The following is a 72089-nucleotide window of genomic DNA, read 5'->3' on the forward strand; positions in this document are numbered from 1 at the left end:
CCAACATAGAGGTATGGTACTGATGATCAAGGTTTAATTATGTGGAAGAAGATAACATGGAAAATTTCAGAACAGAAACAAGGGATATTTTTATCTGGACAGGATAGGTTAAATAGTGGGTGACATACATCTCACTTGGGGACACTGTGACTAAATCATGACCACTATTCTAATATAAACACTGAACACTTTGTTGATATTTCAGCCACCTGAAATTATAACTCAGTAGGGTTAACACCAAATTGTTTTAATTAAGCGTCTACCAGCTCAACTTGTGCTCAAAATAGAAATTTGGTTTGGTACAATAAAGTTGTTTTTCTTTCATACCTAGTGTATAGGACAATATTTGTACAACTAAGTGTGCTTATAAATGCCTAATTTATAGGCATAAAAAAAGTTACTGGAGGACACATAATTCTTTGTACTCCCCTATCACATCAGCGTACTATTGATCAATTATTGACAATATTGACTGATCTTGACAGTACTCAGTCTTCTGTCTTTATTAATCCACACATTTAGCAATTATTTACTGAGTGTCTACTATGTGCCTAGGATCGAGTTAGGTATTGATACACCAGATAAGCAAGGTCCCTGTTCTCATGGAATTTCCATTCTAAAGGGAAAAAAATAGACAATAATTCCAAAGTATTTTTAAAAAATTAGATAATTAAACATTATAACTACTCTAAGGAGATGAAACAAAGTGATGTCTTAGAGAAAAAGTACTTGGACAGAGAGAAGGCTTCTTTAGACAGGGTTGTGTCAACAAAAACCTCTCTGAGGACAGGATATTTAAGACCTGAAGAATGAAGGAGTCATCTAGGTGCAGCTATCACAGATCTCTACAGATCTAAAATATTCTGAAGCTCAATAAGATACAGAAGAAGGCTGAAAATGAATCCAAGGAAACCAGTAAAATTATCCAAGAGCTGAAACATGACATAGTCATTTTAAGAAAGAACCAAACTGAACTTTTAGAAATGAAAAATTTTACTACAGGAATTTTATAATGCAATTAGAAGCATTAACAAGAGAATAGACAAAGCTGAGGAAAGAATCTCATACCTCAAAGATCACTACTTGCAATCAACACAGGCAGAAAAAAAAAAGCAAAAGAATTTTAAAGAATGTACAAAACCTCTGGAAACTATAGGATTATGTAAAGAGACTAAACCTATGACTCATTCGCATTCCTGAAAGAGCTGGAGAGAGAGTAAGCAACTTAGAAAACATATTTGAGGATATTGTCCATGAAAATTTTCTCAACCTAGCTAGGGAAGTCAACACGAAATTCAGGAAATTCTGAGAACCCCTGTGAGATACGATATAAGATCACCATCCCTAAGACACATAGTAATCAGATTCTCCAAGGTCAATGTGTTAAAAAAAATATTAAAGGCAGCTGGAGAGAAGGACAGGTCACTGTAAAGGGAACCCCATCAGGCTAACAGTGGACCTTTCACCAGAATCCTTACAAGCCAGAAGAGATTGGGGGCCTATATTCAGCATCCTTAAAGAAAAGAAATTTCAACCAAGAATTTTGTACTCACAAACAAAGCTTCATGAACACAGGAGAAATAAAATCCTTTTCAGACAAGAAAATGCTAAGGAAATTTGTTAGGACCATACCTGCCTTACAAGAGGTCCTTGAGGTAGTGCTAAACATGGAAAGACAAGACCAATATCTGCCACCTCAAAAAGACACTTAAGCACTTAGCCCAGTGAAACTATAAAGTAACCACACAATCAAGTCGACATAACAACCAGCTAACAATATGATAACAGTATCAAATCCTCAGATATCAATATTGACCTTGAATATAAATGGGCTAAATGACCCACTTAAAAGGCACAAAGTAGCAAATTGGATAAAAAAGCTAGATCTAACTGCATGCTGTCTTCAACAGACCTATCTCATGTGAAATGACACCCATAGACCCAAAGTAAAGAGATAGAGAAAGATTTATCATGAAAATGGAAAACAAAAATGAGCAGTGGCTATTATTATTATTTCAGACAAAACAGATTTTAAACCAACAATGATCAAAAAAAGCAAATAAGAGCATTACATAATGATAAGGGTTCAATTCAACCAGAAGACTTAACTATCCTAAATACATAGGCACCCAACATTGGAGTATACAAATACATAAAACAAGTTCTTAGAGACCTATGAAGGGACTTAGATAGCCACACAATAATAGTGGGAGACTTCAAGACCCACTAACAATATTAGACAAATTATCAAGGCAGAAAACTAACAAAGATATTCAGGACATAAGCTTGACTTTTGACCAAATGGACCTAACAGACATCTACAGAACACTCCACCCAACAACAGAATATATATTCTTCTCATCTGCATATGGCATATACCCTAAGATTAACCACATACTTGGCCATAAAGCAATTCTCAACAAATTAAAAAAAAAAAATCATACCAACCACACTCTCAGACCACATTACAATAAAAATAGAAATGAGTACCAAGAAGATCTCTTAAAACCATACAATTATCTGGAAATTAAACAAGCTACTCCTGAATCACATTGGAGTAAAGAATACATTTAAGTCAGAAATCGAGAAATTCTTTGAAACTAATGAAAACAAAAATACAACATACTAGACTCTCTAGGACACAGTTAAAGTAGTGTTAAGAAAGTTTATAGTGCTAAAGACCTACATGAAGAAGTTAGAAAGATCTCAAATTAACAAGCTAACATCACATCTAGAAGAACTAGAAAAACAAGAGCAAACCAAGAGCTAGCAGAACAAAATAACCAAAATCCGAGCTGAAGTGAATGAAATTGAGGCATAAAAATCCATACGAAAGATTAGCAAAACTAATTATAGGTTCTTCAAAAGAATAAACAATGATTGCTAGCTAGATTACTAAAAGAAAAAGTGAGAAGATCTAAATAAACACAATCAGAAATAACAAAGCATTACCACCTACCCCACAGAAATGTTAAAATACCCCAGAGTCTATTATGAATACCTCTATACATACAAACTAGAAAACCAAGAAGAAATGGATAAATTCCTGGAAAAAATACAACCTCCCATATTGAACCAGGAAGAAACTGAAATCCTGAATAGACCAATAAAGAGTTCCAAAATTGAATCAGTACTAATAAAAATCTTTCTAACCATAAGAAGCCCTGGACCAGATGGATTCACAGCTGAATTCTACCAGAGGTACAAAGAAGAGCTGGTTCCAATCCTACTAAAATTATTCCAAAAAATTGAGGAGGAGGGACTCCTCCTAAGTCATTCTATGAGGCCAGAATCTTTCTGATACCAAAACCTGGCAGAGACACAAGAAAAAAGAAAACTTCAGGCCAATATTCCTGATGAACTTAGACTCCAAAATCCTCAGCAAAATACTAGTAAACCAAAACCAGCAGCACAACAAAAAGCCCATCTACCACTATGATGTGGTTTGGCTGTGTCCACACCCAAATCTCATCTTGAATTGTAGCTCCAATAATTCCCAAGTGTTGTGGGAGGGACCCTGTGGGGGAATAATTGAATCATGGGTGGCGGAGGCAGGGGTTCTTTCCTGTGCTGTTCTCAGGATAGTGAATGAGTCTCATGACATCTGATGGTTTTTATAAAGGGAAGTTCTCCTGCACATACTCTCTCTTGCCTGCTACCATGTAAGATGTGACTGCTCCTCATTCTCCTGCTGCCATGTAAGACATGACTTTGCTCCTGATTTGCCTTCCACCATGATTGTGAGGCCTCCCAAGCCATGTGGAACTGTAAGTCAATTATTAATTATTTACAAAATTTCCTTTATCAATTACCCAGTCTCAGGTATGTCTTTATTAGCAGGGTGAGAACAGACTAACCCAGTAAATTGATACTGGTAGAATAGTGTGCTGCTGCAAAGATATCCAAAAATGTGGAAGTGACTTTGAGGGTAACAGGCAGAGACTGGAACAGTTTAGAGGGCTCAGAGGAAGATAGGAAAATGTGGGACAGTTTGGAACTTCCTAGAGACTTGGAAGGCTCAGAAGACAGGAAGATGTGGGAAAGTTTAGAACTTCCTAGAGACTTGTTGAATGGCTTTGACCAAAATGCCGACAGTGATATAGACAATAAAGTCCAGGCTGATGTGTTCTCAGATGGAGATGAGGAATGTATTGGAACAAAGGTGACTCTTGCTGTGATTTGGCAAAGACACTGGTGGTGTTTTCCCATGCACTAGAGATACGTGGAAATTTGAACTTGACAGAGATGATTTGGGGTATCTGGTGGAAGAAATTTCTAAGCAGCAAAGCATTCAAGAGGAAGCACAGCATGAAAGTTTGGAAAATTTGAAGGCTGATGATGCAATAGAAAAGAAAAACCCATTTTCTGGGAAGGAATTCAAGCCAGCTGCAGACATTTGCATAAGTAACGACGAGTCCAACGTTAATCACCACCACAGTGGGAAAAATGTCTCCAGGGCATGTCAGAGGCCTTCATGGCAACCCCTCCCATCACAGGACCTGAAGCCTAAGAGGAAAAAATGGTTTCCTAGGCCAGGTCTAGGGCCCCTGCTGTGTGCAGCCTAGAGACTTGGTGCCCTATATCACAGCTGCTCCAGCCATGGCTAAAAGGGGTCAAGGTACAACTCAGGTCGTGGTTTCAGAGGGTGCAAGACCCAAGCCTTGGCAGCTTCCATGTAATGTTGAGCCTGCAGGTACACAGAAGTCAAGAACTGAGGTGTGAGAACCTCTGCCTAGATTTCAAAGATGTATGGAAACACTTGTATGTCCAGGCAGATGTTTGCTGCAGGGGCAGGGCACTTATAGAGAACCTCTGCTAGGGCAGTACAGAAGGGAAATGTGGGGTTTGAGCCCCCAAACAGAGTGCCCACTGGGACACTGCCTAGTGGAGCTGTGAGAAGAGGGCCACCATCCTCCAGAACCCAGAATGGTAGGTCCACCTACAGCTTGCACTGTGCACCTAGAAAAGTCACAGACACTCAACATCAGCACATGACAGCAGCCAGGAGTGGGGCTGTACCTTGCAAAGCCACAGGGGCAAAGCTGCCCAAGACCATGAGAACCCACCTCTTGCATCACTGTGACCTAGATGTGAGACATGGAGTCAAAGGAGATCATTTTGGAGCTTTAAGATTTGACTGCCTCACTGGATTTCACACTTGCATGGGGCCTGTAGCCCTTTGTTTTGACCAATATCTCTCATTTGGAACAGCTGTATTTACCCAGTGCCTGAACCCCCATTGTAACTAGGAAGTAACCAACTTGCTTTTGATTTTACAGGCTCATAGGCAGAAGGGACTTGCTTTGTCTCAGATGAGGCTTTGGGTTGTGGAATTTTAAGTTAATGCTGAAATTAGTTAAGACTTTAAGGGACTGTTGGGAGGCATGATTGGTTTTGAAATGTGATGACATGATAGTTGGGAGGGGCCAGGGTGGAATGATATGGTTTGGCTGTGTCCCCACCCAAATCTTATCTTGAATTGTAGCTCCCAAAATCCCCAAGTGTCATGGGAGGGACCTGGTGGGAGGTAATAGAATCATGGGGGCAGGTCTTTCCCATGCTGTTCTTGTGATAGTGAATAAGTCTCACAAGATCTGATGGTTTTATAAAGGAGAGTTCCCCTACACATGCTTTCTTGCCTACCATCATGTAAGACGTGACTTTTTTTCTCTTTGCCTTCTGCCATGATTGTGTCCCCCCCAGCCATGGGGACTATGAGGCTATTAAACCTCTTTCCTTTATAAATTACCCAGTCTCAAGTATATCTTTATTAGCAACTTGAGAACAGACTAATACACACTATCAAGTAGGCTTTATTCCTGGGATGCAAGTTTGGTTCAACATATGAAAATCAAAAAATGTGATTCATCACGTAAACAGAACTAAAAACAAAAACCACATGAGCATCTCAATAGATGCAGAAAAGGCTTTTGACAAGATTCAACATCCCTTTCACCCCTTTGTGTTAAAAATCCTCAACGAACTAGACATCAAAGGAACACACCTCAAAATAACAACAGCCAATAATGGCAACCACGGCAACATCATACTGAATGGGCAAATCTGGAAACATTCCTCTTGAGAACTGGAACAAGACAAAGATGTCTACTCTCACCACTAATATTCAACATAGTACTGTAATTTCTAGCCAGAGCAATCAGGGCAGAGAAACAAATAAAAGGCATCCAAATAGAAAGAGAAGAAGTTAAAGTACCTCTTAGCAGACAATACGATTCTATACTTAGAAAACCCCACAGTCTCTGCCCAAAGGCTTGTAGAACTGATAAACAACTTCAGCAAAGTTTCAAAATCAAATGCACACAAATCAGCAGCATTTCTGTACATCAATAATGTCCAAGCTGAGAGCCAAATCAGGAATGCAATCCTATTCACAATAGCCCCCCAAAAGAATAAAATACCTACAACTATAGCTAACCAGCATGATGAAAGAGCTCTACCAGAAGAATTACAAAACATTGCTGAAATAAATCAGAGATGACACAAACAAATGGAAAAACATTCCATGCTCATGGATAGGAAGAATAAATATTGTTAGAATAGCCATACTGCCCAAAGCAATTCACAAATTTGATGCTATTCCTGTCAAACTACCAATGTAATTTTCTCATAGAATTTATACAAAATTATTCTAAAATTCATATATGAAACTAAAAAGAGCCCAAACAGCCAAAGCAATCCTAAGCAAAAGGAACAAACCTGAAGGCATCACATTACCTGACTTCAAAGTATACTTCAATGCTGCAGTAACCAAAAAAATACGACATTGGTACAAAAACAGACACATAGACCAATGTAATAGGTCAGATAACCCAGAAGTAAAGCCACACACCTACAATCATCTGATGTTTGGCAATGTTGACAAAAACAAGCAATGGGGAAAGGACTCCCTATTAAGTAAATGATGCTGGGATAGCTGGCTAGCCATCCACAGAAGATTGAAACTAGACCTCTTTGTTCCATCATATACAAAAATCTAGTTAAAATGGGTTAAAGACTTAAATATAAGACCTAGAATTATAAAAACCATTGAAAAAAACCTAGGAAATACCATTCTGGACACAGACCTTGGCAAAGATTTCATGATGAAATCTCCAACATCAACTGCAACAAAAACAAAAATAGACAAGAGGGACCTAATTAAACTAAAGAGCTTCTGCACAGAAAATAAACTAACACAGTAAACATAAAACCTACAAAATGGGAGAAAATAATTGCAAACTATGCATCTGATAAACGTCTAATATCCAAAATCTATAAGGAGCTTAAGCAAATCAGCAAGCAATAAACAAGGAACCCCATTAAAAATAGGCAAAGGACACAAACAGATTTTTCTCAAAAGAAGACATACACACGGTCAACAAGCTATGAAAAATATTCAACATCATTAATCATTAGAGACATACAAATGAAAACTGCAATGAGATACCATCTCCCACCAGTCAGAATGGCTATTACTGAAAAGGCAAAAAATAACAGATGTTGGCAAGACTGTGGAGAAAAAGGAATGCTTATTTACTTCTGGTAATGTAAATGAGTTCAGCCACTGTGGAAAGCAGTTTAGAGATATATCAAAGAACTTTAAACAGAACTGCATTTGACCTTGCAATCCCATTACTTGGTGTATACTGAAAGGAATATAAATTTTCCACCAAAAAGACACATGCACCCATATATTTATCACAGCATTATTTACAATAGGGAAGACATAGTATCAACCTAGATGTCCATCAATGGTGGACTGGATCAAGAAAATCTGGTATATATACACCATGGAATGCTATATAGTCATAAAAGAGAACAAAATCATATCCTTTGGAGTAACATGGATGTAGCTGGAGGCCATAGTACTACCTGAATTAACATAGGAACAGAAAACCAAATACCACATAAGTGGGGGCTAAATATTGAGTATATGTGGACACAAAGAACGGAACAATAGCCACTGGGGCCTACTTGAGGAAAGAGGATGGGAGAAAGGTGAGAGCTGAAAAACTTCCTCTCAGGTACTATACTTACTACCTGAGTGACTAAATCGTTTGTACAAAAAACCCAGTGACACGCAATTTACTCATGCAACAAAGCTGAATGTGTACCCTCTGAACCTAAAGTAACAGCTGAAATAAAAAGAAAAAGAAAACATTCTGAGATAATGACTACATATCAAACTTGGACTCACTTTTATACAAGTTTGTACTCACTTGGGCTCACTTTTATACAAGCCAACAGTGAACAAGGCAAAAGAAGACAAGCCCCTATTGCTATAATCAATACTACTGGGCAATTTATTGAAAAATATTTGGTATTGATTAGAACAAATAATTTGGTGAGTGGATTGTTTGAGGTTTTTTTCCAATTTTTTTTTAACAAGTTGTGATGATTTTTGTGAAAACACAAGTCAATCATTACTTCACTAAGTTACTTCTACTCAGCTATCTATTTTTAAATGTTACTTTGGATAAAATCAGGCTTAGTCTGTAGATCAACTGGCTTATATGGATCTTTCCAGTGGGTTTGGCTTGATAATATATAAAGTTGTCTATTAACTTATACTATTTTCAGGTCAAAAAATAAATTCTGAGTTGCCTATAAGAGAATGGAAATTGGCACAGGTTAGCTTTGAAGACAAAAAGAAGAATCTTCTAGAGCTCTTGACTGGTAACAATCAGCTTATTAACCTAAACCTTTTCCTAATATTCCTCTTAAGAGTGTGATTTCACCCTAGAGAAGGATGTTATATTTATATTGGACGTGAGAGAAAATTCTTATATAAATTCTTGGCTGAACTAGGTCCATAGAAAAGAAAAAACATCTCAGGTATAAAAATAAAGTGTGGTGGTAGAAGTACACTCTGTACCGTAATAGCTATTTCACACTTTCAGAAAGTTGATTCCAGCATGGTTTCTAATTACAAGAGAGAGACATAAGCTAATTAGTTATTGAGTCTCTATGTTCTTCTTTAAGGAAAGCCATCGATCTTTACCCTCAGAAATTTATTTTTACACAGTCACATGTGCAAACTAGCAGGTGACAGACTACCTGTGTGGGGTGCTCTTTTCAGCTGTGGTCTTTGAAATGAAAATAATCCTACTTTTACTTACAGGGAGTTTTCAGTTTTCCAAATAGTTTAGAATATAGAAGGACTCACCAAGTGAACCATATTTAATTACCCATAGCTGATTACCTATGTAGCCCTTAACGGAAACTAATATTAAGGCTTCAAAGCCACATGGGATGTCTTTTAACTGTGCCTCTTTAAATCTTGGTAACAAGAGTCCTGTGGCTTGAATTATGTGTATTATTACCTTCAAAATGCTGATACAATAAAAAACCAGATAAGAAGGTTTAAGAAGAAATATATTGGCCACAATAAGCTTGATAGGAGATTATATGTGCTTCAAAATTGAAGGTGCTTTAGTTTGAGTACAACAAATTTGGGACCTTGTGTGCTTCTAGTCCAAGAGTGTGTTCATTATGTTAAAAACAAGATAGATTAATATTTATACATTCTACAATTTGCAATTAAATAAAATGAAATTTTTTACACAGAATATTTTAATGCATATAGGTTTTTAATCCTTTATTTCATTACATTACTAGAATTTCTGACTGATAAAACGTATAGTAAGTGTTCATTGGGGCATCTGTGGAAGTAGAGTTATATTTGGGATCTGACTAATATACCTAATGACCAAGGCTGGATTGTACATGAGTCCAATTCCTTACCCTGGTTTTTTATATATATATATATATATATATATATATAAAATTGTCTTTTTCCACTCATACTACTGATGGACACATAGGTTGTTTCCATATCTTGGCTATTGTGAATAATGCTGCAATGAATATAGGAGTTCAGATACCTTTTCAGCATATTGCTTTAAGTTCCTCTGGATATATACCTAGTACTGAAATTATTGGGTCATGTGGTAGTTCTATATTTAGTTATTTGAGGAAGTTGCTAATCAAAGGGTACAAAGCTTCAGATAAACAAGAAGACTAGATTTTAAGATTTAATGCATACCAGAGTTACTATAATCAACAATAAGGTATTATATACTTCAAAATAACTAAGAGGGCAAATTTCAAATGGCTCACCACAAAAAATAAGTAAGCCAGATAATAGATATGGCTAATAATCTTGATTTAATTACATGACATTGTACACATATTTCAAAATATCACATTGAACTCTTTAAATGTATACAAAAATGAATAAAATAAATAAAACGTCAAATCATGTCATCTCTTCACTCAGATTCCTCATATATCTCCCTATTTTATTAAAGTAAAATTCAAAAATCCCTATGGTTGCTTACAATATTCCTCAATACTTTCCAGACCTCATTTCCCAGTACTCTTTCCCTTCACTCTAGTCCAGCCACAATGGCCTCTTGTGTTCCTCTAACACCCTACATACCTCTGTCTGGAAGGCTCAGCCCAAGCAAAACCTTTCCCAGAAGGCTAACTCTGTCACTCCTTCCAGTCACTGTTTGAATGTCACTTTCTACTTGAAGCCTCCCACAATGCTATATTCAATACTGCAACCTGCCTCCAGATCTTCATACTGGTGTCCTAATCCTCCTTATGCTATTCTGTTTTTCCATAGTACATACTTTATTTTGCTATACTTACTGTATGTTGTTTGTCACATCCCCCTGGAACTTAAACTCCAGAGTACAAGAATCTTGACTGTAAGCACATAGAACAATGCCTGATGCTGGCTGGGCATGGTGGCTTACGCCTGTAATCCCAGCACTTTGGGAGGCTGAGGCGGGCGGATCACCTGTGGTCGGGAGTTCAAGACCAGCCTGACCAACATGAAGAAACCCCATCTCTACTAAAAATACAAAATTAGCTGGGTGTGGTGGTGGGTGCCTGTAATCCCAGCTACTTGGGAGGCTGAGGCAGGAGAATCACTTGAACCCAGGAGGCAGAGGTTGCGGTGAGCCTAGATCGTACCATTGCACTCCAGTCTGGGCAACAAGAGCGAAACTCCATCTCAAAAACAACAAAAAATAAAAATAAAAATAAGAAATAAAAAAAAATTCCTGACACAATGTAGGCATCCTCCAAATACCAGTTGAAAAGATTTTCTTATTACTTGGCTCAGTCCCAGCTTGATGAGGGTCTGACCCCATTCCTGGCTGGAGTCTGAGTCTCTTCTTGAACTGCAGCTGGGGTGACTGAAGCCTTGAACACTTCCATTTGAAGTTACGATGGACTTCTCCAAATTGAGCACAATCTGTTCAGAGTTCCTGGGAGCTGTCAAAATACATACAAATAACACTCAAAATTTGGAAACACAGGCAAATCTCAGCACCACTAACCATGATCAGTTTAGCAGCCTGTAATTTGAGCATGGCTTTATTATCTTAAAGTCTAGACCAAGATATCTCACATTTCTGTTTGAGGTCAATGAGAGATGACGGTCACATATGCAGAATGCTTCTATTTGTATGCATGAGATTATGTACAGTTTTTTTTTAAGCTAGTATATACTACTCCAACAAGTCTTTTCCTTTATTCTTGGAATTCAATGTGGAACTGAGATAAGTCTCTGTTCCAAACTCTTCTCTCTCCCATGAGCAGATTAATCCACATTTATAATATGTGAGCCCCTAAATTCCAGGACCTTATATCCTCTGTGATCTCAAACCTTAGCTTTTTCAGTATTTCTCTACCAGAATGCCAAGTCATATTGGTTCTGCCATTCCATAACTATAATGCTCAGAAATATTTTCAGCTTGTAATTTCCAATTACTAAAGAAGATCCTTCTGTTTATTTCCAGATTTGAGAAGAATCCTTCTCCACGGGCTTCACAGCTTGCTGTTCTACTCTTGCTTCCTTCTAAGTCCATTTCCTAAGGGACCATGAGAAAATTGCGATGTCAGGATGCTCACTTAGACTCTGCTTTCCTCAGCTGTGAAATTCACTTGGCTGCCAGCGATGCTTCCAATTTTGATAATAGCATAAACATGCCTAGATGAAGTTCCTTTCCACCTACATCAGGATGTGACCCTCAGTTCTCTGTCCTGGTCCTCTCAAATGTTTCCTGATCTTTTCATCTGGGCTTTGTAAGCTTCAAACCACTCAAGTCAGAGTAGGGAAAGCCCCATTTTCTGAATTTGTAAGTCTCCTGCCTCTCTGCTTGCAGTTTCCCAGTTTCTGTATTGACTTCAACAATAATTTTTTTATTGATTGTGTTTTTCCCTCAATTCCCAGAGTTCTCCTTTCAAAATCCAAACAACAACTCTTTGTTCACATGTAAGTAATCAGGCTCAGTAGTCAAGAAAGCTTACAGAGTTTCCTCTGGCTCTATTTAACTGTTTTGTTGTTGTTGTTGTTGTTTCAGCATCAAGAAATTCCAAACATTGGTTGCCTTAAAGTCCATTTTGGACTATGAGCTGTAACAAATAAATTAACAATAAATAAGTGAGGAAAATCCCCTTTATAACAAAAGCTCCCTGTGACTGACATTCTGGATTTCCAAATTTGGCTTCTCATAATAAATGCTGAAAAACATGCCTGCCCCACACCCCTGGCTAAAGGTCAGCAAAACAGAAAAGATAATCCAACATAGTAAAGACCATGCCAGTCAGGAAGTCCAAATATATGCACAATAGAACTTTGCTCATTTTGATGTGAGACCTTTCTGGCCTTTCAATATTTTAACTTGCCATCCTTCCCAAGACTGGATTCTTTCTCACTGCATGTGGGATGTTACCCAGCAGATATACAGGTGCTCCTTCAGAGTCTGTTCTAGCTCAGAAAATGGATTCCCATCCCTGCCAACTTGAGTGTTTTTTTCAGCGCAAGAGCCATGTTCCCTGCATGTAGAACATTAAATATGAAACGTATACCTGTTCCTGTAGTGTGAAGTTCCCAAGAGGGTCTGCTTCTCAAATTCTAGTCCTCAGTGCCTGTCTTCACCATACTCTACAAATTATGGCAGACATTAGAGTCCCTGACTCTCCTATTAACAAACTCTTCTACAAATAATTCCCATGGGGACTGTGCAGAGGGCACACAGGCACAATGACCCTGTGCATTGCCACTCGTGTCTTTGACCCAAACACCAATGGGCTTAGCAAGCTTAATTGGACTATGAGTGGACCACAAGAATTTCTTGACCCATCAAGTTTAAAGCCTAGAGGAGAAATAGGCCAAGTAATCACTTCAACCCTCTCTCCCTAGATCTCATGGGCAGAGCTAGCCTTCTGGATCCAATTATTCTGAAAATGAGAGAGATATACCAGTGTAGAGCCAAAATTATTATAAATGAATCAAATTAGGCAGTTATTTGGAGCCTCACCCATGAAAGAATAAAGCTAGATTTCAGATCTAGAGTAAAATAACTATAAACATCTTCAATAACGCAGACTGTCATCCCCAAACATGTTTTTACTCCACTCCTCAAGTGGAGTTTATGTTAATTATGCAATAAATATGCATACTTCTGCAAATTGAGGGTTGAAATGGATTTGAGACCTTACCAAATAAAACAGGTCAAATAAAAACATTCTGTATACTACATAAAATATAAAATGTGCAATAATATGGGAAACACAATTAAAAAATTAAATTTTCACTTTTGTGAAAGTTGGTATCTAACTAACATTCAGCCCAACTGAACCCTGTTTTTCTTTGGAATTCCACGTTGCTTCAATTAGCAGAAAACCCAGCTAACGGTTGCTTACAGATAAATAATTTTATTGGTCTCACACAACAAAAAGTGCAAGAGCAGGAGGCCCAGCATTGCACAGCTCTTTTAGAATGTTCTGTTGTCACATGCTCATTCTTCTTTTTGCATAGCCGTCATCATCAGTACCTGGCTTTCACCCATGGGTGACAGAAGGCTAATGTATTCCTTGGCATAATGTCTATGTTCCAGGGGGATGGGGGAGACAGGTAAAGATCTGTGGGTAGAGAAGAACGCCAACAGGGTCTGTTCCTTTTTAAAAATTTAACCTAAGCACCACCCAGCAGCCTCTGCTTCCATCTCCCTGGTCAGAACTGGGTCAACTAACTGCTCTGGACTGGAGGAAAATGAGGAGTTAACTGTGTTTAGCTTTCTTGTCATTAGCAGAGGAAGGCATGAAGTAAAGGGTTTATGAATAGCTTTAGCCAAACTGCAAACTCCAATCAACCACTTAGAGTTCAGATATTCACTGACGAAGCACAAGTATCTCTCTCTGTCTCACACACACACGCACAGACACAAACACACAGCTTTTCTATTTGCAACGATCATCAGAATTCAGTGACCAAGATTTACTAGTCGAGTATAAAAAGTCAGTTACTACTGGCTGATAAATGATAAATATAAAGTGAGTCTATGAGAAACAGGCAACATGACAGAGGCAGAAAATTCCAATTACCTCTCATACAAGAAATGAAAACTTTGAAATAATGTACTTGCATCCCTTGCATCTAGAGGCTGACTGTGTCTAATATCTCTGATGCCTGTGGTATGGAAAAGAAAATTCCCAAACTGTGGGGTTCAATGGTGCCTGTAATCTTCCAAAAAGTCAACTTGGGAACCACTATAGGGTTGCCACCTGTTGATTTTGCCAAGATAGGACATACTACCTACTATCACCATAATCACATAAAGGAAAGGCCAATTCGACTGACACTGTGTTGTTCTTATTTTTTCCTTATTTCTCACAGTACTGGAAAGAAATGTGTAAATGACTGGCCTAGGATCTAATTGCTTTAAGTTTCTCTTCCACATTCTGCCTTCTTTCTTATATATACCAAACTGGTGCCCACTAGTTTTTTGAAGGTCAGAGGTTTCACTACATTATAGGCTGTTTTAAAAGACAAGCATTCCAAGGGTTTCAAGAAAGAAAAATAATATTTTAAGGCACTTTATGTCATAGAGATTTTATTTTTTATTATTAGACAGGGTCTTCCTTTGTCAACCAGGCTGAAGTGCAATGGTGCGATCATAGCTCACAGCAGCCTCATACTCCTGGGCTCAAGCGATCCTCCTGCCCCAGTCTCCCAAGTACCTGAAACTACAGATATGGGCCACCACCCTCTGCTTTTTTTTTTTTTTTTTTTTTTTTTTTTTTAGTTTTTGTAGGTATGGGGTTTCATTGTGTTGCATAGGCCGGTTTCAAACTCCTGGCCTCATTCAATCCTCCTGTCTTAGCCTCCCAAAGTGCTGAGATTACAAGTGTGAGCCACTGAGCCCAGCCTCAAAGAGATTTTTAAACTTTTGGCCTCACTGTCAGTTCTACCTCTGATCCATCATCAGCCATCTATCTAAAAAGTAGAGGGATGACTAAGCCACAGTCCCCATAGTGTTGGTCTGGAAATAGATACTACATTATTCAAATCAGTACTGCTGTAGGGCAATGTCTCCTCAAAATTGTTCTGCGGTATTTGATGGATCCATTGAGGTTCCTGAAAGATTTCTGTGCCAAATAGAGTAAAGTTAACATTTCATAGCAGGTCTGCCCCTCTGGTACCTCCACCTTCAACCACATCAGGACAGCTTTGTCTCTTTTATCAGTTAATATTCCTCATAAGATTTTGTTTGTAAAGATGGTTTTACCGTTGTAAAATAACAACAATAATAATTCTGAAAACCAATCATATAAAGTTCCATATGGTTTTACCGTTGTAAAATAACAACAATAATAATTCTGAAAACCAATCATATAAAGTTCCTCAATCACTCACTATTTTCTCCTGATATGAATTGAATACAACTCTGTGTATCATTTTACGCTTAAATGAAATTTTGTTTTATATTTTGGATTCAGAGGGCTCATGTGCAAGGTTGTTACATGGATATATTTAATGATGCTGAGGTTTGGGGTATGGATGGTCCTGTCACTGAGGTGTTGAGCATAGTACCCTATAGGTAGTTTTTCAGCCCATGCCCCCCTCTTCCCTCCCCCAACTAGAGTGGTCCCCAGTGTCTATTGTTTGCATCTTTATGTCTATGTGCATTCAATGTTTAGCTCCCACTTATGAGTAAGAACAAATTTATGGCTAAGTCCCCAAAAGCAATTACAACAAAAACAAAAATTGACAAGCGGTACCTAATTAAATTAAAAAGCTTCTGCAAAGCAAAAGAAATTCAACAGGGTAAACAGATAACTAAGAGTGGGGGAAAAATTCGCAAACTATGCATCTGACACAGGTCTAACATCCAGAATCTACGAGGAACTTAAACAAATCAACAAGCAAAAAACAAATAATCCAAAAAAAAATGGACAAAGGACATGAACAGACACTTCTCAAAAGAAGATGTACAAATGGACAACAAACATGAAAAATTGTTCAACGTCACTAATCACCATAGAAATGCACATTAGAACCACGATTAGACAACATCTCACACTAGTCAGAATGACTATTATTAAAAAGGCAGACGCTGATGAGGCTGTGGAGAAAAGACAATGCTTACACACCGTTGGTGAGAATGCAAATCAGTTTAGCCACTGTGGAAAGCAATTTGGAGATTTCTCAGAGAATTTAGAACAGAGCTGCCATTTGACCCAGCAATCCTATTACTGAGTATATACCCAAGTGAAAATAAATAATTCAACCAAAAAGACACATGCACTCATATGTTCATTGCAGCACTATTCACAATAGCAAATACATGAAATCAAACTAAGCATTCATTAATGGTGGACTGGATAAAGAAAACGTGATACATACATGCCATAGAATACTATGCAGCCTTAAAAAAAGAAGAAAATTATGTCCTTTGCAGCAATGTGGATGCAGCTAGAGGCCATTATCCTAAGCATATTAATGCAAGAGCAGAAAATTAAATGAATTTTTAAACATAGAATTGTAAAGCCACATTTTGAAAATTTCACAAATTAAAAACAAATTTTTTACAATAAAAATGGGTTGAGAGTATTTGTCATATAAATGTAGAAATTTCTATTAAAGACAAAAAACACTCAGAATTTGTTTTCTCACAAGAAAATATTTTATATCTTAAAGCAAGGAAAAATTAAGGTTCTATACATAGAAGAAATAAGTTCTATTGCTCAATAGCACAGTAGGGCAATTATAGTTAACAACAATGTATTTTACAATTCAAGGTGGCTAGAAGAGATTTGAAATGTTCCCAACACAAAAAAATGCTAAATGCTTGAGGTCATGGTTATCCTAATTATCCTGACTTGATCTTTATACATTCTATGCATGTATCAAAATATCACATATACCCCATCAATATGTATAAATACTATGTATCAATTAAATATCTTATACATTTTTGGGGTAAAATAAAAATCTGTCTCTGAGTAGACAGAGCTAATGTAACAACAATTTAGCTACATGGTTGAAAATTTGCCCAATGTATGGTGAAAACGTACGAGCATAAGGCCAATGGAAAGAGACAAAGACATAAAATTGTTGTGACACCCTCTGGCATCACACCTATATGTCCTTCAGCTACTGACCACGCCTACTCTTCCACACTGCTTCCATTCTCTTCAAGGGCCATGACTACTCAACGTCTTAACTTGCTTGTTTAGTCATCCTTATCATTCATCTCCCTGTAACCCAAATTTGAATCTCTTTGTGTGTTTATTCCTGAATGGTATCCTGGTGCCCACACTAGACACATGAAAACCCCAATTTCTCAAATTCTCTCACTCACTGGTTTATGCTTTGATCAAAGTTATTTCCTGAGCACTTATGTTAGATGGGAGACACACAGATAAAAGAGAATCTAATCTGTAACTTCTAGAGCTTCACAATCAATTTTATGACACAATTGAGACAAGATACTACCAGAGCACAAAGGGATAATTTCTTACCTCTATCAAAAAGGCTATGTGGGGCCTGGTGTAGATTACAGCTTCTGCCTGTAATCCCAGCACTTTGGGTGGCCAAGGCAGGTGGATCAACTGATGTCAGGAGTACAAGACCAGCCTGGAAAACAGGGTGAAAACCTGCCTCTACAAAAATACAAAAATTATCCAGGCATGATGGTGGATGCCTGTAATCCCAGCTACTGTGGAGGCTGAGGCAGAAGAATCGCTTGAAACCCGGAGGTGGAGGTTGCAGTGAGCCGAGATCACGCCATTGCACTCTAGACTAGGAAACAGAGTGAGACTCCATCTCAATTAAAAAAAAAAAAAAAAAAAGCTACGTGGAAGAGATGACATTTGTGTTCATTCTAGAATGAAGAGTTCAACCCATAGACCAGGGGACACCTATCATTATTGACAGAGGGGAGTAAGTGGCAAGTGCATGGAACCATAAAACAGCACAAGACATTGAGGAAAACCACAAATATATCTGCTTGAGTTTCACAAGAGTCATAGCTGTGAAGAAGTGGTAGGGGAGGTGGTGAAGGAGAGCAGGAAAGGTCTTGGGTACCATTGTAGGGAATGTGAATGCAATCTTATAGAGACTGAAGAGTTTTTAATAATTTTTCTTTAGTAGTAAAGTAATTGATAAGGTGTGCTTTATAAAAATCAGTCTGTCTGTGTTCTGGAGAGTTGGCTATAGAGACCAGGGCAGGGAAAACAATTAGAGGGTGACTAAAGTAATCCAGGAGAGAAATAATGAGGGCCTAAATCAAGGCAGTGGGAATGTAAAACCATTCTGAATTGCAAGAGGGAAAGTTATTAGGTGGCTTATCATAATTTATATGCAACTGGTGCACCCAATCCTCCCCTTCGAACACTTCACCACTGAGCACTGCAGGAGAGAACAGTCATCATTGAGCAGAGATTTAAGAATATAAATTGATCTGACGACCTACATTCCTCTAAAATTGCAACACAGAACTTCCACATCTTCCCACCACCAAATCTGCAAACTCCCTAGCTCTGCAGACTCTAACTCTGACTTCCCTCGGGTATTAATGGAGAAAATGCCTCAGCTGCTGCAAAAGCAAATCCCTCAACCCATGCTCTGGATCCAACCCTCTCTGAGCAGACCATGGACTTCTATGGGAATTTCTTTCATAACTGCATCCTCTGTCTTTTCCAATCTACTGGACCATTCTGTTGAGCCTATGAGTGTGCTGTAAAATCTCCTTTAAAAAAATATTTTTCCAGCAGACAGAGCATGGGGTTAAAAATAAAATAAACATAAATATTTTACTCTAGATCCCCCACCAAGTATGTCAATGCTCTACTCTTCTTCTACCAAAGTCTTCTTTAAAAAAGATGGTTACACTATTTTCTCTAATTCGTCTGACATTTATTTCTTAAAATTATAAAATAGTCCAATACATAAGAACTGATGTTTTACCATCATGTGGCTCCACAACCTCTTGAATTTCACTAGTCTCAATTGTTTAAGCACATTATATGCTCTAATATCTCCATGTTTTTGTTTGTTTTGTTACACCAGTATAGAATGCCTTCCCAATCTCATCTTCCTATGAAAATGTCAATCATTCAAAGTATAGTTTGGAAACCAACCATTCCATAAAGTCTTTCTCAGTTTCTTCAGTGAAACTGATAAATTTTCTCTGTCCTCATTACTTGTATCTCTATTATTATGCACTGGTCTATTCTGCCTGGAATTATAGTTTACAATTCAAAGCTCAAGGTCATCATTTATAATTTATAATTCAGGGTCAGGTGTCTGACATCCACAATAAATTGCAAGCTTTGTAAAAGAAGGACCCTTGTCTTATATTCATTTCCCTCAGAATATAGCACTATACCCAGTTATAAAAATGTTTGTTTACTTAAATAATTGATTGATTAATTAATTTAGGAGTAGATAAATTGAAAGATGAAGATGCATACATTACTAACTTTATAATACTCAAACTTTTGGATTTCATAACATTTGTTATTTTATATTAAAATTTGAGTCTTCAAATGTTCCTAGATATTCAATACTGCCAAAAACCTGATCAAAATTCATCAAGTCCTTATTACCCAAAGTATTATCTGCTAATAATGAGCATAAAAAGAGAAGCTGAGTATAAAATGTTCTTTCATAGGGGAAAAGAGAGAAAGACAGACTTACTTGCAAATAACCAACTAATTTCCCATCTCCAAGCTGTAAATTTATGGTTTTAAATCCAGTCCAGGCACCAGTGTACAAACGTAATAATTAATTCAGTCAACTCATTCTTAGCTTGCATGCTATTTCCTCTGCTTGGAACACTCTGCAATTTTATGGCAGCCCCTTAAGATCTCAAAAAAAAAAAAAAAATTACTTCCTCTGGAATACCATGACATGAAACAACCTCAACTAGGCTTTTTAGCTCTTTCTCATGTAACAAACTGTTTTTCATCTGTGTTCATATGGAATTTAAACATAATATTTATTTCTGAAGATCAATTTTGTCATTTTTATTCAATCCGCCACAAATAATCAAAACTCCTTGAGTATACATTAAACATTTAATACAAGATTGTCCTTAACCTCAAAAACATATAGCTTAGTGTCAGAGATAGACATTTGCCAGGTAACAGACTGTAATAAGTGGTATATGCTATTTCTTCTGCTTGGAACACTCTTTCTCCTATCTTATGGCAGTCTCTTAAGATCTCAAATAGACATTACTTTCTCTGGAAAATCATGACATGCAACAATCTTGTCCTAGCAGTTCAAGTTGGCTTTTTAGCTCTTTCTCATGTAACAAACTTTTTTCATCTATGTTGACATGGAATTGTCACTTAGAAGTCATGGTGCATTAAAACGTAGCCCATTCTATTGCCAGAAATTAATCACAAAAGTGATAACAGAAAGAGAATAAAAACATCAAATTGTCTCCATTCTTTATGTCATACATTACATCATGCGAATTTTTGTGTTTGTGCCACTTAGTAATATATCTGTTAGAGAACAGATGGAACGCATAGAGGTTTTAAACAGCAGGAGGGGTGATTTAATCAGATTTGTACATTAGAAAAATCACTTGTCCTGGATTGTCGGCAAAGATCCATTTGGAAGCAAATTCTATAATCTCAGTGAGAAATGAAGGGGATATTTGAAGATTTTTTTAAAAGTTGCAAAATTTGAGAGCTATGCATAGTGCTGAATCCACACAACATAGATGATTGACTGGAGGTTGGGAGTTACGAAACAAGAAAAGGCAAAGATGACAGACATCTAGGTTTCTAAGTTCAGGACACTAGGACTAGTAAGGCCCCTCAGTGAGAGAAAATTTAAAAAAACAAAAAGAAACATGTAACTTGAGAGAGAACATAATGAACTCTTTCAGAAAGGGTTTATGTTAGATCTGACACTGAATACAGGCTGATGAATTTATGAACTTGGTAATAATGTGGCTTATTGTCAACACTCCAATCTTCTATTGGTAATGAACAGACAGTCCTGAACCCTTTGGGATATGAGCTCTTTAGAGACCTTGATGAAAACTGTGGAGTTAGTCACCAGAAAAAATTATTATGAGCCACACAACTTAATAAATTCACCAGTTCCCTACATGCTGGACCACTGGATTCTACTTGATGATTCCCTGTTCAAGTAATTAGATGTGTTGACATTAATCCAAGCTGGATTCCCTCCTAACAAGAGGATCAATATCAATGAATCATGAATAAAGAATATGGAAGAATAAAGGTTAAAAGAGTGAGTGAATTAACCCATTCAGCCTAATAGTTTTTTTATCTAATGAAATAATTTTTAAATTATTAAATTACTACAAATGTTCAAACTTATGCTTTTTCTTCATTTACCTCATTTTTTCATCTTGTGCATTTTTGGTAATACCTTATTTATGATGAGATTTTGATTCAAGGCTTTTTTGTAAAAATAAGATTTGCCCACATGCATCTTTGGAAGTGAATATACAATTCTGTTTTCAGGCTTAATCACCACCAGGATTTCCTCCTCCCTGAAGAAAGCATTTGAAAAGTCTGTGAAATGACCATATATTTATTGAAGGGACTGAAGGGTTACACAAGGGTAAAGAAGGTGCTAGCAAACAAGCTAATGAATTCTCTTGATTTGAATATGAATGCTAAGGTTAAAGTCACTAGGACTTAACTCTATGAAAATTCAGCACCTTATTTACCATATTAAATCCTCCCAACTAATTACTGTATAAATAAAACAATGCTTTTCACATTCACGATCTGGATACCAACCAAAGCACAGCATGATAATAATTTTGAATTGTACATTTAGGGCAAAAACAGTCTTGGAAGAATAACACAGTTAAAAAAACGTAAACCAGTCTCAAATAATTCTCTGCTTTTCATACAAAGTCAACAATACTGAGGCATGTTCAAGTAAAATTCATATGAAGCAGGTATTGGTAATCAGGTCATTAAACAAATAATGTGGACAGTGAACAAGTAATGTGGACAGTGAGAATGTAGTGTCTGTAAAGCTAAAGACATCGGGGCAGCTCAGTTCAATATCTTCTAAACCAGCTCACAGATGGAAGCTTTAATGATCAAATCAATGTGTTGGAGAAAAAGCATCCAGTTTTTAAATTATAGCTTTATTCAACATATTTACAATGCTTTTCCTTTCCTGTACATACACCACCATGATGACATATCACAATGATTTCATCAGGAAAAAAAAAAAGTTCAAATCCTTTGTGAATTTCTATGTAAGGAATGTAAGGAAAAATGAAAATATAGCCATTTTGTTTGCCTAGCTATTTCATGTTCTTTTGAATGATCTATAAGAGAGTTGCTATTTATATTTCTGCTCTTTTTTCTTTTTACAAAAGAAATTGCTCATCTATAATTACAGTTATGTGGTACAGGGTTTTCTTATTGAATTTTCCTTTTCAATGGAATTGATTTCTTTATTGACTCTGGAAGTGAAAACTAGTAAGTAGAATCTGGCATAAAAAGAATATTTGGCCATATGCTTATATCATTTGCTATAATCTGAACTCAACTAGAATACTAATTGCTTTTGGCTTCTCACACAAATGAAAGGGCACATTTACCAATGGAAAAGTCACTGACTTTTCCAGACAGGTATATAAATCCACTCTGAGGTTCACTTGAATCTTTAACTGAAGAAATTATGCAAAGGAAAAACCAAATAAGTGATACGAGCTTGGCACAGTTAGCAACATTCTGGCTTAAAGAGAATTAGCACATAGTACAAGAAACTAGATACAGCATCATTCCCGTCTGCTTTTGTCATATGGCTTAGGAATGAAGACAATGAATTACTATGACTGGAATGCTAGTTGGCTAAAAAAATAAACACAGGGAGTCCAAATAACTGTACATTTCTGGACGCTTCAAGTTTGCCAAGATTTCTAACAAATATGCATGTTTGATCATAAGAAAGGCTGGTTTGGAAACTGTTGATGACTCAATTTATCTCTATAATCACTATGAGAAAAATCAAAAGCACTACCTGTGCAATATGGAATTTGGAGGACTGTTGTCATGTCCAGCAAACAACATGTTCAACCTGGTGAAAGCTGACTCCTTTCCTGGCTTAAAATTAGTCTGGTGTGCTTGTCTATTTGGCACTACTTACTGTTTCCTGAGATGGGTGATGATAAGCCTATTTGTAATCATGTGAATTCTTTCCTGCATTTTGACAGGCATACTTTGAGTTATTTGAGGTGATGAGGGTAATGATTTACCAGTGACATTTTACTGACTGTTAAAGGAAAAAATGGCACCACTCTTACACGATCCAGACATGAAAAAGGTTCAGCCTGTTGAAGACTGTGACAAAAAAAGTCTCGTAATAAATTAAAAAGTAAGCTGTGATGCATTATATTTTGACTGTACATTACAAGTACTAGTATTGTTATTACTATGTGATATTTTTTGTCTTTCTGTAATTCTGAGACACTTCAACCTGCAATGTCATGTTTTTCTTGTTATGATAGTTATTAGCAAATATTAGAAATTTCATTTAGTGTTTTGATATGAAGCCATAGCACATAAATTTTGGTTCAAAAGCCCTTTTCATCAGAAAGATTAAAGCCAATTTCAAGCAGATATGTCTCTACTTAAAAACACAGACAAATTTCTCTTTCAAAAAATAAAAACTATGGTAAAATTTCATAAGAGGTGCAAGTTAGGTGAAAAAAAAATGGAAGAAAATATATTTTACTGAGCCAAACACGCTTTGTGTTTGTTGTGTTATATTGAGGGATGTTCTAAATTCACCTATAACTGTTCTTGTTGATTTAAATGATGACTCTGAAAATGGGCAAGAACTATGATTCTTGTTCTACTAAAAGCATGAATAAATATTAATAAACAGCAATCCCAGGTGAAATCGGTACTCAGATAATTCATTCCCTCTGAAAGGCTGCTCCTTGTCAATGTTAATTCTGAGGGCAAAGGGGTGTTTTAAAAGCAATACAAACACATAGCCCTCTCAAAAATACTCTACTTGGAAGGTGTTAGTACAGTAAGATCTAATTATTCCCGGTACCCATGGTCCCTTACAGCACAAGATAAAATAAAACTAATATAATAACTTTTTCCTGCCAGAATTTTAGAAAACATTGTGTTCACTTCAACTCCACTATACTAAGAACTTTTATCTGGATGCAACCTGGAGCAGGAAAATGAGCCCTTTACTAAAAATGTATGAGATGCAATATTACATTCTCTTCTTAATTCTCTCTTCAGTTGATTCCACAATCTAGACTCTCAGAAAATAAAAGGATCATGGAATAAAGCTCCTCATGTCACCATGTTAATGTATATTTTGATATTCCCTGATTTCCAATATGCCAAAATAATAAGGTTGTACTTGAAAAAAGCCCATGTTTTCTAAACTTGTGTATTGGTCAAGTAAGATTCACATGGGAAGGATGTTAAAAAATGAAAGTTACATTTTAAAAGGAAATTTTGAGACAATGAGTGACAGAACCAGCTAGAAAGAGTTTGCAGTCCTATGGGCATCCTATGCTATTTCACTATAATAGGAAATATCAGGTGATTAGCAAAGTCAGAACAGATGCTAAGCACTCATATGATTTTTGCCTTTCTGTGTAAATGCCGATTTATTTTATTTTATTTACTTTTTTGAGATGGAGTCTCACTTTGTTGCCCAGGCTGGAGTGCAGTGGTGCAATCTCAGCCCACTGCAACCTCCACTTCCTGGGTTCAAGTGATTCTCCTGCTTCAGCCTCCCAAGTAGCTGGGATTACAGGTGTGTGCCACCATGTCCCGCTAAATTTTGTATTTTTAGTGGAGACGGGACTTCATGTTGGCCAGGCTGGTCTCAAATTCTTGACCTCAAGTGATCCGCCCACCTCAGCCTCTCAAAGCGCTGGGATTACAGGCATGAGCCACCATGCCCGGCCTGCCAATTTATTTTAAATATGAGATCTCCTTTTGGCCTCTGCATAATTACACTTATACTGCTGTATTTCCATTCCTTCACATTGGTGGAATCTAGGCCATGCAAGGAGGGACAAGGAGGAAATGAAAAGGGAAAGGAAGGAGAAGCCTGTATGAATGGCATATCTCCACAGTCCTAAAAGTTCTCAATTCTTTCAGGGATCCTTGAACTGAACAGAAGAGATTATAAGAGACTACACAGATGTTCCACTGTGACCAAAAAGTTTCTATAGGCTCTCAAGAAGTGGAAAAAAGCCTGGCATGAATCCCACTGCATTTCAGCCATGACTTTGTTATTTAATTATTTCCCAGGATGGAAAAGGCATAGATTCAGAATCACACAACTCTGTACTAGAGATCATCCAAATGTTTTAGAACAGAAAAATCATCATCTTTGAAAAGTAGCCGCATTATTATTATAAAACATTTTAGAAAACAGTTACTGTATGAAATCACTTAGGTATCATCTGACTGTAACTCCCTTCATTCCTGAACCAAATGTGGCAAATAGTATTAACAATTTTATTTGAATTTTGAACTTGCCAATTAACGACTGTCCATTTATGCCCCCAGATGCTCCATTGCTAAATTCATAAGAAGGCCACATTCTGCATTTGCTTTGAGGTTTGCTAATACAAAACTCTAAGAGCTCCTCTCGGAATTCTGGGGGCTTCATATGCGCTGAAGCTTAAACAAGCCAATTCCTAAGCTCAGTTAATGAGCAGACAGCAACATTCCATTGGCAGAAACAACAGTCAGGTTTTAGATAGCAGGAAAAAGGTCCTGAATCTTCCCTTTACCTGGAAAAAAAAAATGTGCATGAAGGAAAAAATTCATTAAAAGCATTCTCTGGCTCAACCTGAACATCTCCAAATTAAAACAACATGAATCCTCTATCTTTTCACTGATTGAATTACTCTGATTTGTACAGCCATTTCTTAAATTAGAGGAGCATGTAATACTATATGTATTTTGGGTACAGAAACATGAAGACGAGAGTTCACAGGTCAATCCAACTTTTTAACCAATTTTTAATTTAGACTTTGCAATTGCATAACAGTTCTCATCATTTTCAGATTTTCAATGTTGCCCTCCAACTGCCTTTCAGACAATCTCTAGATTTTTGTTGACTGCTTCCTTTTTTCTTTTTCTTTTTTTAAAGAAACCATATTTATTTACATTTTGCTTCCAAAGGGGCAAACTTTGGCAATCTATCCATCCGACAAAGGTCTAATATCCAGAATCTAAAAGGAACTTACACAAATTTACAAGAAAAAAACAACCCCTTCAAAAAGTGGTCAAAGGCTATGAACAGGCACTTCTCAAAAGAAGACATTTATGTGGCCAACAAACATGAAAAAAAGCTCATAATCGCTGGTCATTAGAGAAATGCAAATCAAAACCACAGTGAGATACCACCTCACACCAGTTAGAATGGCAATCCTCTTTTATTTTCTTTTTGACTCCCACAAATATTTTCTTTCTCTCTCAAGAAATAAAGTTATTTTTCCCTCTCAATTAAAAAGATGTTTTTCAGTCTTTATAGTGACAATGAGTACACCTCTCCCAGTGTTTAATTCTATTTCTTCATCTTTGTAACACATGATATAATAGCCTGCACCAATCTTTAAGGAAAAAAAAAAGAAAAAAACCAACAACAGTTCAGAACAGGCCCCATCTATTTTGATGCAGAACTTTCTTTCAGGTCCAGATGCTCAAGAGAAACCTTGAAATAAGGAATAAATAGCATAAAAAACAAGACTTTCATTTGATGGGATACAAATCCCTGCCTATTTAAGGTTTCCAATAATTGTTTTCAAATAACAACTCTCACGAACAATGTTATAAGCAGTCAGTTCTGCAGAGTCCTAGGGTTGCTACATTCTCTTGTAGTTGAGTACCTAATTTAGGAATTTTGTCTAATCACAACAGACACATTAGAGAAAACACTCCCCATCAAATAGAAAAAATCTGTTAGGGCCACTTTTCACAAATAAGGTTAATATATTACCATTTTAATTTTCAAAAGGGGTCTTACTTCTTCTTAACACCCAAATTTATACAGATACATATCATTTTAGACAGTTTTTCAATAAAGCAGTAAGGATTGTGATTTTTTTCCACTTGATGGTTTCATAGATTAACTGCCTGTCCCAAATGTCTTGTTGAAAAGGTTAATATAACCTGCTTCATCATCATGTCCACACATGAGTTTTTGCACCTGTTTTGTTCCATATCTAAGAAAGAAATAACAACACTATTTATGTAATTCAATAACTTCAAATACATAGACTACTCTTTCGTCCTGCCATGAGACAATTTGGGGTGATTGCTAAGATTTAGTCACATATACTATCTGAAGCTAAATGTTACTACGTATCACAGTCAGGAGACAGTAAGAATCTAAATGCCTATACCATGAGAGATGTTACAGAAATAAACTCTAAAGCTAACTATTAAATAGAGTCTAAGTCAAAGAACATGAATGAAGCTTGTGTTATGATTTGTGATTTTCTGAAAATCATAAAAATGATATTGTAAACCAGGAATATATTTTTAAAATTCTACTATTGTAAAAGCAATGTTGATTTAAATAAACATAATCTATTTAATATATATCAAAAGATTTTGATTTTGTTTCATTTATTCTCCCTGAAAATTAGCCAGAAATTAATAGCGATAATACAATATACATATTGTAAGTCCAGGATCCAAATTTTTAAATAATTTTTCGAAGTAATTCGTGCACAAAATTTATGTTTTCCTAAATGGTTTATAATGAAAAATGGCAAATCTTGCTCCATCCCTTTCCACTACCAATTCTCACTCCCAAAGACCAACCACTTTCAACCCTCTTAGCTGTTCCTTTCAATGTTCACTTCTATATTTATTTTGGCATCTGTACAGGGACGTTTCATATTTTTTAAAATGTATTTATACTGCTATTTTTAAACTTCTTAGTTTTAGAAATTATCTGTCAACTTTGTTTTATAGTAAATAAAGATTTATCTCTCTTATACCACCATTATCCCACATCCCACCTACCCATCTGCCTCCATACTCCTAATTAACATAAATGGATGTTAATATATTAAACAAAATGTTATATATTATTGTTCAATATATGATATTTGACATACATGTTGACATGAATGTTAATATATTAAATAAAAGCTAGTCTTTATTATGTCTGGATAAGTGTTATTCAATGTACAGTTGAGTGATACGTGTATATGTATACATACATAAAATCTACTGCATATATAAAATTTATTTTCTACATACATAAAATCAGTTTGCTTTTTTCCTTTTATGTGTTTTCTTCCAGAGCCCTTGGAATGCCTGCTTCAGTCTGGACGGGTTTCTCTTTGACTCTGCTTCACTGCAGTAGTCCGAGAATTTCCCTTTATCAACATTTTTCAATGCCCCTTCATTACTCTCCAGTATTGGGACCCTTTCCATTAATCTTAGGTCTTTCAATTTTTAAATTCATTTCGTATTTTGCCGAAATGTATTCTCCAGTAACTTTTCAAAAAAGTGTGCTCTAAAGTTACATGTTTTGAGTTTTTCATGCTGGAAAATATCTCAATTTTACATTACGTCTGAATTTCATCAATGTCATACCTGGCTCAGTCAATAGTTGTCACAGGTATTAAGCCATTTTGGAATTTGCCACTTTTTTTCTGAGGAACCTGTTTTAGTTTAGTTTATAGCATTTAGAAATACAAAGTAACTTTATAGAATAACACCAATATTCTAGTCTGCTTGTCCCAAATATAATTAATAGTATTAGGATATAAGTGATACTAAGGTGGTTTTTATTATTTTTTATACACTGTGTGCTTTTACTTTTTATTTAAACTACAGCTAAATCTAAGTTTTTAACTAAAATTGAATGGCATTTATCTAAATGCCCAGTTATTGACCAAATCATACTTAGAAGATGTTATTATATCCCAACTAAGGAATCCTTTAATTTGGGGATTAATTTTACTTACACATGGCATTTCAGTCTAAGTTGCCTTATTCCGTCTATTACATTATTCTTGTCAAGTCTAAGTTTTATCATGTCTGAATTCTTCTAACACTGAATCTGTGATGTAAAAATGTATGATGTGCTACAAATTTTATTCATAATTAATTATATCCTATTGTAACCTGTAAAACATTTCTTGTAAATTACCTCATTTATGTACAGTTTCTTATGTAAATTTGAAAAATATTTGCCATGACACATTATGTAAACATTCCCATATTCTTTTCCTTAATGCTTATTTGCATGAAAGTAACTTGGGTTTTGCCTGTTTGTATTGGATAGCCATTAAGCCAACCTCAGTATCTCTGTCTTTTTTTCTGTAGTTTAACTGTTTCTAATTTTGTTCATATTCTAAATAGATGTTAGAGTCCAACTTTTTATTTTCTACTTTCGAAATAAATTATCTAAGTTGTTTAAAAAAGTCTTTATTCTATTATTATCCCTGATGGATAATTGAAAATCATTTTCACCATGAATATTGTAACCATTGTTCCATTGTGTCTTGATTCCAACTTTTTTTTTTTTTTGGTATGAGATCTTGTTCCATTCAGATCCTGTGTATGTGAACTCTTTTCCCTCTTTTGAAAGCTTAAAGATCTTCACTTGGTCGCAAAAGTACTAAGATTTCATGATAATGCGGTTTAATAGTTGGCTTTTTTCTTTCATTATGTCAGACTAATCTTTTTGAGACTTAGTTTCTTCAGTTCTGGAATTTTTTTCTTGTGTTATTTCTATAACTTTCTTCTCTATGTTTTTACTCTTATCTGTATCTATAATCCATTTAATAAGACTCTGAACCTCCTAAATCTCTATTCTAGTTTTAATGTCTCCTGACTTTTTGGATTACTTTTTGAATGACTTCTTTGACCTTATGATCCAACTATTCAATTACTTTATAAAATTTATCTATTCTTTCCTCTATTTCTCAGTGCTCTTTTTTGTTATCTGAATGTATCTATTTTATATCATCTTCATTTTGTTACCTAAATTAGTATTTTTCACTTATTCAACTTAGAATATCCCTTAAAGATCTTTTTAGATGTTTTTCTTATTCCCTGAATTGTCTCAGCTTCTTGCAGATTCATAATTTTTCTCTTTTAGGTAGAAAGTTTTCCTCTGAAATCTTGTACTCTTTGGTCATTCATTAATTCTTCACCTAGAGCACTAATGCGTTCAGACTCTGATGGCGTGCAGGAAGGGACTTCATGGAGGTGATGGCAAAGCTGTTTTTTTCCACTAGAGGGACATCCAAAATACTATATTGGAAATTTTTTTCTTAGGTTTTTCAGTTCTCAGGGAGTAAAATCTCCTTTTCTGCCCGATGAGAATGCATGGCTAGATGTAAGAATCCTGCAGACAAGGGAACAACAGCCCCTACCACTGGTTAATTCTTAACTTCCAGAGTTCCATAAGAAAAGTCAACTGTTTTCTCATTAATATCTTCCTCTAACACCTATGGTGTTGCTTCCCTCCTTACGCTCATTCATTATTACTTATTGAAGTGATTTCCATGTTTTAAAAAATAGAAGGAAAAAATACCTGTTCAATTCCTTCTCTGCTGTTATTTCTCCTTTCATTTTACTGGTTCTCTTGGACTTGTAACTTGTTATCCCTTTATTGTCATTTAATTTAATAAATGCATATGATCAATTGACCATGATTATTCAGAAGCATTAGTATGATTTTAACATGTTCAAAGTTTTTAAAAAAGATATTTACAGTATTAAATGTACATTTTAACAGGAATCCTGAGACCTCAGGTTGAAAAGGATGGGAGAGAGGGAGAGACGGAAATGTGTTTTGCCTTAGAAGAATTTTCCCAGTGTGATTTAGAGACTGTTTTTTGTTTGTTTGTTTGTTTTTGTTTTTGTCTGATAGAGTCTCGCTCTATCACCAAGCTGGAGTGCAGTGGCTCAATCTTGGCTCACTGGAATCTCCATCTCCCAGGTTCAAGTGATTTAGAGACTGCTTTTTAAGTGCTCCATGAAAAAGCCCAATGAGTTAAAAATATTTCATTTTCTATCAGATAAAAGCACAACCATCCTAAATGATCATAGCACATTGCTAAGTAAGATGACACAAGTAACTCACACAAGCAGTGAAGCTGTGAAAACAGGAAGTCTGGTCGTACATTATGGCATATTCATAAAATGGAATACTATACAGCCAATGTAATATAATCTAGGTCAAACATTTTTAAATTTTACTCTTTAAAGACAATATTATTTTTGTTTATAAATATTTTTGTTAAGAAAATAAAAACTTAAGCTGCAGAATGGGAGAAAATATTTACAAAACACATAATAAAAGTCTTGTATGCAAAATGTAACAACTATTAAAATTCAGACAGAAAATAAACAGCTCTATTAAAAATGAGCAAAATATTTTATAGACACTTTGCCAAAAATGGTATACAAATCACAAATACGCACGGATAGAGATGCCTGACATCATTAGTCACCAGGGAAACGCAAATTAAAACCTCAACAATGTATCACTACATACATACCAGAATGGACAAATTACAAAAACTGAAAATACTAAGTAGTGAATGTGAAGTAAAAAAAATCTTATAAACCACTGTTGGGGATGAAAAATGGAATAGCCCCTTTGGAAAACTTCCTGACAGTTTCTTATGATGTTAAACACAAAACTACAAGAAGACCCAATAATACCACTCTTAAATATTCCAAGTAAACAAAAAGATATGTCCACAAAAAGACTTAAACTCTAATGTTCATAGAAATTTTATTTAAAATACCTAAAAACTGGAAGTATCTCCAGTATCATCCAACTGGTGAATTAACAGCAAATTGTGGTCTATTTATAGAATAGAATACTACTCATCAATCAAAAGAAATAAACTAATACATGCAACACTACACATTTATCTCAAAAATATCATGTGAAATGAAAAACGTTAGACACAAAAGACAATATATTGTCTGAGCCCATTAATAGGAAGTTTTAGAAAACAGATGAGTGGTTGCAGGAGGCTGGTGTGGAGGGAAATAATTGACCCTTCAGAGGCACAAGGGAAGCTAGAATGGTATGGACACGTTTTATACTATGAGTGTGGTGGTGGTTACACATCTGTATCTATTTGTCAAAACTCATTAAATTGTACACTTAAAACTGGTAAATGTTATTATATGTAAATTATTCTTCAATAAAGCCAATAAAAAATAAGATGTAGGTTTTACAAGATAAGGCCACAGAAAAGCACTCATATTGTATGGAGAGCAAATGGATTTATCAATGGACTGTCAAGAATGGGGTGCCTTTGTCTGGTGGCTTAGTAGAAGAATTTTATTTGTGGGAACTAATTTATAAAGGTGTTAGAAGAACCGAAAAGCCAAATAGGGGAAAATAAGCAAACCAGTGAGTAAAAACATCCGAAGTCACTACTACACCTAGGGCTGGGAGGCATGGAACAAAAAAAAAAGGAAATGATATTATCAGATCTTAGGAGCCAGGGCCACACAAAAGGAGCTAGAGAATACAGTCAGGGACTGCTGATGACAACACCGCAAAGGATGGGGTTTTCGGGAGGGATCTAGAACCACTGCCAGAAACACAGACTCTTTGACAGAGCAGGAGATCAACAGATAGCCTAAGTCCTCCCATCTTCCCACCAGACCTTCTGTCAGCTGAAACTGCTGGATGCCATTTGGCAAAAGAACCAGAGAAATAGAATTTTCAGGGGTCAGCCTCCTATGATACACAGTCGAGTGGGGAGAGCATGGCTTAGATATGCAATGAAAAGACTGAAGAACTGGCTGGGTGTGGTGGCTCACACCTGTCATCCCAGCACTTTGGGAGGCCAAGGTAGGCAGATCACGAGGTCAGGAGTTTGAGACCAGCCTGGACAACATGGTGAAACCCTGTTTCTACTAAAAATACAAAAAGTTACCCAGGCTTGGTGGTGGGCACCTGTAATCCCAGCTACTCAGGAGGCTGAGGCAGGAGAATTGCTTGAACCTGGGAGGCGGAGGTTGCAGTGAACCAAAATCATGCCATTGCACCCCAGCCCAGGTGACAGGGCAAGACTCCGCTTCAAACAAACAAACAAAAGACTGCAAAACTAAGGTCACAACCATGGTCACCTCTTGTAGAATTATGGTGGTTTTTAATCCTTATACTTTATCTTTTTGATTTTTTGAGTATATACTTCTTTCACAATCAATAATAAGGAAAGTTATAAAAATAGACTCAAATAATTTTGAAAAATTGTCTACATTTTGATGGTATCAAAAGGATGCAACAAAGTCCAGTTTTTCATAAATTTTATGTTATTTCCTTTAAAAATGCAAAGAAGATAAAGCTTGTGGGTTCAGTTTAGACTTGACTCTAGTCAGTGAAGGCATTAAGTCTTCAGTCTTCCCTACTTAATTACATTATATGCAATGTTGTTTCAAAACGTTCCAGCAGAGCTTGGCACATGCTGCTTTCCCATCTAGCCAGCTGGAAAGACCCACCATTCCTGAACAGAGCCAGAACAAGCCGCAAGCACGCGCGGTGCTGATGGAATCACATGGGCAATTCACCCGGTGGCCAGATGCCTTTCACAGTTTAACCAAAGATGTTAGGCAAAGCCAATGCACTGGGGGCCAACCAGACTTCATGAAATATATTTGGGTTATTTTTGCATAGATTTATGAACAATGTTTTCCAAGTTTCATAAGCAATGATAGTCATTCAGAGCATAAAATACATGTTAAATGAGGTCACAATATCGTTTTTAAATTTCAGTGCATCAGTCAGGATGCAACCACAAAAATAGAATCAGGAGGACATATATATATATATATAGAGAGAGAGAGAGAGAGAGAGAGAGAGAGACCTATACACACACACACACACACACACACACACACACACACAGAGATTTATTACAAGGAATGTAGGAATCTGTAGGGCAGGCAATCAGGAAGAGCAGATCCAGCAAAAAGAGGGTAATTGTAGACCCAGCTGCTCTGGGGAACTCTTTCACCTTGAATAATTCAGCCCCTTTTAAGGGCTCATCTGGAAAGGTCTGGCCTACCAAGAATAATCTCCATAATTTAAAGCCAAATCACTCGGGACTTTAATTACACCTGCGAAATCCCGTCACGACAGCACCTAAATTTGCGTTTGGTTGGGTCACTAGAAGAAGGTGTGTATGCTACCAAATGGCTGCTGTCCTCTCTTTCATCCTCATAGTTTAGACTAAGCTGACACATTAAAAAGCTATCATACACAGAAGCCACATATTTAGAATTACTTATGTACATATATAGAAAGATCAGTGTTCATCATTGTTTTTAAGAATTAACTATCTCCCAACTACAAGATAGTACCGATCTTCTTAAATTCTAAGTGCCAGTGCATGATAGGTGCTCAATAATATTAATTGAATTAATGATATTTTAAAATGCATGCTCTGCCCACTAATTTAAAATTCATTTTATTTTGAGAATAAAGCAAAAATTAAACTAAACAGATTGAAAAAGAAATAGTGGCATAAATAATGACATTCTGACCTCCAAGAAGAGTGCTTCAGGCCTTTTCTCCTCATCCCATGGACCTCTTTTTTATCCCCTAAGCCTACCTGCAGAGCTGATACAGAACATGAATTCTGTGTGAGCTAAAAAGTGCTAGTTCAAGTTTCACAGTCAGATGAATCATTAGGAGCTTCTTTGGTTTTGTCATCACTTATTTTCATAACAGAAAGTCTTTCCTTATATATGGGGTTAGTATTGTAACTTTTATCAAGCTCCATTATATTTGTCATTTACTGTGTATCTCATCCCCTTATACTGTTAATTCCTCGCCAAGAGGACGGTTTTGTTAACATGACAGCCCAAGAGCCACCCACACAATTTGTGGGACACAGTAGGAGCTCAAATATTTATTGAATGAAAGAGGTGATGAAGAAAGAATAAATTGTGCCTTTGCCTTAAACTCCTGAAGAATCCCAGCTTCTTTAATAAGTTTCTAAGTAAACGCTTTTCTTCTCACTCCAACCCTATTAGTAATCCTAAAATAGGGAACAAAAATAAAACTCAACTGTTGATGTTATTGGCCAGTAATAGATCTGCTATTTCTTCAGGGATTATGTATATATCAGGAATTTTTTATTTTAAAATTAAAAAGTTCTCATCTTGATGAGCTCTGCAGACTCAGTGTGGAGAAGCTCAGTATTGATTAATGGAGGCATTTAAGTTTGGGGAAATGTGGTCAAATAAATAAACACCAGGAAAGACTCAATGAGCAGCCTCATATATCAAGGACAATCTCCTGAGAACACAAGCCTGGATTATGAAAGGTTTCATGCTTGTCTTCCCTGTCATACACTCAATTTTCTCTCAGGAGAGCAATTGGGGAAAAAAAGCTCAGCAATAGAAAAAACAACCTATAATCTATTTCAGCCTTCTTAGTAAAAAGTACGAGCTAGAAAGCTTCAAACTAATGCCAGTATGAAGCAAAGAGGCTACTGCACTCAGCATTAAAGCTCACTGCATTTTCTCCTGGAAATTTTTTGAGACTAACCAAGTGGATATTTTTATTACAATGTCCAAATAGAATGAGGTTTTACCAATTTTTTATGAAACCCAAAGTTCTTGGTTCCTAATTTATAAATAAACCATCCTATGCCAAATGCATTCCTCTGCTCTTTGGTGGAGGTTTTGGGTATCCCATACATGCAGAAATCATAAAAGTTGCTATGGTCTCAGGAGAAATGTTTTAAGAAAAAGGTATTTTATTAATTTCACAATTAAGGGATTAAAATTCCTTCTTCTGCTGTCTACAAGGGAAAATTTGCCTCTATTCTCAGACCACTAAAGCTAAGCTCCTCCATTCTCCTGTCCCCATTGGCAAATCTGTTCCTGTCTCTAGGCTCAGTCATTGAAGGTGGAACACTCAAAACACAAAGATAAAACTGACAGAAGAGGGATTCTAATATAGTTTCCTGCTCTTTAGAAAGTGTCACAGAGACCTGAGTTGACTTTTTAGCCTCCACCTAAAAACAGTGATTATGAAGGGGCCCAGTGCAGCATGCAAATAGCTCAAACAAGTAGCTACCTGTACGTTCACAACTGATAACAAGACTTGCCTAAGTTATCCATTGCTATGTAACAAATTACTACAAGTGAGCATAAAATCACACATATTTGTTATCTCACAAATTCCATGCATCTGGAGTCCACGCATGGCTTAGCTGGGTCCTCTGCACCAGGGTATCTCAAAAGGCTGAAATGAAGATGTGGGCTGGGCCTGAAGTCTTACCTGAAGGCTCAACTGGGGAAGAATTCTTTCCAAAGCCTACAGAGTTGCTGGAAGCCTTCAGGTTTTTGTGGACTGGGAAACTAAGGGCCTCCATTCTTTGCTGGTTGTCAATCTAAAGGCTGTCTCTGTGCTTGCCACATGGGCCTCTGCATAGGGCAGTGCACAACATGGCAGCTTGTTTTATTAAAATCAGTGAGAGAGAGAGAGAGTCTGCTAGCAAAACCAAACTTACATCAGTGATCTCATCATCTTTGCTGTATTCTATTGTTTAGAAGCAAGTCACAGGTCCCATTTGCACTCAAGGGAAGAGGATTACACAGGGGCATGTATACTTGGAGGTGAGAATCACTGGGGGTGGTCTAAGACGAAGACCCCAGACATTAGTCAACCCAGAGCCTGATGGGGCTTGCAGAAGGGAATAGACAGCCAGTCATATTTCCAATTTCATTACTACATCCAATAAACAGAATTTTCTTCAGCACTCTGGACAGAAATAGGGATTTATTAAATAGAACTGTTTGGATTCAGGGGGATGGCTAACTGTTTCGAATGCCAGGTTGCCTAGGGTGTCCCAAGGAGTTTAGAGACAGAAATACTGAACCCATTATCCAAGAGCAAATAGACCCAATGGAACTTCAGACCCTTGACAACATTAAGGGTCTTTAATCTATTAAGTATGTGTAGGACTTTCAAATTCTTTATGGTTTTCCCTTTTTCTTCTGCAGGAGGAACACTATTGCCTGCTTCTATCATTATGGTCTGTTTCTTTCTTTGCATCCCATCGGTGGGGACTATCTCTAACAGTGGTGATTTCTTTTCATTCAACCATTTGCACCCTGTCATCTGAGCTCCATTGCAATTAAAAGTAGAAGTTGGTGAGATGTGTGGCCTAAAAATAATGGCCATAAAATCAAAGGAAACTAACTGGCCAATGTATAGATTGAACTAATAACTGTCATTATTAGCTCCATGTTGTTGAAAATACATCATCAGAGCCAACAAAGACAAATATTAAGTAATAAAAGAAAAGGGGGTGAGGACCTTCAAATTCTTGCATCAAAGAACTTTAAATGTTATAATTTATCCTTACTTTAATTCAAATGCCAAACATACGGAATTCAAACAATCCTACAGATTGGCTTGTCTGATAATCTTGCCAAGAACTAAATGCAGAAGAATCAATTTTGAAATTTAGGAATAGAACAGAGAGGTGTCTCAGACCACAAAGACTGTAGAGCCATACTTTGGTCCTGTTGGCAAGACTTTAACTGTGTAATATTGTTTCTTTCTTTTATGGCTAGTGAGATCCTTCATTTTCTATCTGAATCACATCTTCTCTATGTAGGATATATGGCACCTAATCATTCTGTGTCTACCAAAGCCCAGGTGATATGGTGTCTTCCTAGAACACAGACCCCAGTACATGTACTCAGAAGTCAATTTAAAACAGATCACTTGATTTTATTTAGAATTGGGACCATGTTAAATTTATGAGGAAGACAATCAAACAAGAAACTACATAAAGAAAGAAATGACCAATCAAAATGAGTTTGTATGAATCTGTTGTTTTACTATACAGTTTATCGGTTCAGAAAATGTCCAATGAGGAATGGCGTGGTACTGAGACCTCCAAAAAAAGAAAATGAAGTCTTCTGAGAATCATTTCCTTTGGCACCCAGAGCAAGAAATAATTGTCAAGGAAGTTTGAGGTCTAATTTCTACTTGCTAATGTTTTGTGTGACTTTGTACAACTCCTTCAGCCCCTTTAGGTTTTGGTGTCTTCCACCACTGAAATGAGAAGGGGTGACCTGGATAATTTTATTGTCCCACACAACTATAAATTCCAACCTGAAGATTCCTAGCATCATTCCCAGTTTAGGAACTTGTGCAGCGTGGCACTTGAATGGCAACAAGGGTGCTTCTTAGGAAATGGGGACCATTGATAAGCGTTTCTCCTTACGTTCCTTATACCCTGTTCTGTTAAGCTCTGTATTTCAAGTGATCACCCACAGAGGGAATGAGATGCTCTTAATTAGCTTCCTGAGTACCCTAAGGACCACACTGAATTTACAAAAGCATTTCTTCATTTACAATGTCCTGGTTTTTTCCTCCTATTCCAAATATGTTTGCATGGGAGATATTTTAATATTTAAATGTGTGTGCCTTCTAGATAAGGCCTAAACATACCTTTTTTTAACATAGAAAATGCAAACAAATAAAGAGGAAATGCCAAAACATAGGAACATTTTTTAAAATAAAAAACAATACAAAATAGAAACAGAGAAAAGGTATTATCTATTGGTCCAAATAGGTCTTTAACCCGTGCTTTGAAAATTTTTCCAAAGAGATCCTTAGCCTTTGTTTTTCCTTTTCCAATCTTAGAAAAGAAAATATCAGATGATGTTATAAGATGTCATAATTGGACTGAGAAATGTCTGTGTCAAACAGAATGCTCTTCAAGTATCACTGGAAATTGATAACTTTGGCGGAGAAAAGCCTTTACTTAGAGACAACCAAATAAGGCTAGAGAAAGCATGTGGTGCCGTCAATCCCTAAATTTGAAGAGAAACAGCAAGAAGCATTTTATTATGCCTGTTCACTTTTAAACCCCTGAAGGGAGATTAGCGACAAAGTAAATATACATACAAAACATCTTTACTATCCAGTATGCATCGTTAGAGGGGACAAGTTCTTAAAGTTCTGTTATGACATAAAGTAGCTTTGAAGTTGCCTCTGGTTGGCATCAGGTAGCTCTTGGCACAAAAAGCCAAGCAGGACTTGCAGGGCAGCCTGCCACTGGCCTAAGAGAAAGGAGCATTCATCTGTTGGGAAAGCAAATGCTTGATGAGTAGAATGTTGACTTCGTACTGTTGAAGGCCTCAAGCTTCATCTATTTGCAAAAGAGGGGCTATTTTGGAGCAAGTCCTGTGTGAGCAAGCTGCAGAGAGGCAGGGTGGAGATGGAAAAAGATAATCTCCCTGAACATCTGTCATGATTACACATAAAACCTTACTACAAAGCCAAATGAGATCTGCTTGGTACTTTGGACTGTTAAGCCTCTGCTCTGTGAATGAATGTTTGCAGTCATGACTGTGTGTTTCTGTCTGGTTTTATGATGCCTGTCATTATAGATCCAGGCAGTCAAAGGAGGCATAAGCATCATAATCAACAGGTCAATAGAGAAGGTGCATTTGCCCATATAAGTCAGAGGATGAGGCACACATTTTCATATGCTCTTGTGCTCTTTTCCAAAGGGAGTCAGGCAGAGAAGTAGACATACTTGCCATTATAGTAGCTGCAAATTTACTATGCTTTTCTCAATTGATGAAGCCACAGGCCACTGTCACTCCAAATCTTGTCAGCAAAGATGGGAGCGGAAGAACAGCGACAGCAGCCTTCTCTTTCCCAGCGCGGTGAGGAAGAGAAAGCCGTTCTCCCACAGAGCCAGCACATTCCGTGATAACTCCAACCTCAGCATGGCGCCTCAAGGCTTGGCTGCCTACTGCACAGTAAGGGTCTTTTGTAATTTATTTAGATGCATATTGACCTTATTTTCTTGGCAGTGACATGTGAGAATATGTTCTTTTGGAGGATTTGGGCAACGGGGACGGGGGTGTCCGGCACGCTGTCTTGCTTCATCCTCTCTGTTGAATTCACCAGTGCAGAGCGGTTTGCCACCTCTTTTCTCTCCATCAGAGCATCACCATCTTTGCTGGAGATGGCATTTTCAAGCCCTCAATTTATATCAGAACTTTAAGACATGAAGCTATACAGAATGAAATATTTGGATGTCATGTGTTACCCTTTAGACATAAAAACCAAGTAATGAGTTGATTTTTAAAAAAGCATTTGCCAGCCAGGTTTTTCAAAACAACAAATATCCCTGATATCAAAATAATTCTCCGGAATCAGAAATCCACAGACATTTAAACTGAAACAACATGGCAGTCCTTTTCTTAGACAAAGATACCCTTATAATGATAAGCTTTAAATGGGCATCACCTCCACACTTGTAAAGAGACATCCTTCTAAGGACCATGACAGAGCCTGTCGCAGCATCTCATCTTTTCTCAATTCACTGAAAAAAATCTAACAAACATCTTTTAAACTGAGTTACTCCCCTTACGAATTTTTATTCTTCCATTACAATATCCCTCAGCTTATAACATCTAAGTAATGTTAAAATTCAATTCTCTTTACCTTGATTTCTTAAATATTCAAAATGATAATCATTTACATTTAAAATATGGCAATTACCTTAGTACATCACAAACTGTCAAGGTCTATATTTTCATAACATCTTTGGACTGGGACACAAAAGACATGTATACAAAATAGGATAGGTGGTTATAATATTATGATTCAATGATAATAGAAGACCAGAGTTCAGTTCCTCGTTAACTGCATCATTTCCCCCATAAGACACAGAAAAAATATTAAACAAGATGACTAAATTAACAATTAGTCTCTAAATTTGATTGAGTATTTTCTATAATACCTGGGTATGTGGCACATAAATATATGTCTTGCATTTAACTCCTAATTGAAAAAAATTTAATCTTAGCTCATTACCTCCCCATCTCCCTTGTCAATCATAAATTTCACAATCTGTTTTTTTTCATAGCTTTTATGAGGATGGATTCTATTACATATGTGTTCAGTTACCTGCTGATTGCCTATCTCCCTACAGAAATAGAAGGGCTAATGGTGGCATGAATGATGCTCTTCTTCTTCTCCATGACAGTCCCATCAATGAGACGCATGCCTGGTACATAACAGACACTCGAACACTTGAGAAACTGATTAATCAATTCACAGTTAAGATTTTAGGAGGTGGACTTGAACCTCATTGAAACCAGAAATCACATTCACAGCAGCTCTTAGAAGTAAGCCCAGTCTCACTTCATACCATCATACAGTGGTCTTCAATGTCCAGTTTTCTGTTTGCACCAACCTAAATTCAAACTGCAGTCAAATACCTGCCCCTGCTGTGTTGTAGAGTCAAATACTCTACTGAAACTGTGTCCTCACAAGTTTCCCAAAACATTAAAAGTCTACTACCCAGCGGTCTTATTTCCTCCTCTTGCTCTTTTGCTCTGTCCCATAGCATTTGCCATGTCTGAACTTCTCTGCACTATGGCCCCTCGCCTTTTTGACTGACTGCTTTTATTTTCTTCATAAAAAGCCAGTTCTCTTCTATTAGTCTGACCATCAGAGGTCCCACCATTTCTCACTGCTTTACTCTCCCCTCTATGTACAGTGGTCTCGACCTCAATTTCCAGCCCAGTCTTCTCTTTTAAGCTCTAGAGCTTTATCTCTAAATTTCTGCAAGATAATTCTTCTCCCACATGCTGCTCTCATCTCAAGCTCACCAAATCTAAAACTACCTATCAGTGACATTTATTTTTATAGAAATACATCTTTTCCTCCTAATTAGATGAAAGCACGTTATTCTTTTTTGGATCCCTACATCAAAAAAACACACCCAGTGTCTTGGACTTTTCAGGTAATTAATAAGTATCTGTGCTGGATGAATATCAAGTATGATGAATGTTATGGTAGAACTGTGCCCACCAATAAAGAGATATTGAATTTCTAACCCCCAAGACTTTAAAATGTGACCTTATTTGGAAATAGTATTATTGCAAAAGTAATTAGTTAAGATGAGGCCATACGGAAGTAGGGTGGATTCTTAATTCAAAGTGACTAGTGTCCTTGTAAGAAGAGAAGAGAGAGAGACAGGGAGAAGAACACCAGTGACAATGAGGCAGAGAATGAAGTGCTGCACCTACAAGCCAAGGATGCCACGGATGATGGCAAACACCAGAGGCTAGAAGAAGCAAGGAAGCCTCCTCATCTACATGTTTCAGAAGGAGTACAACCCTGCTGACGACTTGATGTTGGACTTGGAGCCTCCAGAACTGTGAGAGAGTGAAGTTCTGTCATTTTAAGCTACCTAGTTTGCAACACTTTATACGGCAGCCTTATGAAACTAATGGAATGAAAGACCAAAGCTTTGAGATCAGATGAACCTGAAGTCAGTCCCAACTACATCATTTAATGATCTGATCTTGGGAAATCTACTAACTTCCCTGTCTCTCTGTTTTCTTATCTGTAAAATGAGGACAATAGTTGTTTCACAGGATTTTTATAAGAATTTCATGTATAATACGTATTATAAACTTCACACAGAGCCTAGCATATTATGTGCCCAAAATTAATATCCCATTTTCTCTTTGCAGTTTTAAATGAGCCTTTTATTTATGCTACCTGGTGTATTCATTCAACATATAAGTATTGAATGTCTTCTCTGAGTTAGACACTGCTCTAGGCATTTGGGATGTAGTGTAAACAGAAATAGAAAAAAAAGCCCCTTTTTAAGGGAATTTACATATGGATAGCAAACCTATGTTTTTTCTTAATAAATGAATGAATAAACTAAAACCTTCATTATTATTTGTGCTAAACTCTGCTTTAAGGAATTACGATAAGAAAGGAGTGGATTTGGCCAGTAAACTACAATAGATTCTTTTTAAAGTATCAAAACACTTGCTACAAAGCTATCCTAACTTATGCCTTGCTTACCATGGTATGAAGCAGCATTAACTAAGATTATCTTTCCCTATAAGATGTATGGGTGCAGAAAACAGTTTTTGTTACATTTCTTAACTGCAACTCCACATTTTAATAAGACTCAATAAGAAAGCAATTAACTTTAGCATACACAAAGTTATTAAATGGTTAAATTGTCATATGTAAAGATAACTTCAAGCAAATCTTCACCATTGAAAATGAAAATAAAAAAAAATTACCCTTCTGTAATTTTCAATCTTAAGAAAGAAAATCTTTATATAATTATGATCATTTTTTATCATTTTCTAAAATGCATGTAATGGTAAGCACTAGAGTAATGAAGAAAATTTTAACTAAGTGCTATTGAAATGCAAAGCAATGGAATTAACAAAACAACAGGAAGCTCTTAAGCGTTAGAATATTAAGAAAGAATGAAGAGAGGATAAACAGATTTTTCATCTCAAAGATAATAAATTATTTTATAATCATTTGATATGATATATTTATCAATAGGAAGGATGTCACAGAACGTAAACATTTGGCTTCAGTGATTCTCGGGTCATCCTGAATGTGGATTCTCCCCCTCGTTCCACATCTCTCTGGCTCCATGTCTCTAGGGTTGTGCTGTCCAGTTACAGTAGCCACATGACACATGGTGTGTGGCCATGGCATTGTTTTTTTTTATTTTTTGAGACAGAGTTTCACTCTCTTGCCCAGACTGGAGTGCAATGGCGCAATCTCAGCTCACCGCAACCTCTGCTTCCCAGGCTCAAGTGATCCTCCTGCCGCAGCCTCCCAAGTAGCTGGGATTACAAGCACGTGCCACCACACCCAACTAATTTTTATATTTTTAGTAGAGACGGAGTTTCACCATGTTGGCCAGATTGGTCACAAACCCCTGACCTCAAATGATCCACCTGCCTCGGTCTCCCAAAGTGCTGGGATTACAGGCATGAGCCACCATCCCTGGCCATTGCATTCTTAATATGTGCCATGTCCAGACTGAGGTGTGCTATAAGGGTTAAATGCATACCAAATATTGAAGACTTTGTATGAAAAAATGAATATAAACTATTTCAATTGTTTTGTATATTGAGTTCATTTTGAAGTGATAATATTTGGAAGCTTGAAATAAAATATATTATAAAATTCACCTGTGTCTCTTTCTTTTTAATATATCTAAATGTATCTACTAAAAACTTAAGCTTTCGTATGTGGTTGACACTTGTGGCTCACATTACATTCTATTGGACGGCACTATTCATGTTATGGAAGTCCCAGTTGTGGGCAAGAGCACAGATTTGTTTCAGTAAAGATCAGAAATTAAGAAATTAATTCCTACCACTAGCTGATTGTTTGACCTTGAGCCAGGAAAATCATTTAGCCTACTGCAGCCACCTCACCAAAACCTAGTGCCACATTCATTCAACAACAGCAGTTGTTCCAAAGGTGAGCATATGACTAAATGAATACTAATAACAGTCCTTTTAGATTTGAATTATGAAACTGGACAGTAAAAATTTTCTTTCTACTAAGACTGATAAACCGAAAGGATGGGAATCTGTGACTATTAAGGTGTAGAGAGGAGACTGATCTTTCATAGGAAATAACAATAACACATAGAGGGAAGCAAAGCTGATAGAAAGAGAAAGAGAGAAGAAAAAAAAAAGAAAGAGAAGGAAGAAGAAAAGAAGAAAGCTGTATTTAAGCCCCTAGAGCTAGCCACGCCTGAAGCCAGAGCAATGTTGAATTTCCCAACTCTGTAAAACGGTGAGTTCACTATTTTGTTTGAGCTTACCTTGAGTCTAAATTCAATCTTTGGCATCAGAAAAAAACCCCAATCAATATCTGCTTGTCCTAAGATCAAATGAATTAAACCGTTGACTTTCAACCTGTCCATCAGTGTTAAGCTGTTCTGCAAATAACAAAATGCTTAAAATAAGCCAAGATTCATCACATATTGATAGAATCTATACACAAAAGCAAACCTAGGGAGATATTCCTTTCCTTGAGATAAGCAAGTTGCATATAGTCCAATGAGCCTCATTTGTGCTCACATATCTATCATAACACTCATAAAACCTGATGGCACTGATTTATACTACTGGACTTTAAAACTCTTGAGGGCGAGATACATTTTATCTTTGTATGATGACTACCAGGCACTGTGATAGGCAATGAATGCTTGTGGAAGGCGAATAAAAACAAAATCATAAAAGAAAAGACGTTTGCACACAACTTTGCAGGTATATACGTATTATGCTTTCACAGATATAATACAATTGTTAGCTTTTGTTTAATCATTGATTTATACATAATATACCAACAGAGAGATGGTCTGCTCCTAAAGAAAAAATAGTGTGATAATCATCAGAATATTCTCTATCATTTTTGTATGTTTTTACTGCATCCTAGGCACTCTGTTAAACAGATTATATGCGTTTTAGTTAAAATGTTAAGTTTGGCACAAAAAACATTTTTAATGTCTTAGAATACTTTATATTATAGTACTTTGTAGTTTGCTTAATGCTTCCATATATATCTTCATACTTTCAATTCTTTGCCACTCAGGGAGGTAGATAGGAAAATATTAATATCTCATGATTCATGTGAAAAAAAACTTCAATAAGTTAAAAGACTTCTTAAATAACAATAGTAGTAAATCAGATAAGAATTCAGGTCTCATGACTCCACAGCAGTACTTGCTGCACTGCAGAAAGAGTATCTAGCATCATTATAAATTAACTAAAAAGAGTCAGATACCTGCAGAATCTGTCAATCATACTGGTAATGGTTTCACTGGTGTCCCTTACTTCCCATTTCCCAAGCATTTTCAAGCTTAATTTCTGCATTAAAATTCTCCTCCTCAAACTCCCTCCCTTCCCATTTCCTCTTAATAAATCCACTTACCAGAATAAAACCAAGTGTCATGACTTGTAACTACTGGAAGGTTTTGCTTGCAAATAGGAAGCTACAGACCTTCCCCTAAAATGAATGCCTGCTTCTTCTAAATAAGAGACAATGAACCATGACAGGGAAACCTCCCTTCCCCATAATTCAAAGAAAAGCTTTCCTTGATAAGCTTTTCTGTCAGGGAGGGCTGGTTCTGATTGCAACAAAGCAATCCCCAGCCTCATTTTGATCTTAACACACTAAGTAGGAGAGACCGTAATGTAAGAAGGACGGATTCTGCCTTTCCATTACTGCCCTTGTATCATGTCTTACATTTAGAACATTTTTAGCAATATGGTTAACACCATAAAATCTTATATATATATATGGGCTTCATATAAACACACACATAAATAGATACATATTTAGGCAAACAGAAGAACAGACTCTGTGACTAACACAGTTTTATGTTGAAAACCAGAATTCTGTAAAATAGTTGTCTCTGTCCATCTTGTACTACAAGAATGAAATATCAAAGACTGGCTAATTTAATAAAGAGCAGGGATTTATTTCTTACAGTTTGGGAGGTTGGGAAGTCCAAGATCAAGGGTCTGGCATCTGGCAAGGACATTATTGTTCTCTCATCTTGTGGCAGAAGGCAGAGGGGAGAGAAGGCAAGAGGAGGCCAAAGTCACCCTTATATAATGGCACTAATTGTACTCCTAAGGGTGCAGTCTTAATGGCCTAAGCACCTTTTAAGGGGCCCACCTCTTAATACCGTTACTATAGCAGTTACATTTCAACATGAGTTTTAGAGGGAACAAATATTCAAACCATAGCACAGTGGGTGTATAGATTTCAATTTTTATAATAATACTTTCATAACAACATTTTGAGTCTATACAGCTGCAATACCTTAACAGTCTAAATGTTTCATTCAGGACAGAAAAAAGAGAGGTGGCAATTGAGAAGTACTACAATAATTTCATGAGAGCTATTTTTTTTGTTCACAAGACTGTAAGAGTGGGAATTCCACTTTAGCCTGCCAGGAAAAGAAAGCTTAAGAGTAAATTCTGGGAACAACTAATTTTTTTTAAATCTTTCTATAAAAAATACCCAGGCTGCTACAGTCTTCAGTCAAGGAATGGTAAGTCCCTACTAAGTGTCAGGCCCTATGCCTGGGGCTTAAATTATGTATGCGAAGACCCTGCCCCCTGGTGTAGCCTTCAGTTATTAATTCAACAAATATCTATTAAGCATCTTGTATGTCCCAGGCACTATGTGCAACAACAACAACAACAACAACAAAACAGCTAAAATCTTTGCCTTCATGGAACTTACATCCAATTGGAGAAAAAAGATAATAAACAAATAATGTTTAAAATTATTTGTTTATGTTAGCTATTTATTATTTTATGAAAAGAAGTTTATTTGGCTCATGGTTCTGGAGGTCTGAAAGTCCAAGAGTGTGACACTGGCATCTGGTGAAGGCCTTCTTTTGCAACATAACATGGCAGAGATCACATGGAAAGAGAGCAAGAGCAAGAGAGTTAGGGAGAGTCGGCTTTTATAACAAAGCCCCTTCCAAGATAATGAACCCATTCCTGTGATGGTGACATTAATCCATTCATGAGAAAAGAGTGATTACATTTCCAATACATAAAGGTTTGGGAGACACATTCATATCATAGCATCTTCTAAATGGAGTCTCAGAGTCTACTCCTGCCACTCCTTTCCCCCACAATCCCTTCTTAACAATGGGCTATTTATTTATTTTGAGACGGAGTTTCACTCTTGTTGCCCAGGCTGGAGTGCAGTGGCTCAACTTCGGCTCACTGCAACTTCCGCCTCCCAGGTTCAAACAATTTTCCTGCCTCAGCCTCTGAAGTAGCTGGGATTAGAGGCACCTGCCACCACACCTAGCTATTTTTTTTATTATTATTTTTAGTAGAGACGGGGTTTCACCATGTTGGCCAGGCTGGTCTGGAACTCCTGACCTCAGGTGATCCACCTGCCTTGGCTTCCCAAAGTGCTGGGATTACAGGCAAACAACAGGCTATTTAAATTCAAAAATTAATAACAGGTTTTGAGGAAAATAAAATTTCTGTACCAGTTAAGGGTACAGAAATTCAGAATGCTATTGTCAGGGAGGAATCTATTTTAAAGACATCAGCTGAAACCTCTCAACGGGCAATACTTGAATGGAGCCCCCAAAATACAAAGAATCAAGTTGTGCCAAGACCTGTAAGAAGAGCATTGTAGGCAGAGATCCTTGTAAAGAGGAGCCTGTGGCTGAAGCATGGGAAGAGCAGTAGGGGATGATTTTGGAGAGATGGGCAGGAGTTGAGTAGGCAGTTGACTAAGGAGAATTTTGATTTTACTCTAAGTATGACACAAGGCCATTTAGGAATTATAAGTAAAATCACATGCCCAAAAAAGCTTACTGTTAGTACTACATGAAGAATAATTTGTAGACTGAGATATGGAAGCAGAGAAGCAGTTTGAGGCTCTGCAGTAATCTGAGAGATAACAATGGCATTGATTAGAGTATTAATGATAGAGATGGTGAGTATACAGACACCAACACTAGTGCCAACCACTATCCTGCTGGCTTTGCATTTATTTGCTTGTTTGACTCACACGTTCAATATTTGAACCATTTATTAACAATCCTAAGAAATAAGTACTAAAAGTATATCCACTTTACAAATATGGAGAAAAAAGTAGAGTGAATTTAAATCATTTCCTCAAGACTAACAAGTAATAACTGATAAGGGGATGTGAAGGTTTAGCCAAATGAAAAGTTAGAGGGCACAGCCCACACACAAAATCACCTTCACTTCTGATACCAGCTACGAGTTTGAAGTCCCCAAGACCACCTACAGTTTTATAATTCACTAGAACTCACAGAACACATTGAAGGCTATTTTGCTCATGGTTATGTTTTATTACAGATTGAAATCAGCCAAGGGAAAACATTCATAGAGTGAAGTCCAAAAAAGTATCAAACATGGAGCTTCCAATTGTCCTCCCCTTGTGGGGTCAAGACAGCATGAATTTCTCCACATCTCTGTACGACAATATTCATGGAGAACTCCCAACAAGGAAGCTCACTTGAGCTTGGTGTTCAGAGTTTTTATTGGGGCTCCATCATGTAGACAAGATTGATTGCCCAAGTGTTTGATCTCAGTCCTTACTCTCCCTGGAACTCTACTGATATTGTGTGACTCACCCTTCCTGCCTCCAAATCATACTGCTGATTCTTCTGGTGTGTCCATCCTCCACTCTAAACCACATTGTTAGACTATTCTGACCCAAGGTTCATAGGCAAATAAAGACACTTCCCTCAGGCATGACACACCAAGGGCTTAGAAATTACCTCACAGAAGTCAAGGACAAAGGCCAAATCTATCTTTGGACAAGGTTAGATTCTTTACTACACAGAGGAAGAGAGGGATGTGAGAGAAGTAAGGAGTTCTTTTTCAGCCATGTTAAATTTGAGTTGCACATTTTATATCAGAATAAAGATGTTAAGTAACAGTTATATAAACATATCCACAGTTCAAGCATGAGAAGACTGGACTGAAAATAAACATTTTGGAGTGAACAGACTATAGATGTTATTTAAATTCCATGGGATATAACAGGGTAAATTAAAGAGAAAGTTTAAAGACAGAAAAGAAGAGGAACAAGAACTGAGACTGGAAACACAACCACACATAGGGGTCAAAGAAAAGAGGGAGGTATAGCAAAAGAAATTTAAAAGCCCATACATTCAGAAGAAAAAATGAAGAAAAAAGTAGAGAAAGTACGTCCAGAAAGAGAGGTTTATGTAGGAAAACAACCTCCTATTTTGGAGATGCATACTAAAGTATTTGAAGATACTTTCAAATGAATCTGTACATCTGTAACTTTCAAATGAATCAGCAAAAATTAGAAGATAAAATACATATTATAAACATAAAGGAAATACAACAAAATGTGTTTGAGATTATTGAATCTAGGTGCAAAATGTATGAGGGGTTCATTGTAGTGTTCCTTCAACTTCTTGTATGTTTGGCATTTTGCATAATTAAATGTTGGGCATGAGAAAAGATACAGCTAATGGCCAGTGCCAACATGTTCCTGAGAAATCCAGAAGGTAGGGCAGATCACAGACTCTTGGAATTTGGTATTGGAAAAGGCAGGAGACAAAAGTCCTGAGTGAAGAAATTTAGAGAGGGAATGAGAAAGGAGAAAGATGTGAGGAGAGTTTCTCTAAAGAAAGGCAGAGAAATTGAGCACAGGCTACAATAATGTAGTGAGGGCCCCCACTACATAAAGTGGTAGAGATTGGGAGGGAATAGGAAACTTCAAGGCTTCCAAAGAAGCTGATGCTTGAGCTACATTTGCAAGGATGTGGAGGTTTTTATCATCTGAGAAAAAGAGAGGAATTCCAGGCAAGAAAAACAGCATATGCAAGGACATGACGATATAAGGAAGGTACACTACTACATTGTGTTTGAATATCTGCAGTTTGACTGGTACTAAAGCTGCTAAAATGAGTAGAGGTCAGATCACAAAATAGCCAGAGTTCCTCAAAAAACGGTCTAGGTTCCTAACTTAAGAATCCACTGGGGCACTAATTAAAATGCAGATTCACAGATTCCACTGACAACCTGTTGAATCAGAACCCCTGGCAGTGGGACTCAAACTGGGAAGTGGAAAAGGAACACCCTGTATGGGAAAGTGCATGTGCATTTCTTCTCCCATTCCAGCCAGCATCACGTGTCCTTTCATCTCTTCCCTCTCTATAGATAGACTTTTCGTCTTTCCCCCCGCCCACCCTCTTACCTGCGTCCTCATAGCTTCTGCTCCTCAGAACTTTGGTTTGCTTATGGCTTGATCTTGCATGGAACTGGCTTCAGCCAAGACCCTTCAGCACAAACATCTACTGCAAACCGACAACTCCATCTAGATGTCCCTATACCTTTTAGTTCCTATTACGGAGAGAGAAACTGAGAAAGGAGGAGGGAGGGGAGAGGAAGAAAGACAATTGTCACACAGAATGGGCCATGAGTCCACTCTAGACTCAGTAAGCAGTGACTAGGGCCATGTCACATGTACATAGGTGCAGGTTCTCTAGAACAATGCTACTCAAATGCCAGTCTACAAGGAGAAAAGAAGCTTGTGCCATAATGTAAACTAGTGCACTTCCTTCATCAATAAGGTGTTGCTATGAAAAATATAAGAAAAAACATCAGCTGAACTAAACACCATGCTTAGTGGCACAGTTAATTTATCTTTTGGCACAAGCTCCTTATGTTATTGAGAACTGATCCAAACGTCTCCAAGACCTGTAACCAGTCCCTGGAACACACTCTGAGAAGCACTGCTCTAAAAAGAACTGTGGATTATACAAGCATTTAAAATAAAACAAGATAAAATATATGTTGATATTACTGGTCAAAAATCCCAAAATGTTCATCTAGCAAACCCGTGAGGAAAGCATTCTGAGAAATATACAAAAGTGTAAGACCGATTTCATCCACAAGCATCAGACCATACATATTTCAGAAGATAGTGAAAAATTAGCTTATGGTTTAATTTGCCACTGAAAATAACTTGGACTACTAGCAGGTAAGATGTCTGTTTTTATAAAGAAGAAAGTGTAAACCCAAAAGCACTGAAGGTATGCCTTTATAGCTTATTTTTACTTCTCTCCACAAGGTACAGTACTAGAATGATGTGGGAAGCATAAAAGTCACAGAACACTTTTTTAAACTCTCTTCAAGGCTGTTAGGAGGTATAAAATACACACCTTGAGCAAAATAAATGTATGCACCTCAAGAAGATAATAAATCACTTGTAGCTTTATTGTTGTCAGTCATTGGTTTTTGAAGGGCAAACGGTACTTGATTCTTGACTTGTTCTTTGCTTCACTGATCAGTAACTTTCCTTAGAAGCTACAAAGTTTTCAGTGTTGACAACTCTGTGATTTTTTTAGGGAGAAAAGTCACATATTTTTAAAATATTGTTTCATGGACATATTGGTGTACAATTCAATTCCACAAACCTCAGTTGAACACCTACTATGTGCCAGGAACTGTTTCCTCTGGACTCTAGCAGGAATACAGAAAGGAATAAAATGTCATTAAGGAGCTCATATAACCCCCAAGGGAAGACTAATGTCTGTAATCATAAGTAGAAATTAAGGTGGACTGCAATTAGTCTTATATTTGGGAAGAAAAAGGCATGATTCATGCTGACTATGTGAATGTAGGGAGATTTCAAGACCAAGACCAGGAAGACTTGGTCCTTGAAGGATAGGCAGTAATTCAAGACGCAAGGTAAGAGGTAACTAAAGAACATACCAGGCAGAGAAAATAATTGAACTCAATCATGAAAGAGTGTGGTTCATTTGAGGAAACCTCAAGAAATCTACTAACGCTAGTCCATAAATGTGTTACGGGAAGGATAGACAAAGTACATAAGACCATGTGGGCTTACAAATGCAAGTGCATTCATAGAATTATGAGAAGTCCTAGGTTACTAGATCACAGAAGTTGTATAAAGGAGTAGTGGGTTCTGAGGCTGGGATACAGATTAGAGCCACATTATCATGGTCTTTGAATGCTATTCTGAGGAATTTAGTGCAAGAAAAAATTAGTTTAAATTTATGGCATTGTAAAACACCCTTTGTTGTAGATCGTAACATTGTTTGAAATTATTCAATCCTTGCTTCTCCTATAGCAATTTTCCCTGCTCCATTGCCTTTGGCTTCAGTCATGTGATTTGCTTTGGCTGATGGAGTCGAATGTGAGCAGACATGCCCTGTATCTATCACCCCCAACTGGAAACTTTCAGAGTTATTAAAGAGTTTCACCACACTGTTTGCTCCTATACCCCTGCCATGGAGAGGTCTGATTCTTTAGCCTGAGTCTCAGAATGGAAAGAATCATGAAACAGACCTCAACCTTTATAACTTCAATCTGGATAAGAGACATAGTAGCTAACAGCCACCAATATAGGTAAGCAAAAAATAATTATTATCATAAAATAAAATATAGACTGTTGTAATCTACTCTGAGGTGTCAAGATAATTTGTTACACGGTATAATGCAGTGAAAGCTGGATAATTCATACTTTGAAAATTATAAAACTAAGACACTTTCAATATAAAAATACAGAAAACCTTAAAGAAAAATAAAATAACCTGTAAGTACAATCCCCAGAGACAGTCAATCACAGAAAACATTTCGCAATGGCCTTCTATGTATGCATGTACATTTTAAATGAAATTATTGTTGTACTAAGTATTCTATCAGTGCAAATTTCCATGCATTAAATTTTTTCTACTTACCTCACAACATTTAGAAATTAACTCAAAATGGATCAAAGATCTAAATCTCTGAGAAGAAAACATAGAGCGAAAGCTTCATGACACTGGATTCAGCAATGAATTTTTGAGATATGACACAGAAGTATAGGCAACAACAAAAAAATAGATAAATTGGATGTCATCAAAATCAAATAGTTTTGTGCATCAAAAGACACTATTAAGAGTGAAAAACATTCCACAGACAAGTAGAAAATATTTGCAAATCATATATCTGAGAAGAAATTAATATCCAAAATATATAAAGAACTTCTACAACCAAACAACACAAAGCAAACACACTAATTAAAAACTGAGCCAAGAAACTGATAAACATTTCTGCAAAGATCATGTACAAATGGCCAATAAGCACAAGAAAAGATGCTCAACATCACTAATCATCGGGAAAATGAAGTCAAAACCAAAATGAGATACCACTTCATACCTATTAAAATGGCTATGATCACAGAAATAAATAGCAAGTGTCGAGAAAGATGTGGAGAAATGGAGATCTTTGTGCATTGCTGGTGGGAATATAAAGTGATGCAGCCACTGTGAAAAGCAATATGGTGGTTCCCTGAAAAATTAGACATAGAATTATTATATAATCCAGCAATTTGACTTCTAGATATATACCTAAGAGAACTGAAGATATTTGTACATCAATGTTCATAGCAGCATTATTCACAATAGCCAAAAGGTAAAAACAACCTAAATGTTCATCAATGGATGAATGGGTAAACAAAGTGTGGTGTACACATGCAATGAAATATTATTCAGCCTTAAAAAGGAAGGAGATTTTGATACATGCTCAATATAGGTGAACCTTGAAAACATTATGCTAAGTGAAATAAGCCAGACACAAAAAGACAAACATTGTATGATTCCACTTATATGAGTTACCCAGAGTAGTCAAATTTATAGAGACAGAAGGTAAAATGGTGGTTGCCAAGGATAAGGGGAGGGGAAGATGGGGAGCTATTATTTGATGGGTACAGAATTTCAGTTGGAGAAAATGGAAAAGTTCTGAAGATTGATGGTGGTAACAGTTGCACAAAATTGTAAATGTACTTAATGATGCTGAATTGTACACTTAAAAATTATTAAAATGGTTAAATACTATATTATGTATATTTTACCAAAATAGAAAAATTCTAAAACTTATTTGTAAAAATTCTATATTTTATTCTAGTTTTACAGCTAATATATATTTCTTATAGAAGACTTAGAAAATTAAACGTAGTCTCAATTGACTTAACCTGGAGGTAATCAAAACAGAAATCTTTATAGATTTTCTTCTTTATATTTACGCAATTGTGTTTACAAATACGAATTACACTTCACATGCATTTATCACTTTTATATTATGCTATTGTAACAAAGTTAACGAAGAAGTAGTAACTATTTTCCTATTCACCTCAATAGTTTTCTACATTATCTTTCATTATGATTGGCATTTTCACTTCTGACATAATATATATTGTGTGTATGACTATCTCATCTCCACCTGCCTCCCAAAAAAAACCAGAAAATTTCCAAATAACAATCAAAAATCATCTTTAACTTTACTAACATATTTACCACAATTTATAATTAAAATTTATTTGTGGGATTGCTTATTATTTTTCTTCCCACTGGACTACAAATTCCATAAGCAGAGGTATCATGCACGTCCCTACCACCAGCACCTAGCATGGTACCTGCCATTTATTAATTGTTACAATAACTCTTCAATGGCCATCTTTATATAAACATCTTTTAATATATCTTTAATCATTTTCTTTGGAAAAAATTCTAGAAATGGAAATTCTGGGAAATAGAAACTACATATTTAATATAATTGTCAAAGTATGCTAAGAAAGGTATGAACCCATCTGGACTCCCAGGATTAGTGTATGAAGAGTACTGCTTTTCCACATTCTCAACTACCCTAGCTGAGAAGTAGATGAGAGCTTCCATTCCTGCTCTCTTATTTCCTGATTCTGTGAACTGAGGAAGCACATGAATAAGCATGATTTCCAGTGAACAATGCAAATGGAAATCTTCCTGCTTCTGCTCCAAGTAGAGAACTTTGTTTGAAGTCTTACTCCTAGAATTCAAGCAGCCCCATCACCACCACCCACCTGGCTGTTTGCTGGAAGCTGATATATCTGAATGGACGTACAAGAAGTGAATGCAAAGATCACAAGATTCACACCTATGAAGGAAAAAAAATGATGGGAACTTACAATCATCTAAAAGCTACCTGACAAACGTGGTATAATACACAAAGAATTTACACAAATAAGGCCGTTTCTCCTACTGTCTTTAAGGTAGCTGGCTCGGCCCTTTTTCTAAGAAGTATGGTAAGCTAATTACTTTCTTAATCCAGCTACATTGGCCTTATCTTAGAGAAATCCTTTCCATAGTCTGTTATATGGTTGTCTATTAATCTAAAATTTAATATTCACTTTTTCTATATCTTTTCCTTAGTAACTCAATGGGGAACTAGAAGGGCTGGCAACAGCATTGAAGATGGTGTAGGGAAAGAGACTATCAGTCAGAAGGAAAACAACTACAATCATAACAAAAAGAGATTCAAAACCTGAACAGAAGTTGTGATAGGAACTTTGTATAAGAGAGATAATAATTAAAGATAAATTGTTGGCTTTATAGATTGGACACCTCAGGAAGTTAAGACAGTGTTAGCCAAGAAAAAGTAAAGCCAAATAGTGAAGCTAAAGAAGTAGGAGATGCTATGTTTTACCAAGGTTGCTGACTTTGAAATGACTCTCTGGTGTCTGTACTGAAGACAATATGGAGTTTAGATCTGTAATTCATAATATGTAGATTCTGAAGGGACTCGTCCTCATCTCTCTTTATTTCTCACCCTTGAATTTTATGCTCCAGTCTTACTGAACTCTTCATAGTACCCTGAATATGCCACCTTTCTCATGCCATTCTGTCTTTGCACACATTGGGTTCTAGATTTACAACTCTCAAGCACTTTTTACCTGTTTAATTTTTGCTTTGTCTTAAAAGTTCAAATTAAACATCACTTCCTTCAAGAAAGTCCTCATAACCTGTACAGTCAAGGTTAGAAGTACTTCCAATGAGCTCACATTGTGCCCAACAGGTAAATCTATAAGACACATTCTCAACTGAGGCAGTAGTACTGCTAATGGGGAGAAAATCAGTTCTTGGGAGGGGAGAAAAAGAATCTTAACCCTTGTCTGTATAAAACACAGATGTACATACAGAACATAAGCACACAGATATATGGTATATTTATCAGTGGTATTAGGCTTTCATGAGAGGAACAATTAGGTAAAAACTGTCTGAAATGTTTCATTAAGAGGGCAATGGTGAAAAAAGTTTGAGGAACACAACTCTATAATAACATTTATTATACATAACATACTGTAATTTTCTTTATTTTTCCTTCCTCTATCCACTACTATATATTATGACCTTTTAAGGGCAAACAACCCTGTTTTGCTCATTTTTAAATCTTTAAACCATCTATTATAGCATATGCTTATGTTAGGTATAAAATAAATGTTTGTTGAATAAATAAGCAAACATGGAAGCCACAGCATGAGTAAATTTGAACAAAGATAAAAGCAACCAAGGGTAGTCGCTAACTTAAGGGTCAGATTCAATTATGAAAGAGACTAAGGGCCAGTAGATGGCAAAAACAAAGATGGTGTATTAGATTAGAAGTCCGTGAAATAAGATACTATTTCCCCAGAAAATAAGGCTGTCAAGGTACTTCAGAAAGTTCAGTCAAGGATAATAGTAAATTATGCTGAAATTCCCTTGAATTAAATGGAGAAATTTTCCTTGTTTAACAAAATAAAATATGTTGGATCAATTGACTACCCCTATTGAAAAAAATAAAGCATGAATTTTGACCAGACCTTGCACGATATATAAATATTAACTCCAGATGAGTCATAGATCTAAATAGGAAAACTAAAACAATGAGGGTTTTAGAAGCAAACATAGGAAAATATCTTCACGATCTTGGGATAGGCAAAGATTTCTGAAGCAGGACACACACACACACTAGTACTAAAGTAAAAGATTGTGAAACTGGATTACACTAAAATAAAAGACGCCTGTTAACAAGAGACACCCAAAAATGAGTGAAAAAGTAAGTTACAAAATGGGAGAACACATGTGTAGTCTTTACATGCAACCAAGTGCTAATACTGAGTATATGTAAAGAAAAAGGCAAACATGCAAGTAGAAAAGGGTTGAAACACTTGAGTTCGCCTTCAACCAACAATGCTCTATTTTCTGTTCTGGTGCTGGTTGTACTGGTACGTTCCGTTTGTGAAAATTAACAGAGCTCTATGCTTATGATTTGTGCCTGTATGTATATAGTGTATTATATATAGGTATTTTACATATAATGTATATGTGATATATATGTGTGTATATATAAAAACACAATACAAACATACATTAAAAAGGTAGTGCCCAAATTCATATGTTTAGATTTAATTTAAAGTCTTCATGAGCAACTTCTCAGGTAAAAGGGGCAGGACCCTTCAAAAGTATCAGTGGAAGTTTTCTTCATGGCGATTTTTAATGCACAACACACTCAATCACACAATATTATAGATTTTTGCAAAACTTTATAACTGGCAACATAATATTAGTTGTCAGAAATCTTGATATCTTACCCAGATGATTTTAATGAATATAATGCTTGGATATATAGCAGGCTTAAAAAAATCCTACTTTAGTATGACTAAAACTAACCCTGCAGAGTTCTCCAGTAAGATATTAACAAATATGAAAGATAAATTTTCTTTTCATTTGCTTCATTCTTCCATTAAGTACCTTAGAAATCATATCTCAATCAATACATCTGATCTTTTCAAATTGAATTATCTTCTTTTAGAGAGTCAAACAAAAGATGGTTTGAATAGATGCTGCATTTGGTTTATTTTACATTTTTGTGATGAATTCTATTTAAATGCAATTTCTTTACCAATTAAATTATGTTACTACTTGCTGCAAGTTATTATTCTTTAAAAAATAAGCAAAACTAAAATTTAAAGTGATATTCCAAGATCTCATGACTTGATAGTTTAAAAGTAAAAACTTTTAACATGTAAAAAATTGTAATATATTGAAGTTATTACAAATTAATTCTTATGATATTTTACTCATTAATCAGTGTCTTATTTCACAGCACTGAAGATATAATATGGGGAATAATCATAGAACGATTCATTTACTCAAAATATATTTATGCAGTGCCTTCTCTGAGCTGGCCCTGTTCTTAAAGTTGGGCCTTAGAGGTAAACAGAGGCAAGGTCCCTTTTGAAAACGCTTAGCACTTACAAGAGAGAAATAAAGAAACATGGCAAGAAGGAAACCTGATGTGTGAGAGAGGCCTGAGAGGAGCTCACTTAGATTGGGTGGCAGACAAGGAGGTCGAAGGAGAAACTGAAATCCGAATCCTAGAAGCAACTGGATTAGTGTGGCAGGGCTGCCATAACAAAGTACCACAAACTGGGTGACTTAAACAACAAAAGCTAATTGTCTTACAGTTCTAGAGGAGAGAAATCCAAGATCAAGGTGTTGACGGTTGGTTTCCGCCAAGGGCTGTGAGGGAAAATCTGTTCCATACCTCTCCCCTCGCTTCTGGTGGCTGCTGGCAATCATTGGTGTTCTTGGTTTGTAGACGCATCACCCCATCTCTGCCGTCATCTTCATATGGTGTTCTCCCACTGTGCTGTCCATCTCTGTGTTTCAATTTTCCCTGCTGACATACTGCTCTTGGATTTCCAGCCTCCAGAGCTGTGAGACAATATATTTAGGTTGTCCAAGCTACCCAGTCTGTGGCATTTTACTACAACAGCCCAAGCAAACTAATATGTGGAACAAAACTCAATATTTTACAATAATTTGTCTTGTTTAACTCCAACCTTAGGGATCTCTAATGAAAACCTTAAATATATTATAATCCAAGCAATGTCTGAAAGTCACTGTCTAGATGCTTTTCTGAGAAGAGCAAACAAACAATTCTTTTGAAGAAATCGCCTCTATAATTTAGGTTCTTCAAATCGGTGAACACTTGGCATTGTATTGGTCGTCTATTTTCTTCTCAACATTCATTCACACAGTTTGATATCAATATAGATACATTCTAATTGCATATTTTAGAATAAGTTAGTGGGGTCATTAGATTTCATTTATTTGTCAATAGCTATTTGGTTATTGAGTAAAGTTGTAATTATTTTAATTATTTAAGACTTTTTATACTAAATTGATATATCCCATCCACCAAATAGAAGCCATGGAAAATTATTAGTCCCCTCTTGACAAAAGGTAGCAATAAAAGAAGCCACCACTATCACTTGTCAATGCAAAAGCCAGATTCTCTTCCTTATCTCTTTACCCAACCCTAGATATCTCTACAGAAAGTTTATAAAAATTATTAAATTAAGAATTTCTTACAGGTTATTTTCCTGAGAGATGATTCCAGCCTGAATGCAAGGTAGAAATGCCACCACCCTCTAGGTTGTAATCTGGAGATCCTGTGTCTGATCCACAAATAACAAAGTGATTGTTTTTTCCAACAAGCGACAGGGTCCTCTAAGTCAGTCCTCAAGTGGAGGTTTCCCTTGGAAATTGCCCTCATCAGGTAAAAGAAACTGACAAGAGCAAAAAAATACTCCAGAGAGCTTCCCTTTTAAACTGCTGGATCAATGTGTCTGTCATCTGACCTAGTGTAAAATGTGAAAACTCAAATCTTAGGTAGCATAATTACCCTGTTATCCCGTTCTACTGCCCTAAAGTGGCCATCACTCAATTGTCATCAGGTTAGAACATCAGTATCCATGAACTGAAGGAGTAGATTTCTCTCTTAATTTCTGACTGCAATCCTTTTGTCTTTTCCTGCTGTCTGTGACAAAGGCAGTACAGTGCTTCTGAGATGAATAGCAGAAGACAGTACAACAAATTAATACAAATGAAGTCATTCCTGAGTGACTCCATCTGCTTTAGAAATAAGGCTTGGACAATAACATGGCCAAGATCCAGATAATTAGGCCTGACTCCAAATGAAGGCACACAGGTAACTTACAGCTTCATTAACTCTCTTCAAGAAGGCAGACATCCAAAAACTAACCTTAATAGAGGCAGCATATGACCCATTGACAATCTGTTTGATATTAAAAAATGAACTTTGTTTTTGCAACGTTGCATGAACAGTAGGCAAATAACATATGCAACTCAAAATACCATGGACCAAGGCATGGTTTAGCATCCTAGATGCCAGTCTCAAAACTTGGAGAACAAAGCCCTTAATTTTTGTTTACAGAATTTAATCAAAAGGCATTAATAATCTAGCAACTAAGAAAGGCACATAAGGTGTCTGCAACTGCCTTCTCTCTGTAATCAACAGGAAGATTATTAGGCAATAACAAATGTTATTCATCTTCATAATGGCTAAATGACAGCCTGTTTAAAAATAACAAATGACTACTCCTCATTGACTATTACAGGGTGAACATGATCTTCACGTATTTTAAGCAAACAAGTCCTCTTTTCAAAGACTTCAGGAGTATTTTAATTGATAATGATGAGATGTTTTATCTTTACCAAGGGATGCTAAACCTTTTAAGATGCTGTTTAAATTGAGATAATTTTATCCAGCCCCCTGAGTTAGAAAAGACCCTGAAGGCTTCCCAATTATTTTTTTCATAAACAAGGTATTAGTGAATCACAAATGTAATTACTTAACTGTACTGTGTATAGAAACTTTATACATATTTATGTTGTGGAACAGTGAGTTTCAAGTCACAGGCCAAAAAAATAAATAAAAGCTCTTAAAATTGGATTTTCAAAGATTATCCTTACTTACTTTGAAGTACAAGCGTTGCATATTTCTCATTACTCTGGATATCAAGGCTTCGACTGAAAGCTCTCTATGGCTTCTAAATAGTTTTGACAATCATAACAAACATAACTTACAAATGCCTTTTACGGCACTTTTAAGTTTTCAGCTTTCTGCATCTCCCAACCAGCACTTTCAGTGACATAACACGACGAGTTGCTCCAATGTGACACAGCAATTCTGACATGCAGGGACCAGCGAGGGAATCACTCAAAGATAACCTGCTAACCTTCCTGACACAACCAAGTCAGCAGAGAAGCTACTACAACTGCTGCTATTGTTTCAACATCATAAGCCAAACAAACTGTAAACTATCCACAGTACTGGGGCCCTTATTCATCTGCCAGAGCCCTGCTGTGGTAAGCAGAATAATGCCACTCACCAAAGATGTCCAGGTACTAATCCCTGAAACCTGTAAATACATTGTCATAATGGCAAAAGAGACTGCAGATATGATTAGATTAAGGACTCTGAGATGGGAGGGGTTGGAGTGATGCACTTTGAAGATGGAGGAAGGGGCCATGAGCCAAGGAATGCAGGCGGCTGCCATAAAATGGAAAAGGCAAGGAAACAAATTATCATGTGAAGCCTCCAGAAGGAACACAGCACTGCTGACGCTTTGGTTTTAAGCCCATTGAAACTTTGATTTCAGACTTCTCTAGAAATGGATGAAAATGAACTTTGTTTTAAGCCAATAAGTTTATGGTAATTTGTTGCAGCCACAATAAAAAATTAATACACCTACAGATGTCTTTGGGCTCAAAACTAGCCAGTGGCTTGGGCTTCTGATGGTAAAGTAATCCCTCTCTGGGCCAAAAAAAGCATCACTATATAAGCAGGCAGGACAATGACAGAATTCCGTGGGTAAAATTTTTTTAAGCCAAAAATTAAGTATCACCAAACTTTTATATGGAGGCTAGAGCCAATGAAGCATTTATAATAAGAAAGAAGTACATATTTTCTCCAAACACGGGTAACATACTTTATATTTTAGGCTGTAATTTCTTCTGTAAACTTATAGAGCCCAACCAAATGTTTTCCAAATGTTCTCCTAGCTCTGAGTTCCTAAGTCTCTTGCCCACATCAGATTCATCTGCTAACTTTGATATTGTGTGGAGGCATTTCACTTTTATTTACAAGGAAATAAGTTTTTCTTTGTGCTTTATTTGACGATAACCCTGATTATTTCACCTCGGGTCCTGTTTCCTCTAAAGAGAAATTTTAGCTGCAAATCAGCAAAGGTTATTTATCATCGACTTGCCTTTTCTCAGGGACTGAGTATACACATTGATTTTGTAACATGGTTATCAAATTATCTTCATAAATCAGCTAATGGCTGAACAAACAATGTCACAAACAAAAGTAAAAGACATCTTGGTTTTTAAAGGAAGTAATGTGCCTGCATTTCCAAAAAGCTATGTGATGTACACCAGCCACTGTAATTAAAAGCATCTCTTTCAAAGTCCTTGTCCTGAGCTCTCAGGACAAATTAGGAGACTATCATGCTCAAGTCTGTGACTTCTCTAAATGAATTTATCTAAAGTAGCGTGTCAGCAGGGAGATGGAAAAGGAGTTGTTTTCTGATAAAGCTTAAGGCACATAGTTTAAGTTAACGAGACATGGCAAGAGCAGGTGGGTAATTCGATGTTCACACAGTGTAATGGGCCAAAGGCTAATTACTATTCACTGTAAAATGAACATAAAAGTCGCAATTATGCCTTCATCCTAGTGGATGTGATGTATTAAAAGCTATCAGCTTCACCTTCTGTAATAACAGCTTTTGTCTGTTTGCACCAAGATGTGTGAAAATAAGACGTATGTGGAAAAGGAGAGCTCTGTGACTTTACACAAGAGCAAACATTGGCTTCTCATTGTCCCCATTTCTCTGCTCAAGACACAAAGGAAAGATGATACCCTGTGGCTTAGAAATGTCATTTGTAAATATGATGCTTTTCTTCCTTGGCTGTGAAACGCTGCCAAGTTAACTGTTCACATAAGGATTTTTCCCTTGCCGACCCTTCATGTCAACTGTGAACCACACATAAATACAGAGTTCACAAGGTGAAAGTCTCAACCACGAAGTTCAAGTTGTCAGAGTCAGAGTTGCATCTGAGTAATGCAGGCAGGCTGAACTGAGTGTCTACCACCATCTTTGCTAATGGCATCCAACCAACAGGGCTATTCCATCTTCCTGTTGTACAACTAATGAAAACTTGTGAAAAGTGCACATGGAAGGTAAAAAAAGGAAAGATAATGGATAAGGTTCAGGGATGCCTGTATTGTAGAATAATTCACCGGTGATGCTAGAATAAAAATCGTAAGCGTACTAACAGAAAAGAAAATCATGATCTCCTAAGTAGAGGAGAAAGGATGCTGAATATCTGAACATCAATTGCAAAGGGAATTCTTATTTCCAGCTTGGAGAAAGGAAAGCCAACTCTGACCTTGTCTCCCAAGATCCCACCACTTGAAGACTTCTAGGATATATCTGTTTAGTGAGTTTCTAACCATGCATATTCCATGCATCCTGGACACCACTTTCCTTCTTTACTTTGTCTCAGCTTGTTCTCTGATTAACCTTCTGTTCTTCATCCCAGACCTATCACTGATTTATAGATAATCTCTTTTTTCATACCCCAGCACCACTGAGAGGGACCAGCCAGCTCTTTCCTCTCTCTAGCTTGACCTCACGCTTCTACTTGAGAGTTGCCTCTCAAGCAGCCCCGGTGGGTACAGCGTGGTAGTTCCAGGACCTGTCCGTGCACCAGAGGGTCAGGTACTCAGCAAATATTAGAGAGCTGCATATGAAATGTCAATTCATTTAGGATTGGGGAAATATAATGTATTACAGTTATATAACAACAGATCACCTATCTACACAGTCAATGCAATACTTTTCGTTATTCAACTCGGAATTCTCCAAACACGGTGAAGATAATTTTATTGGAAAAAAAGCCTTATACTTGGTATGAAAAGATGTCGGTCTAAGCAGGGATTGTGCTCAGATGATTTCTACCTTTGCTTCAATCCATGCTTCATAAGGACTCTACCTTGACTGCCAAATTTTAAAAGGAAAGTTCAATTTAAATTTACGGATGCCATTTAACATTTCTTATTCTCAAAAGTTGCAGAGATTTTAGGATAGATCCTTAGGACATTGGTTTTGGTTTAAAACATCAGCTTCCAGGGACAACATGGTCAAAGCACAAAGTTTTAATCTTTTCCAGGAAAATATCAGTGCCAATGATGTCTAACCCACCTGGATCTGTTGTTTGAGTTCTGCCCACCAGCTCTCCTTGCCAAGAGTTGTCCCAAACTATTATATAGCTACCAATGTGTCTGAGACCCCAGTCTATTCTCACAATGGATAAAGTTGGGAAATGCAACAATTCTAGAAGCTTCTCAGAGATACACCTGAACTACACTGTTGTCATTTTGGCACATGCCAAACAAGTTGAGAGAGTTATAAATACATCTCCAGTACAAATTACATCCCAATGTTCTAATGCATTCTAGCTACTCTGTGGGTGTTGCAATTCAATATTGATTTTATTTAGAGCAAAAAGAGTTATTTGATGACAAAATTTAAACGTATACTGCATAAAAATTCAATTTTTAAAGAAAAGCTTTACTTTCAGATATATTACAACAATAAAACGGCAGCTACTAACCTCCTTAACTCCTTCATTACAATGATCTGAATGCCGAATGCAGTTCTCAACTTCTTTCCATTCTTTAAAAAATGATGTCTCTCATCAAGATAAAGCTGGAGACCACCCAGTAACTCCTGACTTCCCTGGGCTAAATATGTTGCAAGCTTTTTCGTTAATCTTACAGCTTTATAATTCGTCTGAAATAGGCTTGACTGCATTTGTGTTCCCATCATTCTTAGCTTGCCTTCTGATTTTATGCACCCTTGTCTGCTCAAGGAGATTACTAAGGTTACTGATGTGTTTTTAATGTAAATATTCTCCCTTTGTCATGAAAAGGAAAAATTACAAGGATGTCAAGTAATATTGAATGTAAATAAGCCTTTCCCAGCTCAGCTCATGCTAAATTTCTACCACTTAGTAAATAAACTGGTAACAGAGTAGGATTAATGTCAATGATCCACTGAAGGTTGCTAGTTTGAGGCAGAACAATAAAGCAAAGGCTACAAAATACTAATGATGCTTCTGGGTGCTGATATTGCTTGCTTTCCATGGGGATTCACAGATCTAAATGCTGTTTTGCTGGCATTAACATGGCTGTGGAGCCATTGCAATACAAACACTGGCAGTTTAAAAAAAAAAAAAAAACTATCTGGCAATTGGACAGATGACCCAGGTGTTAGCAGTAATTCTGTGCCTCGTATTTTCAGTTTATTCCCAGAAGTTTAAAGGCACTGAAGGGGACACCAATCATTCTGAGCAAGTGATCAGTCTGACCTAGCAACTAAATGATAGAGAGGGACAGACAGACATTAGTGTAAAAACACACAGACAAACAGAAGTAAAGGAAAGGGGAATTGTGACCTGAAACCAAGGGTCAGCGATGTGTCACATCCTGTTATACGTGGCCTGCAAAGCCAAAATATTTACTATCTGGACCCTGCCGACCCCTGTTCTAAACACTCCAATGTGGAAATCCTTTTGTGTGTGCTCTTGGGGTACTTAATAGGCTGTGGATATTTCTGCAGAAGCCAAGCAAGCCTGCTAACCAGGTGTGTGTGTGTGTGTGTGTGTGTGTGTGTGTGCCCTAGTGAGGAGCCCTAAAAGCAGACATTGAGATGAGAGTTTGTGTGCAAGTGATTTTTTATGGAATGCTCCCAGGAAAAGCCAGTAAGGGTATAGGGAGACAGGACAGGTCAGAGAAAGAAGCAAAGCAAATGTGGGATTTTAGGCCAAGCTTCAGCTTCAGCCTGATCCTATAGTGAGCTCAGGAGTGTAAATTACACTTCAGAATTGGTCCTGTCTTCCAAGGCAAGGAAATCGGATTCCCCACTCATGTAGCAAGCACTGGTTGTGAGAGTAGGGAACAGATATAAACATTTAGGGGCTTTCTGCTTTCTGGGTGTCTAGACCAAACAGCCCCATTAGGGCAGGGCTCTGAAGAAAACCACCAGTGTGTCACTCCAAGCAAGGCACCTGGAGCTGGATAAAGCACAAAGGAACCCACAGGACATCAACAGGCATGAGTGGACGTGGGTGGAGCACAGGCAAGCGCGATACCAGGTGTGCATGCATTAGCAAACACGAGGGATTTCACAGATAGGATTCAGTGCAGAGTGGCAAAAGATTGGATGCACAACTTTATCAAACTCATCTAGAGGCCTCTGCTCTACCTTGACACCATGAAACACCTCTGTCCCCAGCACGAAGCAAAATGATCATTGTAACCATGGTTAATATTTATTGAGCAAGGTCAAAACATACTGAGCCCTTTGAATACACTATTTTATTTAATACCATAACAACCGTGCAAAGTTGGTATCATTGTTCCTTTTTCAGGGATAAGGAACACCGTGCTCAGAGGGGTTAAAGCAGCTAAATGATCCAAAAGCTAAATGACCCAAAGATACTTAGGAAGTAAGAGAGATTAAATATAAATCCAGATGAAGTCTGTCCTACTCTAAAGCCCTTAGTCTTCCCAGTCACCCACCTCTTGAGCTGGGAGAACTGAAGGATATGCCATTCTCTAGAACATTCTGAAAACAAAACTCAACAAGTAATCTTCCCTGTGACACAGTGCATGGGAAAATCTCAGAGGGTGAGAGTGCGGAGAGAGAGAGAGAGAAACAGACAGTGAGCTGATACAACCATCTCATGCAAGAGGGTGCCAGTACTTAACGGGCAACTAGAATGAGATGATTCTCTGTGGTTTGGGTTTTTCAATTCTATTTTTAAAGAACGTAAGCTTAATGTTTAAATAATTCAGTGATCAGCTTTCAAATTTGTACCAGATTCTGAGGGAGAAAGGCCAGTGTGTATGGGCAGTGATTCTCAAACTTTAATGTGCATCCAAATTCCCAGGGAGTGCATCTCAATGCTCATTCCCAGACTCAGCTCTTAGAGATTCTGCTCCCGAATGTCTAGTTGAAGGCAAGACATCTGGATTTCTTCTGGAAGGTCTGAGGCAGGTCATCCATAAGTTGCATTTCGAGAAACACGGTTTTAGAGAAACGGGCAAGAATGACTAAAAGAATCCATGTCTACCCGAGAATAGTTGCCTTACCTGGAATTATGATAATTTTACAGCTTTCTCCCTCTCTCTTTGTATACATAGAGAGAGAGGTAGAACTATCCAGGCTGACCAGCCAGGATGGTAAGAGATTTCACTTACAGATGAGTTAGCCATACGTGACTTCTCAGTATCAATCTGATTCTGATCTAGAGTTGGAAATTAAAAGTTGTTAATTTCTGATATCAAGTGCAATGAACTAGATCCAGATTTTTTTTTGAGTATAAATATGTGCACCAATTCAGTGTGATTTTTTTTTTTTTTGAAATTCCAAGATGAGTAGGAGGAAGAACAATTTGGTGTGCTGGCCAAGTTCTATTCTGGGGTAATTAAAATCTGCCTATTTAAAATTCTTTTTGTAAATTTCAGTAGCTATAGGCTTCTTCTTTACTTCCTGTTCTAAAGGGCCATAGAACAGTGCCAGCATTAGCTGACTGTCCTATGACTGCCAGGTGACACTCAGTGTAGCAAATGTGGGGCAGCCACATGTAAATCCAAATGTGAATTAGACAAGCCATTAATATCAGTATATTATACGAAAACATATTCAAGTAACAAGTCCATGTTTGGCTTTGATTCCAGAGCCTCAAAAAGTATATTTCTAAATGTTGTTATACATGTGCCACATAACAATATTTTGGTCAACAACAGATCACATGTACAATAGTGGTTCCCTAAGATTATAATAGAGCTGAGAATTTCCTATTGCCTTATGACACCATAGCTGTTGTAGTGTGATTACTTTATAGTTTTTACAGATTTAGTGTACTCTCAGTGTACACTGTTAAAAACACCTACATTAGTGTACAGTAATATCCTAGGCTTCACATTTACTTGTCACTCACTCACTCACTCACTCACTCACTCACTCACTCACCCAGAGCAACTTCCAGTCCTGCAAGCTCCATTCATAAGCCCCCTAGGTAGGTGTACCATTTCGTATCATTTATAGTGTTTTTACTGTACCTTTTCTATGTTTAGATGTGTTTAAATACACAAATACTTATCATTGTGTTACAATTGCCTACAATATTCAGTACAGTAACATGCTATGCAGGTTTATAGCTTAGGAGCAATAGGTTATATTGCTATATATCCTACGTGGGCAGTAGGCTGTACCATGTAGGTTTGTGTAAGTGCACTCTATGATGCTCACATAACAATAAAGTTGCCTAATGACACATTTCTTAGAATGTATCCTCATCATTAAGTGACACATGACTGTATTTTTGGATCTTGTAAGGATAGCTTGATATAGCCAAAGAAATTCATGGTAAATTAATACACATGATTGATTGGATTGCATCTCGTTATCTAGATAAGTAGCAACTTGTCATAGAAAGGGCAAATTCGTGCTGTTTGTTGTTGTTCTTGAATCATTCCAATGTGGCCTTAGAGTGTTTATTCAGAATAGAAGTTATACCTCTTTTATTTCTAAGGATTTTAAAACACTTCCCATACTTTAATGATTGACTTTAATAATGCTCTTAATAAGACAAACAACAAAAAAGAAAATAAGAAGGTAAGGAGGAAGGGGACTCAGTGGATGAAAGTGGTGGACAAATGAATGGAGAGAAAAAGAGAGAAAGAGAGAGGGAGATAACATGCAAACTACCACATGGTCCATAAATGAAGACAAAAAGGAAAACATGCCACCAGATGGCAAGTGGGGCAACAGCCGCTCAAAGCCGTTAGAAGCAGCAGCATTCACTATAATTTCTGATATTGCTTTTCTGTCTAAATATGGTGATAAAACCTCTTTTGACTGGCTTTAGCTTTTGTGATGCAGCAAGGAAACCCATTTGGCAGGAGGAGGACCCATGGCAGAAACAGAAGGCAAGATCCCACAGGGACTCAACGGGTCTGTGGAAACACAGACATCAAACAAAGGCCATAGATTCAGATTGCTGATTTCAAAATGCTGGAGAGGACTATCTTGGATTCTAGAATGGAAATTTACAAAAGCTTCAAGACAGAAACCAGTCTTTGCTTCCACTAGTTCAAGTTACTCTACCTTTTAGCAACAGGCTTATTTCAAGCAACAGTAACTCTCAGATGTGGCTCTCAAGAAACAGCCTATGGCTCTTCTGAACTCTTATATAAACTTAAGCTTTTCAGACATCAGATCAAACCTATTTTCTCTTAGCAACTGTGATGTTTAAAAATCTAAGTACACTTAATATCAAAATAGAGTACACTTAGCTGGATATAGATAAGCATAAGAGCAAAAGGGAAGTGAGTTTAGAAATCAAAGGGCACCAAATAAAAATAACATTAAAAATACTAAAGGCTAGAAACACATCTTAAACATCTCATTCATATGTGTAGTTTTGCACTTTAGAGAGATTATTAATATTTTTATAAGAATAATACTACTCAATTCTAGCAAATCAGAAGTGTTTAAAATATAGAAAGGTTGAATAGAGGACTTCTGGTTGAGAAATATTCAGCTTTTTTATTTGAAAATGCTCAGTAATGCCTTGGTTGATTGAAGTTGCTAATCAAGGTAAAAGATGTACGATTCAAGCAATTATAGAGCAAATGTAGTTTCTTATTTTCAAGACACACAGTTCATGCCTAAACAGGATTTTAATAAACCTTTTGAAATACTTTACACCTTAGATGTTTTCAATTACTTACTATTTCTTCTTTTTTCCTTCTTTTTTTCTTTTCTTTTTTTCCTTCATCTCTATTACATGACTAGCTAGCTGTAACTATAACAATATGTTCCAGATTTTCTCTTACTTCTTGCATATGCTAGGTAACCAATAAGTGTTTGGCACAAGAATAAATAAGTGGTGGATGAGTGGATAGTAGATGGATGGATAGATGAGTAAACAGATGAATACATAAGCAAATGAATCAGTGCTGCCTTAGGTCAGGTGTTATGAGGTATAGATGAGAGATGGAGATTGGTGTGTGAGGAATTATTGAAGACTGCTCTCACTTACAAAGGAGTGAGGGAAGTAAGATGGGTTGAGCAAGGAGCTAAACAGTGATGCAGTCTTAACAGAGGTCTCGGTAGTTTCCAGAGGGAGCTCTGGAGCTGGGATGGGACCACCCTTTAGAGTTGTTCCATGTTGAGGCAAATGACCTGGGCTTTAAATCACACATCAATGAAGAGGGGAGGTGGCATAATTTTGGACAAGTGAGGTCTTTCTGTGGAGGACAAATCCCAGAGAAAGTTTCAGCTGACGGGGCATTGGTGACCAACACTTCAGAGTTTGAGAAGTGAGTGCTTTGGTCCTGAATGGGAATCAGGGTGGTGACTACAGCACCCACTAGAGTACATTTATATGATTTTCTTTAAACAATCAGAGAGTTACCGGGGACTAATGAGTACCCTAGGGTTAGCTGCATCCCCGGTTTTCCAGGAGCAGCTAAGTCATAGATGAACTAAATGCATATAATTTCAAAGATGGTATTGAGTTCATGTCCTTTGCAGGGACATAGATGAAGCTGGAAACCATCATTCTCAGCAAACTAACACAAGAACAGAAAACCAAACACTGCATGTTCTCACTCATAAGTGGGAGTTGAACAATGAGAACACATGGACACAGGGAGGGGAACATCACACACCAGGGCCTGTCGCGGGGTTGGGGGTAGGGGAGGGATAGCATTAGAAGAAATACCTAATGTAGATGACGGATTGGTGGGTGCAGCAAACCACCATGGCACGTGTATACCTAGGTAAAAAACCTGCACATTATGCACATGTATCCCAGAACTTAAAGTATAATAAAAAAAAATGTTAAAGATGGTCTTAAAAGCTACCAGTCTATGTCATGAAACAAGGCTCATAGTCCAACATGTGCACCTGAGACCCAACGAATACAAAACAAATCACATTACCACTCTCCACTGGACTTTGATAAGAGCTTGGCAATTTAAGGTTATATTTTTGCCAAAGGTCTGTATGCAGCAGTTTTGTGCTGATGACTGCGGGCAGATACACACACTGTAGACAAACTATAAAAAGGTAAGATAGAAGTTCACAGATGGACACTGAAGAATCGCACCAAGCCTCTCACCTGGATGATGGACAAGAAATGCCCACAGGTGAAATCAGGATTTTTCTTAAGAAACACTCGTAGGTCTACTCTTCCTTCTTGAGTGACTAATCAATTAAACACTCAAATTCTGAACATGGTCAGATGATTTTAGTCTGAAAAGGAAAATGCATCTTGTAAACCCATATAATGGTGGAGGTAATAATGAAAGCACAAATTAGAGTCACATTATTAGCTTTCTTCCCTACATCATTGCTTGCTATTGATGATTTGAAGATATGGCTCATCAGTGTTTCCAGATTCTAAAGATTATGTGCCATCGATAAAGCAAGCACTCTTACTATGAATTATTTAAACCATTATATGTGTTCCTAATAATAATAAAAAATGTAATTTCAATCTTTAAACAGCACTTTATAAATCATTGTAGTTGTAAGTAATCAAACAGTAAAAATCCACCAATGGCCTTGAGTCTTGTCACAACTCTCTACAACACTGAGGTTCCAATGGACACTCAGAAAATACTGCAGGCTGAAA

Source organism: Pongo pygmaeus, chromosome 17 (genome assembly GCF_028885625.2).
Source record: "Pongo pygmaeus isolate AG05252 chromosome 17, NHGRI_mPonPyg2-v2.0_pri, whole genome shotgun sequence".
NCBI lineage: Eukaryota > Metazoa > Chordata > Mammalia > Primates > Hominidae > Pongo > Pongo pygmaeus.